Raw genomic sequence first — 72,089 nt, forward strand, 5'->3', positions numbered from 1 at the left:
AAAGCGTGTGGGTGAAGTTACACTTAAACGAGTCCTCCTAGGCCTACGAGTCCGGGTATTCGGGTCGGTTTTGGGGTAATCTGGTTTTCGGGTTTTTGTAATTGTCAATTGGATCGATTTCGAATTTTTTTGGGATATTAATCTCTCTGGCCCCTGCATCTAAATTTCCATTCTATTTAGCCCCCTAATAAAGAAAATATATTTAAATGTTTATTTTTATTCAGATAATTAGTAAAAGACTAATAAATTTAGGATTTTTAACATATTTACAGATCCAACCTTATTTTGGATCTAAACCCATATTTTTCAGATATCCAAATCAATTTCGGATCTTAAATCCCCAAATCTTTGACAAAACCCTTATTTTTTATTCTTTTTTTCTTCTCGTCTTTCTTCTTCTCCCACTCTAGTCGACAGTTGCAGAGGAAAATCAATCTCGTTACATCTTATTCTTCTCTTCTTCTCTCGATACTCTTTTATCTACTTCTTATCTTTTTTGACGTCTGTTTCTCTCAATCCCCTTTCTTCTTTTCTTTGGAGAAATCCGCCGTGAGAAATCAAAATTTGCCGTTCGTTTCCTCTCAGCTGCCAGTCATTATAAGTCATTCTCTTTGTTTCTATCTTTTGATATCTAATTCGACTAATTGTTGGGTTTAGTTCTCTGAATTGTGTGAAAAGGATTTAAATTTTGTGAGTTTTGAGTTTGGGAAATGTGTTTGTGAAATGAAACATTTTATTTCTTATAATTATGTAGATAGATAATGAGATTATGTGAGTTTGTGTTCAGTTTGTGAGTTTCCGTTCGGATTGAGTTTGTGAGATTGTGTGAGTTTGAGTTTGTTTTTTTGTTTGGATTGTGTGAGTTTATCTCTTTGCTTTAGATAATGAGATTGTGTGAGTTTATCTCTTTCCTTTAGATAATGAGATTGTGTGAGTTCATCTAGATAATGAGATTGCTTTTGAAAGTTTGATATTGAATTTATTGTTGGAGGGTTTAATGCAAGAGGTAGTGAAAGCTCACCAGAATCCAAAAGACTAAAGCTATTGGAGATACCAGGTGAAAATTTTAGTGGATGGTGTCGTTGAAGATCAAGTAGGAAAATCTGCTTTGGTGATGATAAAGGAAAACAGGAAGCTCCGAGAGAGAAGAGGATGCTCCGTCCATCAAAGTTCATCACTACTCCTTTCACAGCTGGGAGAAAAAAATTATCTTTGTTTGTGTATTTTAAAAATCAGATGTGAATTTGGATATTTGTATTTTGTGTTTATGCAATTGGTATTTAGGTGCAACTGGTATTTTTAGGGACAACTATGTTCTTGGGTTATTTAACAAATGAAATATTTTGGTACAACTGAGTAAATCCAGTTGCAACTATGTCTTCGAAGAAATAGTTATCTAATTTGAAAATTATTTTGGTACAACTAAGTAAATCTAAGTACAAATATGTATTTTGTGTTTAATCTTTTACGCCGTCAAAAGACCAGATTGTGACATCTGGCGATGTCAAAATACTGACATGTGTAAAAATATTTTTTTCCCAGCAAAAAGTCATATAGTTGTTCAGTTGTACAAAAATGAACATAGTTGTTCTTTGTTCTAAAAACCACAAAAATTAGTTGTTCTTTACTCTAAATCAAATTGTTTTAGTTGTATTTATGTTATTACGTAATCAGAATACATTTACTATGTTATCTTGTATTTAAATGTTTGAAACCACCATTATTTCTTGATTTTCATAATTTGTGGTTGTTATATACAAAGTAACTTTAAAAAACTAAGGTTGTTTATGTAAGAATTTGGATTTCTATGATTTAGAATTATTTTTTACATGTGAAGTAGATCTATATGTTAAAATTGTGTGGTTGTTATATACAATGTAATCTTAAAAGACTAAGTTTTTATATTTTGGTTCTAAGTTTTCTAATTTAATAAAATTCTGCAAATTAAGCAAGACAATATAATATAGTAGTTGTACCAGTTGTATTTAGTTGTACATAGACAAAACAAATCAAATTTGTACAAATACCACAATGAAATTAATTAGAGTTGTACCTGTTAAAACTTAGTTGTATGAAACATAACAGATAAGTTTCACAGACAAATACAAACACAAACACTATAATTTCTAAAATTATCATAATGAGAGCAATCAAATATATAATTTGGTATTTCCTTATAGTTCAGGAATGAAAAAGGGAAAGTAACTAACTCTTAAATTTTTTATAGGCTCATCTACCCTTATCTTACTACATATCTTCTTCTCAACCAACTTATCATATGATACATCACTAGTGATGTCTTCATAAGAAAAGAATACACTTCCTTATCTTCTTTTGAAATCCATCGTATATTTTCTCTGATACTTGAATAGTATCATCCATCATAATGAAAGTGTATGACTAAAGTATTTTCATTGTCAACTGCAAAAGAAAGATAAAGAAAATGGTCTCTAATTTTATATTTTTCGTAGCATTCCATAAATATAGTTGTACTCATTTGTCTCAGTTGCACCAAATTTTTGTATTAGTAGTTTTCTACGTAGTTGTATCCAGTAGTCCTAGTTGTCCCATATCTGCAATTTCCAAATTTTTCTACAAATGTCGCATTTTTTTTTGGATTAATGAGAGAGGAGAGAGAATGTTTATTATATTGGTTATTTTTATTTCTTTTTTAAGATTTAGATTTATAATATAATATAAGAAGGGTAGGGTGGGATTTTTATAATATTGAAAAAGAAATGAGTAGTGAGAATAAGTGGGGGTTTTTCAAATTGGATTTGAACTAAAAGGGGCCAGAAAGATTAAAATCTGTTTTTTCGGTTACTGGATTTCATCCGAATTTAACCGAGTTTATAGATGTTTCCGGTTAAAATCGGTTAACCTTGTCTTCTTCTATCACAGTAACCTTGTCGTCTGCAAGTTTCCCGTAATAAAACAAGCTTTCACAAACCAGTCTAGTATATAGAAACTAAAGATGACAAAATTACAACTACACAAGAAAGTAAGAATCTTTCCATAGTTTCCAAAATCCATGAAAGTAAACTTATTCACAGAAATCAATTGTTGCTAGTTCAGGAAACAAAAGAAAAAACCCTAAATTCCCAAAATCTGATTGATGAAGAAAGAGAGAGAGAAAATAAAACTTTGAAATGTGTTATCCTATAACGGGTCGGGCCGGGCCGGGCCTGGCCCAAGAATTTAAACCTTCCGGCTTACGCAGTGAGGACTCTGCTTTCGTTTCCTAGATCTGAAAATGGTGGAGCCATCAGCCATGTGAATGTGATCGCTTCCCAAGCTTACACAACCAAAAAGCTCTCTTGCTTCTTTCTTTGCATCTCTCAGAGCCAACTTTTATTCACAAAAGAAGATGGGTTCTTCACAATCTGCGCTAATTGAAGAAGAAGAGGAAACTGACAATGAAGAAGAAGAAGAAGATGAGGAAGAGGAGGAAGACGATCATGGCAGATCATCAAACACAAGAGAATTAGACAATCTCCTAGTTAAAAAAGTACTCGAACAAGAGCCTGAGATGTTACCATGTCACGCCTCAGCTTCACCGCTTTCACCACAGCTATCATCTCTCGGTACTCCACGGCTTGGACCTTCGATTAAGGTTTGGGATCCTTACAACGTCCTCTCCCCTCCGCCGCCTATCTTCTCGCGAATCGCGTCTGGTGACGAAGATCGTTCCGTGACGGAGGTTTATCTCATTAGCCATGGTGAGTGTGATCTCAATTTGAGACCTGATTTGGTTGGTGGGAGATGTCATGTTGCTGCGCTTACTCCTAACGGTAAACGCCAAGCTAGGGCTCTTGCTGTTTTCTTTAAATCTCAGGGTGTTCGATTCACTTCTGTTTACTCTTCGCCTTTGGATCGAGCTAGATCCATGGCTGTTTCGGTTTGTCAGGTAAAAGTTTCTCAAGTCTCTCTCCTCTTGGATCTTAAGCTTTTTTGATAGAATTGGTTAGCTGATGCTGAAGAAGAAACTTCCATTTATAGGAATCCATTGAAACCACTAGATTGAATTAGAGAAATGATACTATGAATGTCCACTATATACAAAGAACACTGTCCATGTTTAGTAACTATATTTACCAATGCTTTGGCGTTGAGCCTCTTTAGTGATGGTTTGTTTCGATTGTGTTCGTTAATGGTGAGCTTATCTTGTTCATCGTTGAGTGAGGGTGCACGATTCTTTCTTTCTTTGTTTAGTCTTCAATAACTGTAACTTTTAGTCACACTCTAAAGATTCTTAGTCTCTCCTCTTGGATCTAAGCTTTGAAGAAATATGTAAAAAGTGTGAGTTAGAGTAGCTGTACTATGTTGCCTATTTTGTGTGAGTTTCGAGCTTTGATCTGAGAAAATCTCTTGGGGACGAATTTGATAGAATTGGTTAGCTTTTTTTTTGTTTTTTTTGGTCAAAAAATTGGTTAGCTAATACTGAAGAAATTTCACTAATTCGGAATCCTGAATTCATTGAAACTACTAGATGGAACTATAGAAATGATATTATGAATGTTAACTATATACGAAGACTGAGGTCTTCAACACTGTCTTTGTTTAGCATATTTACCAATGCTTCGGCGTGGAGCGTCTTAGTGATGGTTGGTTTCATATTATTGTGTTGTTAGTCTTTGCTGTAACTATAACTTAGTCACACTCTAAAGAGCATATTATATCTCAAGTTGATAAGTGTTTAGATTCATACATCAATGGATCCTCTAGTGAAAGAAATGAGTTTGAAAGTGGTTACTGAATTGGACGGATTTTGTTTTTTTTTGCAGGAAATGAGTTTTCCAGAGGAGCATGTACAATCCTCAGATGCTATTATCGAGATGAGTCTTGGGGATTGGGAAGGTTGCAATCAATTAGAGATATATGGTCCGGAAACCTTGAGTTTGATTGAAAGATGCCAGCCTGATTTCACGGCCCCATCTGGAGAATCACTCAGGCAAGTAGAGTTTCGAATGGTTCAGTTTCTAAACGGGACAGTCTCAGGAGTTGCAGAGAAGCTCAGGTCAGATTTTTCTTCTACTATGAATCACAATGAAACTCATGAGCGTGATGGTTCGTCTTCACTTCCCTCGACCAACTGGGACTTGCTTCACAAACATCGTCCGAGTCTTACAAGGAAGAAATCTGGTAAAAGCAGACTTCAAGTAATGACCAATCACGAGCCTGACGATGGATCCCCAAGGGAAGAAGTTAATCACAATCACAATGACCTAAGTGATTCCTCTTCCCTAAACTCAAATTGCATCGGGGTATTCACGCATTCTTTGCCTATAAAGTGTCTTCTAACCGGAATCCTCGGTTGCAGTCCGGTAATGAATCATAAGATCTGTGTAGAAGACTCTTCAGTGACAGTGTTACAGCATTCTTGGAGAAACGGGTGGCAGATCAAACGAATGAATGATACTGCTCATCTTAGATTGTTGTAGCTTTTATTTACCGATAAATTATTTGGGAAAACGAGGATTCATATATCATGTATACACGACAAATCTGCAGAAGATCAAGAACAAATGTTTTTGCGGATGACGAAGAAATGCCACGGTCTCTTTGTAATGTTTTGTTTGTGAAGGAGCAAAAAAAAAAAAAAAAGATAACAAATAGGATTCATTGGTTTTGATCTTTGTTGTTGTTTTGGTTGTGGTTGATTCTTTATATTTGCAAGCTTATTGTATTCGCAAGCGCCCGCCCGGATTGTTGTATAATAGAATATATTAATTAATTTAAATTTATTTGATAATCATATAAAAAACTTAACAAATTAATTTAAATGTCACTAACATTTTTGACACTTTTATTTATTCAAATCATACAATATCAAAATATATAACTTATTTAAATATAATCATACATACATTATACATATCTCTTAAAGTTATTTATTTTTTATTGTTCAACTTTGATAATACTTTTTATTAGTATTTTTAAGCATTTGAGGTAATAAAATATTATTAATAATAAAAACAAAATTTTACTATGTGATTTAAATATATAATTTAAGTTTTTCATATAAACTAACACATAACCTAAAGTATTTAATAATTAAAAGCTAAACTATTTTGAAAGTAAAAAAATACATATTTCCTATAAAATTATATGAAGTGCACTCAAAGTTTTAAAATACGGTAAAGAAAACTTTTTTATATTCCCCTTAATTTAAGAATCTTAAATTAAGATATATTGCTAGGTTTAGTTATAATTTTTAATTCTTGTAATTAAAATCTAGATAGAAAATAAAAAATCAATTTCTTTTTTTTATATAGAAAATCTTTAAAGTGCATATTTGGATTAAATAAAAAAATAGTGATTTTTATATCATTATATGTTGAATCACAAACTGAATATAATGATTATTATTCTAAAATAAATGTATTACAATTTTGTTGGATGTAAGTGAGAGTTAAGAAATATTGATTTGATAATTATATTACAATTTTTTTATATTCCCCTTAATTTAATTTATATTGCTAGGATTAGTTTCAATCTTTCATCCTTGTAGTAAAAGCTAGAAAGAAAATAAATACCAAATTGCTTTTTTATATAGCAAAATCCTTAAAGTGCATATTTGAATTAAATTTAAAAATTATGACTTTTATATAATTATATGTTGAATCACATACGAAATATAATGATGAGTATTCTAAAATATATTTATTACAATTTTGTTGGAGGTAAGAGAGAGGTAGAAAAAAATTGATTTGATAATTATATTACAAAAATTTCCTTCATGAGAACATTTCAAATTTTTAAGAATAAAATAAATATACATGAATTTGTAAGAACTAATCAAACATCTAAAGTAAAAACTTAAGATGTTTTTTTTAGCTTGCTTCCCTTATTATGAGATGGTTATAACCAAAATATTATTATGGTCATCAAAAATTTATTATACATATTAGAATACATATGTATTCTAAATCAAAATAATATAAGAAAACAAAGAAGAAAAGGAGAAGTACATAAAACAAAGAAACAATAAAATTCAAAACAATGTAAAATATATAGTAAACAAAAAATTTAATCAAACTCTTATTGGGTTTGCAAGAACATTATAAAAAAACAAAGAAATTATTTAGGATTTGGGATATGGTGGAGGAGGATGTGAAAATGGTTATTTATAGGATAAAAAGTGATGGAAGTTACATTTCTAAAATAATTAAATTAGAAAAAGTTACAATTATAATTAATAGTGTGTTTAAATGAAAATGAATGGAGGAGAAAAGGTCAATTCACAATTTATGTAATTTCAGTTATAATTCAGTAGTAAAAAATGAATTTAAAGTATGCATTAATGTATATAATAAAATGTCTTGGCTAATTAAAAATGAATATTAAATTTTTAAAATTAAATGTCAAATGGACCAATAAAAGGAATAGGAATATCTAATTCTCAAATAAACTTGATTTTTTTTTGTTAAAACCAACATATGTGCATTTAAATCTAACTATGGAAATTTAAAAAATAAATATAAATAGATTAGAAAGGCAAGAAATATAAAAGAAATATTTTATTTTTTTATATGAATAAAATAAAAATTGTAAACCATGTTAAATATATATAATACTTTCTAAATTAAAATGTATAATCAAACTTTTATAACACATATGAAATATAACAACATTTGATATTGGTGGGAGAGGAGGAGATTTTATTTTCAATTATAATTTTATTTTAATGTGTGAGTTAAATGTATTGTATTAATTGGTCTTAAATATTGTTTAAAACAATAAAATAATTAGAAGTTAATAAAACCTTTAGAAAATATTAAATAAAAATCAATCAATAAGGAGAGATCAAAATCTTACTTTTATGTATATGATTATTAGCCAAAAAAAAATAACTAATTTGAGACAAAAAGAATGAATGATGCCTCCGAGTAAAAAAGCTCTGTTCTCTTCCGTCTCTCGTCTTCTCCACACGGAGAGATACACAGAGAGACAAAACCTAACGACTCTGTTCAACAGATATGTTGACAAAACAGATGTCTTCTCATGGAACTCTGTCATCGCTGACCTCGCTCGTAGCGGTGACTCTGCTGAAGCTCTTCGTGCTTTTTCCTCAATGCGAAAGCTTTCTCTTTACCCAACTCGCTCTAGCTTTCCTTGCACCATTAAAGCATGTTCGTCTCTTCTTGATATTTTCTCCGGCAAGCAGACTCATCAGCAAGCTTTTGTCTTCGGGTATCAATCAGACATCTTCGTGTCTTCGGCTTTGATTGTTATGTATTCCACTTGTGGTCAATTGAAAGATGCACGGAAGGTGTTCGACGAAATTCCTAGTAGAAAAATTGTCTCTTGGACATCGATGATTCGAGGGTATGATCTTAACGGTAATGCCATTGATGCTGTTTCTCTTTTCAAGGATCTATTGGTCGAAGAAAATGATGGAGATCATGAGGGTGACGATGCAATGTTTCTTGATTCTATGGGTATGGTTTCAGTCATCTCGGCTTGTTCTCGTGTTGCTGCTAAGGGTTTAACCGAATCAATTCATAGCTTCGTGATAAAAAGAGGGTTTGATAGAGGGGTGAGTGTTGGTAATACTCTATTGGATGCTTATGCTAAGGGTGGAGAAGGAGGTGTAGCTGTGGCGAGAAACATCTTTGATCAGATTGTGGATAAGGATCGTGTTTCGTATAATTCGATCATGGGTGTGTATGCTCAGAGTGGGATGCCTAATGAGGCATTCGAAGTTTTTCGTAGACTGGTAGAAGATAAAGTTGTGACCTTTAACTCCATTACACTATCTACTGTCTTGTTGGCGGTTTCACATTCAGGTGCTCTGCGTATTGGCAAGTGTATACATGATCAGGTCAGTTGAAATATCTGTTCTGCATTCCAATTTTGACCTCTTCTTGTCATGATTGACAAGTATTTTTTATGTATCGATGACTGTGACTAATTTGTAAAGATATAATGTGAATATGCAGGTGATAAGGATGGGTCTTGAGGATGATGTGATAATCGGGACATCATTAATTGATATGTATTGCAAATGCGGAAGAGTTGAGACGGCAAGAAAAGTATTTGATCGAATGAAATACAAGAATGTTAGGTCTTGGACCGCCATGATTGCTGGATATGGAATGCATGGCCACGCGGCTAAAGCGTTAGAGTTATTCCCTGCTATGATCGATTCAGGGGTTAGACCAAATTACATTACTTTTGTATCCGTATTAGCTGCTTGCAGTCATGCGGGTCTTCATGTCGAAGGCTGGCGCTGGTTTAACGCAATGAAAGGAAGATTCGACGTGGAGCCGGGTTTAGAACACTACGGTTGTATGGTTGATCTTCTAGGTAGAGCAGGGTTTCTTCAGAAAGCTTATGATTTGATTCAGACAATGAAGATGAAGCCGGACTCTATCATCTGGAGCTCACTTCTTGCAGGTTGTAGAATTCACAAGAATGTGGAGCTCGCAGAGATATCCGTGGCGCGTTTGTTTGAATTGGACTCTTCGAACTGTGGTTATTACATGCTGCTTTCGCATATATATGCTGATGCAGGGCGTTGGAAAGATGTTGAGAGGGTGAGGATGATAATGAAGAATCGAGGATTGGTGAAACCGCCGGGTTTTAGTCTGCTTGAGTTGAATGGTGAGGTTCATGTGTTTTTGATCGGAGACGAAGAGCATCCTGAGCACGAAAAGATTTACGGGTTTTTAGCAGAACTGAACAGGAAGCTGTTGGAGGCAGGTTACGTATCGAACACGGCATCTGTATGCCATGATGTTGATGAGGAAGAGAAAGAGATGACACTGAGAGTTCACAGCGAGAAACTAGCGATTGCTTTTGGGATCATGAACACTGTTCCCGGCTCGACGGTTAGTGTGGTTAAGAATCTCAGAGTTTGCAGCGATTGTCATAACGTGATCAAGTTGATTTCGAAGATTGTTGATAGAGAGTTTGTGGTTAGAGATGCGAAACGGTTTCACCATTTCAAAGATGGGTTTTGTTCTTGTGGAGATTATTGGTGATTTGATTAGATATTATAATTCCGTTGGATTTTCGAATTAGGTGAGTAACTCTCATTGAATTTCTATCTCTTAGCTGTCAGAAACACCTGCAACGATTTTGCAATTCTTTTAGGTTTCCGTTAACCAATAATCTCTTAAAAAGTGGTACTCAAGTACAAAAGAATGATATGGACTACAGTCCAGTTGATACGACAAAATAACAACGTAGGTGTCAACATCTTGCTATATTATTAAAAAAACCAAGGTGATGTGTTGTGCCAAGCTCGTGTAGTTCGTCTGGTCTGCGAAAGCACTCTGAGTGCTAAGTGTGACGAGATCGATTCTCGAGCAGGGCATAGAGAAAGAGATCTTAAGAGCATCATTAGTGGAGAGTACTCTTATAGAAAGAGATCTTTAAGAAGAAGAAACCAACACTCATAAAACATATGAGGTATTATTAAATATCTCTTTTCACTATCCTAAAAAGCAATTTTAAAATTCTTATCTTATTTTTTTTTAATATTTGAACAAATTGATTAAGCTTCTTCTTAGGATTTATTATATAAAGTTCGATGACAAAATTACTAATTAACGAGATCGTGACACATATCAAATATATTGATAAGATGTTGACACGTGTCAAAAATTAATATGTCAATTATTTGATTTTTACTATTTTACTATTCTACGTGAATTATGCACGTTTCTATTTGTTGTAGTTGCAATATTTAGACTAATATTATTCTACGTGATATTGGCCACAAATTATTTGATTTTTACTATTCTAGGTGATATTGGCCACGCTTTCTAGAAACAAAAAAAATTAAAAAAAAAATTACCTATCTCTATAAGGAAATTGAACATATGTCTTATTATATAAAGATGTCTACTAAGTGATATCCCATATCAAATCAAAACCTTGAGTACAATAAAAAATCATGAACACCAAAAAGACAGTTACAAACCATGAGATATTAGAAAACCAAGCTAGCAAAAGAAAACGGGGTATCATGAATGATGATCAGATTGCTATGATGGAAAAGATACTTACAGATGAACCTCATATAAAGCTGGATGTGTCAAATATATTGATTAGATGTTGACACATGTCAATTTTTTTTTATAAACGTAAGACAGCTAATTATATTTACAGAATTTTACATGTTTATATTTTAAAACATTTATGTCCCTAAAACAAAAAGGAAATCTAACAAAACTTATTATCTAAAGCTTGATGTCAAAGTTACTCATTAACAAGATTGTGACATGTGTCAAATATATTGATTAGATGTTGACACATGTCAATTTTTTTTTTTTAAACGTAGTAGGACAGCTAATTATATTTACATAATTTTACATGTTTATATTTTAAAATATTTATTTTCCTAAATCAAAAAGGAAAACTAACAAAATCAATATATTTTCCATTGTATGCTAATTATATTATATGTGGTTTCTCAATAACTTTGACAAGTGTAAGCAGAAACTTAATTTATTAAGCATGTACATTAATCAATAAATAATGAGTAACAAAGTTAAAAAGAATAACATAAGTTATTCAACATAATTTTATTCGGATATAAATTGTATTTATCGTTGTAAGTAAATTTTTATTGTAAGTAAGTACACAAAACCTTGAAAGAATAAATAAATTAAAAAATAATTCAATACATGATTTGTATAAGTATAGTTTTACATGTTTTATTTTAAAGTTTTAATGCATGTAGTAATATGATAAACCTGAAAGAAAATAGAAAAATGTGTTTGTAAGAATGAATTTTTGGTTAATTGATTAAAATTGACGAAAGTATTACTTATGAAATTATGACATATAGAAGGATAATATTTTGGATATTTTTGGATTTCCAAAAGTTTTGTGGATGTTAACTAATTTTTTTACTGATTAATTTTATTGTTAAATTTAAAATACTAACCAATATACATATTATCTCATATGTGCTCATATTATTTTTGTTATTAAAACTTTTAACTAATCCATGAAGAAGTGAATTATGGTTTTACGATGAAATATATAGTTAAATGTGATTACTAAGTTGAATGTCTAACATGAAATTTATTTTAGATTACATAGATTAAAGTTTTCAAATATTACTATGTATCAATTAAAAAAAATCATTCAAAAATATTAGTAATTTTTAATGTTTAATTTTATAATTTTAACACATGTATTTTTGTAATGCATATGTCAAAACATAAGATAATTTGAAAAAAAATTATAAATTATAAATCTTCAGTTATTGAAAATTTCTCTGTATCTTTATATATGTTTTTATTTTATAAATTTTACTCATTAAAATTGATTATAACATGAGGTAAAATTAGTACTTATGAGATAACGACATAAAAAATATATCTTAAATAATGTTTATTGAGTTTTTTTTTGCAAGTTATATTTTGTTAATTTTTATTTATATTTTCTGTTCTTACTAAGATATAGATTTGATATGATGTATTAATTGTGTTTGATATAAAATATTTATTTCTATGCATTAAGATGAAATGTGTAATTAAACTTAAAATATTGTCTATTATGATGGTATAGATATTTAAATGGTACTTCTTGTCCTATAAGAGTTTTTGGGTAAAAGAACAAAGATTAATAAACAAAAAATATTATGTCATTTATAAAACTTCTACCAATTGTTATATTAATAAAAATGGTATATAAAAATTTGAGAAAATATTATAAAACTCTTATATAATGGAATTGAAAGAGTATTAAATGAAATATGAGAGGTTCATATTCAATATTAAAATGTTACAAGATAAAATCTAAAAACATGTATGTTACTACTTAACTATTCTCAATAAATTTTTTAATTTTTACCCGCGTAATAACACGGGCCTTATCTAGTTCTTTCTAAATTAATTCGTTAATTAATATAATATAAGTAAAAATTTAAAAATTATCATAATAGATCAAATAAATAGCTAAATTATTTGTTTACTTGTTTGTCAACTAAATTACTAAATAAAAACATATTTGGGATACTAAATTATAACTCATAACGTTTTATTTTTGGATAGAGCGCTATTATATGTGTAATGTGGTAAGTCATATATTTTAATATTTGCAATTATATAGTTATAAATAATATGAATCATGATATTATTTTTTCAAAAATTATAAATCTATCACTCAAAATTGTTATGTTATCCACTTGAGAACAACCGTTTCGTGAAACTCTCTCTTCTCTCTTGACTAGTTATGGTTTTTATTGCCGAAATAGGTTTAGTGATGTAACACTAATAAAATTTCTTCAATTTTTTTTGTAGTGAGTTTTGCTATTCGATGTGGCTTTGTGGCTTCAATTTCTTGCGAATTTGAAGTTGGTGATGATGTCATTGGTTTCTTGGAGGTAATTGCTTGAGGCTTGGAGAGTTGGGGATTTAACTGCCGGATCAAAGCAGTGCATTTTTATTAAAACATTTAAAACAAAAATTATTCACACATAGATGCAAATTCGGATCTAGTTTTATAGTACAATTTTTTCTCTTAACCGAGACACACTCTATAAAGTTTATTGTATTGATTTCCTTTTTTATTTTTAATTTATTAGAATTATTGAAGCGAAACCAAATTTGTAATCTCTTTTCCAAAACCTGTAGAATGCGACAAAGCCAATTCACATAATGTTAAACAGAATCACAAAAAAACATCATCTTCTTTTATAGAAAAATTAATGGAAAAATCATCAGCAACTACTCGTGTTAAAGTTTGTCCACCATTTTTTTCCTCCGTCGTTCATCAAAACGAACTCCAAAGAGTTAGATCTTGACGTTCGCGGCTTCCCCATTGCTCACCCTCTGGCAAGTTATTATGGTCATGGATGTTTGTAGTTATTGAATTTTGGTTTTTGATTTTTAGATTTAGATTTTTAAAAAAAAAATTGGTTAGATTTCAATTTCTTTATAACTAAACAACATTCAAGCTTATAAAGAAATTGATCAAAACTAGAGTCCAATTTTACAGACAAACTGAATTTATATAAGACTTACAACATAATGGTAAATTTAGTATTTAAAATTAAAACTTTTGTTTTGATTAGACTTTTAAATAAAATTATTATGAAGTTGTGCAAAATCACAAGCTATTTTAAGGATATGTGATTCAAGATTTATTTCTTTATGTTTTATGTAGTGTTGGTCACGCGTGTTCAAAATTTAACAAGGTTTCCCCCGGTTCCAGAAGATTAGTCTTTGGGCCTAGAAAGCTTTAAGGATCACTCCTGAATTATTTAAAAAAAAAAAAAAACAAATATGAAAGTTAATTATAACACTGCAAAATAGTGATAAAAATTTAAGTTTTAATGTATTATTTTGAACTGAAGCCCGTTTGAAAGTACGTAATTGTTTGAGTCGTGATCTTGCCTATACTAGATTAAGGGTATAGCTCCACCTCATGATGGAGTTTCTTTTTTGCGTGAACTCGTAGCTCTCTTGGTTTGAGGGTATAGCTCCACCTCATGATTTGGTTTCTTTAGAAAAAAAATATTTATAATAGTTATATATTTATGATGGTTATAATATTGTAAAATTAACAAAAACCATAAAAAGAAAGCTATATATATCTTCATATATATTATTTTTTTCTGTCGGGCAAGGATTAATATATTAAAGCGCCGACACAAAATTACATTTATTCATCAAAATACACACCTTCATGACTCCCATATTACAGTATATAGCTATATATGATCTTCATATAAACTATAATAATGTAAATATTTAAATACTTTTGAAGATATGAAAATGCATCTAATCCTTATACATATAAGGAGATAAGATATATGATCACCATTAAGAATTATCACGAGCCCCATCAATTGATCCCTCTAGTAGAAGTCATCGAGAGAGATATTCTCAACGGAGCCCAAACCCTCAAATGATCCGAAATCGGAGTAATAATTATTAGCAGTCGTCGTACTTCCACCCAAATAATCGAGTGGGGTGTCGTTGGAGGTCAAAGCCGTCGTGTCGTAGACAAAAGACGCTGTGTTTGTGGTGATATCATCGATGACGGGGTAATAGTACGAAGATTTGTTGTTGTTGCTGTTGCTGCTTTGGTGATTAAAGTCTTGGATGAGAAGATCATTAACCACGGTGTTTTCGATCTTCGTTAAGTTTGTGTAAACGTCGTCCTCTTCAACCATGGTTACGTCTTCTTCTCCTTCTTCTTCAGAAGCCTTTCTTGCTTGTATAACCTAAAATTAAAATAAATAAATAATACCGGGCATAACATGTTGTAACTCGTTTTGCAGTTAAAGTTTTGATACTTTTTTCATTTTTTTTAGTAGCGTGTAACGTACGTAATTGTTTGAGTCGAGATTTTGGTAAACCATGATGAAGTCACCTAGCTGCAAACCATGAGCGTTCACAAAGTCGCCTGGAAATACAACCGAGAGCGATCCAATATTTTAAAACAATCATGGATTCGATTGTTTATATTCGTGATTTAAGTATAAAAAAATCCTGGGTTATAAGTAAGTTTACCTGTGTTTTCAAGCACGTACATTCTGCTATTGTTGTTTGGCCAGTACCTAATGATCACAACATTAGGGGCAAGACTCAAACATCTAATTTCCTTTAAAGATCCCATTTATATTAGGTTGGTCTTATATGAAATGATGAACATATATACACACCATCATAGAGACAAACTGTAAGCTCCTAGCTATTAGTAAAGATAAATAGATTAAACAAACAAAAAGTTGTAAGATCTTAAGATCGACATGGATAAGTTAATACTTTCAAAATGATCGATCTACCAAGTATTCACTTATCCATATAGATCACCGTACCAGATCAAATACAGCATATGCTCCATTATAGATTCATACTAACCAAATTTGAAATGTTTTGCTAACCAAAATTTGTAACTGAATAGTTGATATAACTATATAACCTATGCTTTATTATCACCTAACAAATTAGGAGTAACTATATTGGTCATATATGAATTGAAGTACCTGTACTTGAAGGTCCAAACGTGACGACCGTCCAAATCTTCCATCCTTAGAGGAATCCCTTCCTTACATTCCAGTGCCGGCAAGTGAGCCTCCGCAGCTTTCTACATGGATCATCATTAGTTATCATTATGATCATCAGCATCTTCATCAACACTATCATGATGATTATATATATAATCAAAGATCACCTTGGGGAGTATCATACGGCGGAGGGAGCTGACGTCACTGTTCTTGAGTTCTTTTTGGAAGAGGAATCTTAGCTTTCCCGGGTCAATTTTCTGACATCATTACAAAACATACATTGAATCTTTTTAATAAAACCAATGAAACAGAAATATTACAAAACACTAAAATCTTTTTCTTATTTGGATTTTCACACAGATCTTATAAAAATAAAACTAAGAGTTTTGTTTTGTTTCGAATTAATAAAGTTTAAAGAAAAAAAAAAAAAGACTGATGAGCTTACACGTGCGGGGCGAGGAGTTGGCACGTGGGAGGAAAGAGGCATAAGAGGAGGAAAAGAGAGAAGCTTAAAGGAAGAAGAAGATCGTCTCTGTCTTGGCATCCTTCTCTTCTTCGAGTTAACACCAAGAAGAGGCACAGACGCCGATAACCCTTGATGATGATCATGACCCGAACCGGATCCAAGCCCATGATGATGATCAACACTTGCCATTAAAGGAGAGGCCTTGGTTTCCACATTTTCATTAGCCATCATTTTTCACTCTCAATTGGTTAACACTGCCTAGTAAAAAGGAAGTGTGGAAGGAAACAGTTATCTGTGTGAAGGGAAAAGGAACAAATGGTCGATCACTTTGGGTTTCAGTGATAGAGATAGAGAGAGAGAGAGAGGATAGAGAGAAGAGAGAAGAGAGAGAGAGTCTGTGTTTGTGTTGTGTTGTGTGTTGTGCAGATCGAAGCAGCCCTTAATATGGACGCTGGGCAATCAGAGATTTGGGTTTACCAAATTTTTTTTTTGATTTTTTTACTATTTATGGTAAGGAAGTGACATTTGTATAACCTACATTCATGAATCTAGGGTTTTCGAATAGTAGATTTTTCACAATCTTAAGAAGATTATAGATGATAGTAACGTAACGAGATCTAAAGGTCACTAAATTAATAAAAACACTCAACCATAGTTTAACAAGATAGGTTAGGTTAAAGATTTGGAACCAAGAGCAAAGGGACGAGTGGAAGGTGCATGGTGAACATGTGTTGCAAAAGTTCTGTTTCTCCCTTTTTTCCAGAATTCAATGGCGTCTTCTTCTCTCTCTCTCTTCTACCACATTAAACTCTCGTTTTTGTTAAAGTCAATTTACTCTCTCATTACTTACTGGTCAACATGTGATTTGTGCATACGCATAGATTCTACCACTTTTTTTAGGGGGAAAAGAAAATTTAAAGGCTTTTTTCCTTCTAAAAGAGTGAGGCAATACATGTTTTGCAAGAAAAGGATTCATTGTACCTTCGATTACTTGACTTAGGTTGAAATAGCTAATTTGTCTCATAGCTTCACTAGAATATCAAACTCCATACGAAATCGTTACTTGTGATTCTCAATTAGTAACGTACCCCCTAAAAGAAAAAAGAAAAACGCACGCCCTTAAACAGGATAAAATGAAAGGTGGTAGAGGAGGATCACAACATATTAATTAAAGTTCAAAAAGACAAGAAGATCTAAAAACATATTATAATCACATCATATAAAGCATTATAACGAAACATAAATTCCAATTTTGTAAAACTTGTACATCCAGTTATATATAACAATGTACGTAGATTGATACATTAATCAAACATATTATATGATGTGATTCTAATACAGTATGTTTTTTTCTTTTGTCTTTTTGAACTTTAATTAATATGTTGTGATCCTGCTCTTCCACCTTTCATTTTTTCCTGTTTAAGGGCGTACATTGTATATGTATGATGAATTTTATCTTACAACTATAATGGGTAGATTTTTCACACAAAAAAAGAACCCTATAATGGTAATTCATGATTTTTGAATGAAAGCTAGTCAAGCAATATTAACAACTAATGGTAAATTCATTTAACTTTATTTTTTAAAGTGCATAAAAAAAGGAGAGAAAGATTCACTCATTAGATTTAGAGAATGGTTTCCACTTGTCCATGCATTTTTTCATTAAAACACAAAAGACGTATAGTTAGTAAATCAAAAATATAATTTATTTTAAAATAAACGATCATTTTATTCTTCTTTAAAATATTAGTTCTATACAATTTAAAATAATGAAATTTCAACTCATAAGGCCCTAACTATTGATTATATATGTGTATATATATATATACTCAAAAATCTATCTTATTTAATTATATCAGAAGGTAATTAAGGCGTTACTAATTGAAATCTATATATATATATATATATCAACATATAAATTGAGATATTGAAAAGTTATGCACCAAGTTAAAAAACTACAGAACTGCTTTCTTAATTCGTACGTTAATCAATTATTCTATGAATAATGCGACATATAAATTGTACATGTTAGTAAAATAACAAAAATATAGATTGCTAATTTGATCATAGACTAATAATTTAGTCGGCCAAAAATATGTAAGAATATTTTTTGATTCTATACTTTTGGTATGGTGTTATATGAAGAAAGTTTGAGTGATTAAATACAGATTAGTTAAACTGGGCAAAAAAAAAGATTTTCTATATTAAGTTAAAAGAGATTACGACATGCCATTTGTCAATGTTTAAATGTTTCTATTTATGGACAAGTGGCATGTAATCTAATCTGTTCACACTTAATGATATCATCTTCTTCTTTTTTTTGTTCCTTACCCACTTTAATTTTTTTGTTTTTTTTTCTTGAAACTAAACATATATTAAATGTCTGTATTCTAGTTAATCGAAGCATAAACTATAGTAGTTCGTCGACCAATATACGTATGTTTCTAGATGTGGTACGTGATTCTTGTGTGTTAGTTACAATGACTCACTGAGAAGAAGATGCATAGACAAGTGGCAACGATTCTCTAAATTTACTGACAAAATTCTTCTCTTTTATTTTCTTACGCACTTAAATTAACTCAAAGATCAATTCTAATCATGAATTTAATTTGGCCAATATTTTTTTTGTACTAGCTTTATTCATGATTATGATACTGCCAAAATGAACACATAATCGCAATCAAATTCAAAAGAAAAATTAAATTATTTGCTAATTAATAGTATATGAAATAGTGGTATATATACAAATATACTTGACTACTATATACATGTGTCTTTGAAAAGAGAAGTATTATATTTATTTTTATATCATATATGCACATACTCATTAACATTCATAAGATGTTTATAACGATGATGAGAAGATTTTTTAAAAATTATAGATTAAGACCATAAAATGTAACAAATTACAAGATTATAACTTATATGTGCATGGATCTTATAAAAGTAGTGATTTACGACACACAAAAAAAAAAAAAAAAAAAAAAAACTCAATAGAATAGAATGAATCATTTTTTTTTGTTTTCCGCAGAATAGAATGAATCATAAAATTAGTAAACTGTAAAGGAATCTATTTGAGTACCTTAAATTGTACATCGTAATAAAAAAATATTAATCTGTTATAAGTAGTAAAGTAGAAAAGATCTCTAGACAACATCAAATTAATTATATCTATATTTTAAAATAGTATAAGTATACATTCGTTCATATATACTATTGTAAATTATTCAATTTACATAAAATAAATATAAAAATAGTTTTTTGAATATGCATTAAAAAATGCAATTAATTGATTTTTATGGATCTGAAAAACTAAAATTTTAATCTTTTACTTTCAAATTTATCTTTTAGAAAAGTTATGTAATATTACAAAAGAAATTTCTTGGACACCAAAACCAAACATAAATAGTTAGTGCATAAATAAATAGGAAATTTGTGCTTAGTGCATAAATAAATAGAAAACTTGTGGGTGTTTTAGTACTAAATTATATATATATATATATATATATATAAATCAAATTAGAGATAATTAATGAAATCTCTCACCGAATTAGTTAATTATTTTCTCACCAAAATCACGAACACATGTTATATAAAAATGTTGATAAAATAATATAGTTATAATTGTTGATATTTTCATTTTTTTCTAAATTTCTTCTAAAACTATGAATTTAGTATTTAATAACATTTTTAGTTCCAACAAAATTTCTGGTTTATTTTTCTTTAAGCTTTATATTGGATGATTTTTCTCTTGCATATATGTTGCTTGAAGATTTACCTTCGTCTTTAATCTTTAATGTTATTTATGTGTTATTTATATTGTTTTTCAAATATTAATTTCAACTATAATGTTATAGTATTATATTTTTAATTATATTGTACAGAATCTTATATGATATATTAAATTATACACAAGAGTTTCGAACACATACCTATTTCTTATATTTTTGAAAAAATATGCTTTCGTGTTTCTAAATGTTTCACTTATGTGTTCTCATTCCATGCATCCTAAGATCATTTATAAATTTATTATAAAATATGATCGGTTCTTATATATCATGTTTGAAATTTAAACCAATAATATAAAATACAAGTTCACTTCATATTCAGTTGGCTCAACCTTAACAAATTCATACCAAGAAAATAACCTATATGCCACAAAAGCATGCAAATTCAGAATCATATAAACATGGAATAACGTGTTATGATGTCATATTAGTTAACTGTTTCTTTTATTTAGGCATTTTCATCACCCATATATCATCAATTTTCAATCATGCAGTAAAGACTTACCTAATTAAAAGTAAAGAAAATTTTTTTACAAAGCATGCAAATTTCTAATATGAATTTCAAGAAATCAAGATCTCATACTAAGGAATATTTATTTATAAGTTCAAGATCCGTATGATTGTGAAAACTAAAATCTTTAATATATGCTTAAACTATTGAGAGTAGTAAAAACTTATCTGTATCATGTGATTCATAACCGATGATAGGAGTTTGAACTCTTGTTCTTCATATTTGCCGGTATGTCGCTTTTGACCGTATTTTGTAGGAGTTTCCATGATACACTTTCTTTGTCGGTGCCGATATGCTTCACATATCACTCGAAGGAATGCATTGATGAAAAAATCTCATATCTTCGTTAACTGAAAGGTGATTTTCAACCAAAAAAGACAACAATATTGTGATTTCTTATCGATTTGCTCTCCTTGATATAGTATACAACTTCCATAGGATTCTTTCGTTTCTTTTGCATTATAGCGAGATTATTCACATTTCTCACGCATATGATGCCTTTTATTTGATGAGTGTAGTTGCTTTTTTTGGACGCCTCTATCGATACTAAGCCACGCGGATAATTTGCAAAAACGTCCGTTAATAGTTTATATTTCTGTAAGTTTTTGTCGTCTTTACAATAAATATCATATCATATACTATTACAATTTTTTTTTCGGTTTCATAAACTTTTACTTTGGTTACCATTTTTGGTAATGGTATTAGAGACTAAATTTTATTTCATCTATCATTTTTAAAGTTTATGTTTTATGTTCCAACTTATAACTTTCGAATCTTGGCCATCCTCTTGGTAATTAGAATTAGTGTAAGATATGAGCCTTTCATTGTTATTTTCATAAACTGACTTCATAATAATCATCACATATAACCAATTATTTTGTTTAATTTGTATATGCTAGGCTCTTTCTTCGACCATAAGATTGTCATATAATCTATAACTCAAATGAATCTTTTATGTAAATGTCCACTTTTTCCATTTTGTACGATTTTTTAATGGAGATTTTGAACTTTAGACCTTAGTTTTCTAATATTTACAGTGTTATGGTTCATAAGTCAAGAATCCCTTACAACCTTTGATTTTAATTTTGGTTTATGTCTTAATTTTCCACTTAGAAGGAAAAGTTAATTAACTTAATTTGACAATGCATAGATCAAACATCATTGAATTTAAAAATGTTACTACAAAAAATTAATAATTAATCTCTCTGTTGGCTTCCAATTATTTGGTAGAAATGGCAACAAAAACAGTGCTACTCCATCTTCAAAATCGATTTCAATGGATTTTAATACACATGACTGTGTTGGGTTTTTGCAGAAATTTACCCAAGTTCACACTTTGATAGTCGATGATATACAAACCAACTAGTATACATACTTGAATTTGTTTTTATGCTATCAATATACACCACCATGATATGTTAGCCCTCACATTCACTCTCGTCTCGTGGATCCAGTCATTTTCTAATATTCAGCTCACTATTTTAAGATGTCTTAAATATTGCTTATTGGCTTTACTTATCACCAAGAGAGACTCTTAATTATGTCTTTCATCACTCACATAATATTGAAGTTATTTTCTAACAGACCAATAGTCCAAGCATATTGACTATAAATTTGTTACGAAAAAAATAACTGGGTAACATAGATATTCAATTAACATTATTTTTAGGACGAAGATATTATTTTAAGCTTCTCAATATGGAAAAAACACTACCCACATACTAATTTGTAAAGGACGAAGACATGATTTCCATGCAAAATCTATGAGGAGTTTTTTTTTTGGGACAAAGAAATTTAAGAGAAGTTTAGGAATGAGAAACAATTGATTTTACACTGAGTGGTAGGATTGGCGAAAACAATGCCTAAAGTAAGATGATGCAGGGTGTTAATGCGAATGAGACAATAATAAAGTGCAAAAAATAAACGAGACAAGAATTTTGTTAATAAGGTTTGGTTTTTCGTACTTCCTCGGACCACGTCAAGATTTTGATTCCATTAAAACAAGAAAGCAAATACAACCTAGTAAATCAAACACAATCCTCTTAATTCACTGCTCCGTTCTATTACATGAAACTTTAAGGATAAATCTCTACCCTTAACTGAACTCACATCGAGCCTAGATTTCAACCAAGATAGCCTAACTTTGGGCTAAACTCCCCCTGAGCCTAGACTTCAGATCTCCAACTCTCTGGAGCAACCTTCACACACACGTCACACTGACGAACAAAGAAGCTTGATCACACAAGCACCAAACCGTGAAACTAAGCTGCACACCAACAAAAAGCTCTCTAGGATTTTTATCCTTTATGTTTCAGCTCTTTTGCGTCTCTAAGACGTTCGCAACTCCTCCTTATATAGCCAACACAATTCCCTAATTATCATCATAGGCGAAGATTTCCAACTTTCATAAGAAAAAATCTTTTTCCTTTTTGCTATTTTCCTTTTCTTTGTAAAACTCCAATTCAATCAACCAATGAAATAGAAGTTTTCCTCTTCAATTCATCCTCAAACCGTCCTTCAACATTGCCTTCTCAAACCTTCTAGAAACTTCACATGCACACAAACTAACAACAATCCTTTATCACTTCTTGTGTCACACATACACTACTTCAGACAGACCAATACATCTTCACAGGAGTTAGAAACCTTTCATCTTAAAAGAAGAAAACAATTTGGAGAGATTGTTGAAGTTCATAACTCAAAAAAAAAAAAAGACTAGATTCAGAAGTTTCTTAGAACTAAAAAAAGAAGAGAAATGCTAGATTTCTATTTTTTAAGTGAAAAAACTCGAATATAAGTTATTCATAAATAAGAGATAACAAACTTCAAAACCCAAAAAATTGTGGACTTATGCCTAAACAGCAAGAGATTAGAGAGCATAATATGATAAATAAAATAAGGGGAAAATGATCGATTGAGAAATAACGAAAACAAAATCAGTCAGATGCTTCTATTTTGAAAATTAAAAAACGAACTTTTTTCGTAATCATGTTTTAAATATAATCATGTTTCTATTTATTTTATAGGATTAGTTGTAAATTTTAAATGTAATCACAAAATCTATTCTTTTCATTTGCTTTCTCGTTTGGAAATAATATTTGATTGATAAAGTAGTTTTTTCTTCTAATATACTCCCTCCGTTTCAAAATATAGGATGTTTTAAAGAAGTTTTTTGTTTCATAATATAGGATGCTTTCAAATTTCAATGCAACTTTTAGATTAGTTTAGTATTTTATATTATGCAGTATTTTTTTTGATTGGTTGAACTTGTTAAAAGTAAAGACTTCTTAATCAGCGTGCTTTGCTTAAAACATCCTATATTTTGAAACGGAGGGAGTATATCTTATTATATAAAGTTTGATGTCAAAATTACTAATTAACAAGATCGTGACATGTGTTAATTGTATCATTCAGATGTTGACACGTGTCAATTCTAAATTTATTAAAAAAAAATTTAAAAATATAAAAATTCAAAACCTACCATAAAAATATTTATATAAAAGTAAAATAGAAAAAATAAAACCTAATAAATCGAAATTCGAAATGATAATATTGTTTACTTATTTTAATTTTAAGTTGCCAATTTTACAAGAAAAATGATTACTTTTTTTTATAAGATAAATAAATGATTCTGAAAATTATACACTTAATAACTGTTTTTAAAAAATGTAAATAGATACTCACCTTTACAAAAAAAAAAGTTGTTGAAGTAGAAAAAAAGATTTACACATTAACAAGATCGTGACATGTGTCAATTGTATCATTCAGATGTTGACACGTGTTAATTCTAAATTTATTAAAAAATTTAAAAATAAAAATGTAAAAATTCAAAACCTACCGTTAAATTTTTTTATTTAAAAGTAAAATAGAGAAAAGAAAACCTAATAAATAGAAATTTGAAACTCGAAATTATAATATCGTTTACTTATTTTAATTTTAAGTTGCTAATTTTTCAAGAAAAATGATTACTTTTTTTATAAGATAAATAAATAATTGTGAAAATTATACAATTAATTACTGTTTAAAAAAAACTAAATACTCACCTTTACAAAAAGAAAAAGATTGTTGAAGTAGAAATAATAATAATAAATCGTCTCATATTTTTTTCACGAATCAAATAATTTATTCGTCTCATATTTTTTTTCACCAATCAAATAATTTATTCAAAAATATTGTTATTATAATATATATAAGATATGAGTATGTAAGATTAACATATGTGTTTTTGTAACTATAAAAATATTAAAGTAAAGAGATATATAATAGATTATTTAATGTGTTCATAAATAAAATTTGTTGGTTGTAGTAAAAACTAAAGAGTATATTTTACGAGCAAAATATTTTTGTGTGTACAAATACATTTTTAGTGGTAATATAGATAATATATTTGTAAATGGATATACATTAGTGTATTATAGCAGAAAAAGAACAACTATTTTCTATAATTAAAATTTTATCTTTTTTACTTTTATACATTGTTTTTACTTACGAAAATAATTAAATATATATATTTTTTGTTAAATTTCATTTTATTTTAATAACTTTGAACTCATCTACAACTATTTTCTTTAACTAGAAGTGTATCTATTTACATTTTTTTCAACCAAACGATAAATTAAAAGGAAATGCCTCGGTTAGTTGCCCAAGCCAGAGGGAAGGGGTTTACAAAAGAAACTTCAGAGATAAGCGAATGTGGAGCACATGCAAGATACTCTGCCTTCGTATTTGCCGCACACGGGATCCAGAAGATGAAGAATAGTTGGAAGGACTCAAACGAGTTAAACTCATCGAGCAGGTTGGAGAAAGACGGGCAATCTTGGATTGCACCATAGTGAGTAACTCAGCACAATCAGTCTCAAAATGTTGACAAGTGAGTGATTCCTACAGCACGTATCCGCTCCATGGCCCACAACAACTCTTCTAACTCCAAATGCAGGGGGAGAGGCTCCATCTTAGACACGAGGTGAAAAACATGGACATGCGAAGATGGAGATGGAGCTAACATGACTACCGTAAAAGAGAGCGCCTCTTCCCAGGCTAACTTATCGCCCAATGCCTTAGCAATTATATCATTTGCCTCAATCTATAAACCTTGAAAAACTTGTTTGTTTATGGATTTCCATATTGCCCATAAAATTCATGGTAATTGAAGAAGTTGATCAGGATCACCCTTTTGAGAGGCACCCTTCCAGAAAACAAAATCCAAATTCGATTACACCGACTCATATGTAAAACTCTCTGACGAGACTAGAGTCGGAGATAAATCCCAAACTTCACACGAGCAAGGACATTCAAAGAAAACATGATTAATTGTCTCAACCGCAGAGTCGCACCTTTTATATTAAATGTCACATTGGATACCTCGGTATATCTATTTACTTTTATAGATAGATTACTAAAATGTTTACTTTATATTCTTTTAAATTTAATTTTATTTAAAAAAATCTAAACCCGCACATTGGACAGGTCCTAAACTAATATATATATATATATATACAAAAAAAAAAAGGCAGTGAAATCTCAGTAGCCATGCTTTATAGTTCTCAGCAACATGTACTATTGAAAGAACAACATGTTTCAAAGGCAGGGAAATTCAATTAGTATGATCGACAAAAAGAGTAGAGAGGACCACCGAGAGAGACACATCAAAAGGGTTATGTTCCAAATTATATATGTACGTTGTGCTTGTTGTATATGCAAAACAAATAGTTTTTTTTTTATGTACCAAATAGGCAATCTTTAATAATGTTGTAGTACCATATTACATATAGAAGATGAGGCATGCTTTGGGCCTTCTTGGGCTTAGTCTTTGCTTTCATTTGAACTAGCTAAATTCTCATTAGAGAAAAAAGAGATGAGAAACAAAATCACTTTAATTTGAAGTTGGAAGTGATTTTGTTTTGTTCATCGGTTCGTTGAACTTGAAGCAAAGGCTACTACCACTACACGTCACACGATATGAAATATGTTCCTTTGGGTACACCATGGATACTGAGTTTATTAACCAGACAAACTTGCAATTACTTTGTAAGTTTTACTATTTCGCAAGATTAACGAAAAGTATAAGATTTCACTATATCATAAGTTTTTATTTTGTTTATTTTTTAAAATGGACTATTTCATAAGTTAATTATTTTAATTATGTTTTTCTTTTCTTAAAAGTGTTACCACCTTTGTATTCCACATTAGTCTTTTTTTTTCTCTCTCTCTCTCTTTTTGTAATTTACAATTTCAGGATTGTAAGCATTATAAGAAAAATAGATGTGTAAATTTGGTAGGAAGTAACAAATTCATAAAGTTATTTTGATTGGAAGAGATTTATTATTGTGTTTTATTTTTAAAATACATTTGTTTAATGTTAGTTTTAAAAAATTTAGTATTTTCTCTATTTGACTATAGTCTTCTAAGAGTCTTGTACTATCAAAATGAGTCATTAGAAAATCGACTGCTGAATTGAGATTCCAATCAATAGAGTGAAACCAGCAAATTACGGCTAGGTAATGATTTTTAGAAACTGCAATTATGGTTAATTGTGGGTAATAATGAAAATTTGACATAGGATTATATAAAGGTAAGAGAGAGAGAAAAATTAAGTGGTGGTCTTCACATGGCAGCCATTTTTAGAATATGATGAGATGCAAGAGAGGAGTGGACCTATCCACAAAAACAACAATGCGCATCCACCACTCTTCCCCTTTTATATCAATACATTCATTCTTGCATTAGCATATCATAAGGTTTTACAAAGAGAAAACACATGTCTTGACAGGATTATACATGTCCTAATTTCGCAATTAGATTTCCAATATTCACTGGACGATTTTAAGTTTTCTTATTACTAAAAAGCTTACCAATCACCCAATTGTTATTTTTTTTGTCTACTTCACAAGTTGTATGTTTATTTGCGGGTTGTGCAAATATAAGCTCAATGTCTATACATATTACATAGTTAAGATTATGAATACATGGTTAAGTGATTTAGGCTTGCACAATAATATTGAACTGATGGTTTCTCATGGTAAAAAAAGAAAATTTAGCTAACTTTTTTTTAATTAGATGTGATGTTTAAGTTCATATTTATATTTTGACAAAAAATTATATTTATAATGTAAAAAATGTTAGGTTTAATACTCTAACTTAGTTATTGGCTTATTGTTAACTAATTAATTAGTATTTCATCAATTACTTTCACTAAAAACAACTAAACAAAAGTTTGGTGGTAAGAGGCAAGGAAGTGACTATTCTCTTTCAACCAATAATAATACTTTTGTTTTGTGTGCTCCCTTTTGTAATTATATGCAAGTGGGTCTATAATTGAGTTTGATTATGAAGGCTACACCCATCTTTTTTTTTTTTTTTTTTTTTTCCTCATTATTTTTTCCCAACATACATTTTTCTTTGTATTTTCACTTTAAAGTTTTATTGGCCAAGGATGGTTGATGTGTTTAGTGAGTCTTTAGTTTTTTATTGGCCAAGGATGGTTGATGTGTTCAGTGTGTGAATATTGTTTTTGACAGCATCGGTTTGAATCTATATATACATTTTTTGAGACATTTATGAAATAAATCCTAGAGTTAGAACTTATTTACAATCTTGCCATTAACATTAATTTTACAATTATTTTTTATTTTAAATAATATCAAATTTGGAATCTAACTTAAGAAGATTTTCTCGATTTCAAATTTCCAAAAGTATCGGACCAATACCCATTAGCATTAAATATTTTATATTTAGTTAATTCATTCTCTAAAAAACTGTTGATAATAACTTATTTTCATGTGTTGAAAGCCAAATGATTAAACTATTTATAATAACTTTAATTTTAAAAATAATTTGGGCCCGAACTGACATAAATCGTTAAAAAAAAATGACTTATTCACCGAAGTGTTTTTCAGTAGCTAATATATTAATACAAAGATTTTTGATCCCTACTAATAAGAAACAATTGATATAAATCAAATTTTACAAAAAAACACTCCACCATTTCAATCGACTGGGACAACTATAAATACAAAAATGTTAAATGATATAGAGAGAAAATAACCAAAACTACAATCAAATTGTAGTATACTCATATAATTATAAAAATATGTTATGTAATACTATTATCTCTACATTGTAAATGAAAAAGAAAAATCACAAAAAATATATTTATTGACTAAATTAAATTTAATGAATAATAAGGATATCCTAATTTGTATATAATAAACCACTACACGTAGATAATGGAAATTATACACTACATAATGTATTAATGTAAAACTATAGTAGATTAAAAAAACAAAATCTATTATATATTATAGTTAATATAATAAATAAATTTTATTTTGTATTTCTAAACAAAAAAATATAGTTCTGCAGTGAACCGCGGATGAATATCTAGTAATGAATCATTTGTCTACATATGATTATCTTTTTACAATTCTCTATTCTCAAGTAAACAATTGTTCTTTTTTTTTTGCTTTCTTAATCGTACAAACTTAACTATAATTGTAGGATTCCTTCACATTTTCTTCATGTATCATTTAATATTTCAGCCGACCATTTCAAGTTTCAACCATGTGTGCACTGTTTTTTTTTCTCATATATTTTACCTAGCATATTCATTTCAATTGCTGCCACCATTTTAAAACCTAATTTTGATTGTTATATATATATATATATATATATATATATAATATTTTTAATTTGAGTGGCATTTGGATTTATTTGGTAAGAAAAAAAGAATTTTATACTAAATTTGCTAATGTCATCACCTACTGACTACGTATCTCCACGGATGGTATATGTCCTCATAACCAGACAAATTTAGCCAGCATTGCTTTTTTTGGTTTTCCTCCTTTTATACACCAAAATTAATTGAAAATTTATAGAATTTAAACTGTGATTTGTGTTAAGATTAATAAAATTCAAATTGTGACTTTGTGTGATTAACTACCTCGTTTCTAAAATACAAAGCTTAGAAAAAGTATCACTAATAATAAGTGTCAAATAGATGGTTTGTGCAAGAGCTAAGATCCTATCTCATTGAGGATCATATAAAACATGTAAAATAAACATATGAACATCCTCGTTTGAACATATGTAAAAAAATTTAGATCGTTTTAAAAGTTATTATCGTGACAAATTTAAGAAAGAAAAAATTACATGACCGAAACCGGAAGTTATTGTCTTTTCTCCTAAGTGATTTCATTTTCTATGTTAGAAGTGCTAATATACCTGAACAGTAAACCTCATTACCAATCCAGCTAAAGAGAATAAAGAATTTTTAACTAAAATTTTACTTCTAATTTGTTGAATCGAGTTTAGCCTAGTCGAAACAAATTTTTGTTCATTTTGTACCGGACCAACGATATATCTAATCTTTTCGATAAATTTTTTTAAGTAGTTTAGTATCACTATATATATATACATAAAACCAAAAAAAAAAACATGCATTTTTCTGTAAAGCTCAATTTTTTTGTTGTATGTTGTTGAAAAAAGAAGTTATTAATAGGTTAACTAAAGAGATGAATGAGTTAATTAAGGTGCATAGTGTTTAAATAATCACTAATCAATCTCTAATCACTAACTAGCTTGCATAATTGATAATTATTAACTAACTACTACTACATTATAGTAGTACATGTTGGATAATTCCAACTTGTGATAGAAATTATCTCATTAAAGAGGAGCTTAAGGAGATAAGGGTCAAGGATACACAAACAAGATTTAGATAAGGAGAAGCTTATTTAGATAAGGCTTTGTGTTGTAATCCTATTTGAATTAGGAGTTGTCTAATTCACTATATATATGTAAGGGTCAATAGAGAGGTGTTCTATGTGACTTGAGAAGATTTAGTTTTTGAGAAGTTTTCTAAATCAATAAGAAAGGTGTTCTTTTATTTCAAGTCTTTGATCTTATATTTGGTATCAGAGCAAGGTTGTGCTTCTGATCTAAAACCGGTGAAGAAGAATTACGACAAAGCATGGCGGCTGAAGCAAATCCACCGTTACGAACAAAGGACCTTGGAGCACCATCGATCCAATGTCCGTTACTCACACCGAACAACTACACAGTCTGGTCGATGAGGATGAAGATCATACTTCGAGTCAGCGAGGTATGGGATGTTATCGAACCTAGATCCACAAATGAAAAGAAGAATGATATTGCGACTGCACTTCTGTTTCAGTATGTTCCAGAGTCACTTATCTTGCAAATAGGAGAGCAAGATTCAGCCAAATCACTTTGGGGAGCCATCCGATCACGTCACCAAGGAGCAGAGCATGTTAAGGAGGCAAGACTTCAAACCTTGTTAGCAGAACTAGAACGTTTGAAGATGAATGAAACAGATTCGGTGGATGACTTTGCAGGCAAGATTTCAGGGCTTGCATCGCAATCAGCCTCTTTGGGAGCGACCATTGAAGAACCAAAATTGGTAAAAAGGTTTCTTACAAGCTTACCTAGAGAAAAATTTATCCATATGGTCGCCTCCCTAGAGCAAGTCCTCGACTTAAACACAACACCGTTTGTAGACATAGTTGGAAGGTTAAAGGCTTATGAGGAACGAATTGGAGAAGTAAGGACAATCGAAGATCAAGGCAAGCTGATGTTCACCAATACCTCTAACAATCGTGGAGGTTACGGTGGTTTCCGAGGAGGATCCAGAGGTAGAGGCGGTTTTGGTAGAGGCGGTTTCGGTAAAGGTAGTTCTGGTAGAGGTGGTTTCGGTAGAGGCAGGGTTCGAGGGCGATTCAATGGCCAAAACCAAGGAGGAGAAACCACAGAAGACAACCAAAACAAACCAAAGAAAGACTTGTCGAAAGTAATATGTTGGAGATGCGACAAACCTGGACATTATGCGACGACTTGCACCAACAAGCCGATACGGAATCATAATCAAGAGTCGAACCTGAATGAGACACAAGAAGCAGATGGACTCTATATGCACGAAGTTGTTTTTCTCAATGAAGACAAGGTGGTTCCGGAGAACTACGATATCAACAAAGGCAATGTAAGTGTTTGGTATCTAGATAATGGAGCAAGTAATCACATGTCAGGAAACAAAGAATTCTTTTGCAGTTTGGACGAAAGGATTAAGGGGAAAGTGAGGTTTGGTGATGGCTCATATGTTGACATTGTTGGGAAGGGAACTATTAACTTTGTTTGCAAAACAGAAGAAATACGAGCACTCAAAGAGATTTACTATATACCTGATCTCAAACACAACATATTGAGTTTAGGACAAGCAACATAAGGAGGGTGTGAGGTGAACATGAAGAAGAATTTTCTAACACTTCTAGACCCATGTGGAAGGCTGCTTGTAAGAGTTATCAGGTCACCAAATCGTTTATACAAGACTCCGATGGAGATTAGTCTGCCAATGTGTCTGCAGATCGACAGCGATGAGGCTACACGACGTTGGCATGCTCGGTTAGGACATGTAAGCTTCAATGTTATGAAGAATATGGTACAGAAGGATATGGTTGAAGGAATGCCAAGCACTATACACGAGCAGGGTATGTGTGAGGTCTGCTTAGCTGGGAAGCAGACAAGAGATTCGTTCCCGGGTAAAGCAAGTTTTTCGTGAATCACAGCCTTTGGAACTGGTACATGGAGACTTGTGTGGTCCGATTTCACCTTCAACACCGGCTAACAACCGCTACGTTTTTGTCTTAATTGACGATTTCTCTAGGTATATGTGGACAATGTTGCTTAGGGAAAAGAGTGAAGCGTTTGATCGTTTTAAACGATTCAATGAGTTTGTTGAGAAACAGAGTGGTTTAGCCATCAAAACTTTCAGAACCGATAGAGGAGGAGAGTTTACCTCAGGAGAGTTCAATCAATTCTGTGAAGGGAATGGTGTAACCAGACACCTAACAGCGCCGTATACGCCACAACAGAACGGTGTGGTTGAGAGAAGGAACCGCACTCTGATGGAGATGACAAGAAGTTTGATGAAGGGGATGCTGATTCCGAATGATATGTGGGGAGAAGCTGTACGTCATTCGACTTACCTCATTAATCGAGTGCCTACAAAAGCGCTTAATGGTCAGACTCCTTATGAATGTTTCATGTCCAAGAAACCAAACATAGAACACTTGAGAGTGTTTGGTTGTGTCGCATATGCAAAGGTCAATGGACCACAATTGAAGAAGCTGGATGATAGATCGAGGAAAGTGATTAGCCTTGGAACAGAACCAGGTTCTAAGGCCTATAGACTCTACGACCCTATTGCTGAGAGAGTAGTTGTCAGCAGAGACGTGATTTTTGATGAAAGCAAGACTTGGGATTGGTCATCTACGAGAAACAAGTCTGATGATGGTGAACCTGGTATGTTTAGGCTTTTTCAAGAAGGTGTTGTTGAAGATGGTGGTGGACACGCTAACGAACAAGGTAATGACCAAGAAGTTGCAGACCAAGAAGATGAAAATCATGGTAATCAAGAAGAAGGAGAAGATAATGAGGGTGATGAGATTGTCAAAGACCAAGTTCAAGGCCAACAAATCGCAGTACAACCCTTGGTAACTAGGTCTGGTCGTGTGGTAACAAAACCACGTCATCTCAATGACTATGTCTTGTTTGCAGAAGCAGAGAGTTGCAGGTTGTTCTTAACAATCGATGGAGAACCAGAAAGTTATCTTGAAGCTGGAAAGATAAAAGAGTGGATTGATGCTATGAGAGCTGAACTGGATTCGATTATAAAGAATAATACTTGGGAGCTTGTGGATAAACCGGTTGGTGTCAAACCTATAGGAGTTAGGTGGGTCTATAAACTCAAGAGGAAGGCTGATGGTTCGGTGAATAAGTATAAAGTGAGGTTAGTTGCAAAGGGGTATGTGCAGCAACAAGGTATTGATTTCGATGAGGTCTTTGCTCCGGTGGCAAGAATCGAGACTATACGGCTTCTGATAGCACTCGCGGCAACAAGAGGATGGGAGATTCATCATTTAGACGTGAAGACAGCCTTTCTCAACGGTGAGTTAAAAGAGTTAGTTTATGTTACACAACCTGAGGGTTTTGAGAAAAAAGGTGAAGAAGATCGAGTATATAGACTTCATAAAGCATTGTATGGCCTCCGTCAAGCACCAAGAGCTTGGAACTTAAAACTTGATCAAGTTCTTAAGGAGATGAGCTTCAAGAAGTGTGTGAAGGAACCAACAGTTTATCGCAAGAAAGAGGAGAAGGAGTTTTTGATTGTGGCTATCTACGTTGATGATCTGTTTGTAACAGGGACGTCACTCAGTATCATTAAACGTTTCAAGGAAGACATGTCAGGGAGGTTTGAAATGTCAGATTTGGGAAAACTAACTTATTATCTTGACATAGAAGTTTTCCAAGGAGAGGATGGAATAAGAATCAAGCAAGAAGCATACGCTCAAGGGATTCTTATTGATGCAAGGATGGGTTCCTGCAATTCGACTCATGAACCGATGGAGCCGGGACTGAGTTTGTCGAAAGCAGAGAAAGAAAGAGAGATTGATGCAACTAGGTACAGAAGAACCATAGGATGTTTGCGATATCTTCTCCACACAAGACCGGACTTGTCTTTTGCAGTTGGAGTGCTTAGTCGTTATATGCAGAGTCCGAGAGTGTCACATGGGCAAGCAATCAAGCATGTTCTAAGGTATTTGAAAGGAACTATGAGTTATGGGTTGTTCTTTAAGAGGGATGGATCAAGGAAGGTCACAGGGTATAGTGACAGTAGTCACAACATTGACATTGACGATGGGAGGAGCATCACGGGTCATGTCTTTTACTACGGTTCGTCGCCTATCACTTGGAAAACACAGAAACAGTCGACCATTGCATTATCATCGTGCGAGGCAGAGTTCATGTTGGAATTAAGGGGGAGAATGTTGGATAATTCTAACTTGTGATAGAAGTTATCTCATTAAGGAGGAGCTTAAGGAGATAAGGGTCAAGGATACACAAACAAGATTTAGATAAAGAGAAGCTTATTTAGATAAAGCTTTGTGTTGTAATCCTATTTGAATTAGGAGTTGTCTAATTCACTATATATATGTAAGGGTCAATAGAGAGGTGTTCTATGTAGCTTGAGAAGATTTAGTTTTTGAGAAGTTTTCTAAATCAATAAGAAATGTGTTCTTTTATTTCAAGTCTTTGATCTTATAGTACACCTCTTATAATTAGCCCTGAGACGGATCCGGATATCCGGCCTTTTTGGGACTATCCGGATCCGGATCCGTATCCGCCGAATATAGAAAAACACTATCCGCATCCGGATCCGTTGCTACCGGATATCCGGATATGAATATCCGTGGCAAAAAACCAGATATCCGCGGATATCCGGATCCGACATGTTTTGTTTTTGTTCTTGCTGTTTTCACAAACTCAAATCTCATCTCTGGATCCTCTTTTGTTCTATCTTCTTCTTGATCCGTTAACCACCACAGCCAAACGCTGGATCTTGTATAGATCCGTTCAAATCTCGTCATAAGATACAGATCTTTTTTGTAACCACCACAAATGCAAAGCTTGATGAAATCATAAAAGCATACATACACATCTTTTGCTACGATTTCTAGTTATGAAATTAGAGGAAGAAAGTAGACTGAGAAATTAGAGTAAAGATAGAACTTTCGGCTACAGGAAGAGAGAGGAAACACGTTGACGACAAAAAAAAAAAAGAGAAAATGAGAGGGAGAAAGAGAGATCGTGGAGAAAAATAATATTAGATAGAGTTTTTTTGGTTTGCATCATTAGTTTAAAGATCCAATAATTTAGTTAGGCCCAATAGTAGTTAGGTCCATTAATATTGTTAGATCTATTAGTTTATTAAATCCATTATAATAACTAACCGGATATTCGGATATCCAGTCCAAATATTATTCACTATCCGGATCCGGATCCGTATTCGGCAGATTCGAAAATTTACTATCCGAATCCAGATTCACCTGTATTGGATATCCAGTTTTTTGGAGTGGATATGAACGGATCCCGGATTGGAAACCGGATCCCGAATAATTGGTCTCAGGGCTACTTATAGTGACTTATTTTTTTTCTTTCTTATGCAAGTACATAAAATCTCGCTTACTCGCCACACGTCAACAATGGCATATCCTCGTAGTTAAACATAAACTCCAAGGGCAATTACAAATGTCCCATTAAGTCTGACACTACTACATCACCTTCTCCTTTTTTTTTCTCTTTGGCGAATGGCCTCGTAACCAGTGATAAGGACACATGCATGCCATTTCCCATCAACGGCCAAGATTCCTCATCTTCGTCTCTGCTTCAAACTACTCTCAACCGTTGGATCATATCTCTAAACCTAACCATGGTTTCAAATCTTTTTAACCACGGTTTGTTTCGGTCAGCCAGGTAGGGGCCCCTGTGATGTGCTTCCTCTTTGGTTTTTAAGACTTTTTTTTAATTTTATTTTCCATTACCACCACCAAGTCATAGAGACAGAAGAGAGAGAGAGAGAGAGAGAGTTTTGTTCTTCTTCTTCTACTTCTTCTGAGCTTTTGCTTTGGTTACGTGATCTCTCTCATCAAAATCTTCTGAATCATCATCTCATCATCATTAGCTTCTTGATTTTTTTTTTTTCATTTTTCTTGTAAGCTTTCTTTTGTTTCAAGGAAACAAAGCAAAGCTTTCTATTTATGGTGTTCAGATTCTACAGATCTATTATTTGATTCTCTCTATATCATTGTCAACGTTATTTCTTCTACTTCCTTTTTTTTTTTGTAATCATCACAGTTTTTTTTCTTCTTGTGAGAATCTTTTTGAGAATTTGTTCATTCTTTTTTCTTTCTCAAATTGATTTGTGTTCTTTCTTGAATCTGTTCTTCATAGATCTAGTTTTCGTTTTCAAGCTAGATCTAAAACACCTGTATAGATCTGGTGTGTGTTCTTGAGCTCTTATGGTGTTGAGTCAAAGTCAAGTGAATTGACTCTAGTTCAAGATCTGGTGAAATTGGATCTTGCTGCTGAAGTTACTTGGAGAGATGAATTATTTCCCGGATGAAGTAGTAGAGCACGTCTTCGACTTCGTTACATCTCACAAAGACAGGAATGCTATATCTTTGGTCTGCAAATCATGGTACAAGATTGAGAGATACAGTAGGCAAAAAGTGTTCATTGGGAACTGTTATGCAACTAATCCAGAGAGGTTGCTTAGGAGATTCCCATGTTTGAAGTCTCTGACTTTGAAAGGAAAGCCTCATTTTGCGGATTTCAATTTGGTTCCTCATGAATGGGGAGGTTTTGTGCAGCCTTGGATTGAGGCTTTAGCTAGGAGCCGTGTTGGTCTTGAGGAGCTTAGGTTGAAGAGGATGGTTGTTACTGATGAGAGTCTTGAGCTGCTGTCACGTTCTTTTGTGAATTTTAAGTCTTTGGTGCTTGTTAGCTGTGAAGGGTTTACTACCGATGGTCTTGCCTCCATTGCTGCCAATTGCAGGTATCATTTTTCTTTCTTTCTTGTGTGTTAGAAGTTGTAACTTTGTTGTGTAAGGTTTAGTTTTGATCTCTGACTACAAAGCTTGACTATAGCTGCTATGTTTCAATATCATTGCACATTGCTTTTGGTCCAACACTAGTATCCAATTTACAGTTAAAGATCAGTATATTTGTTTTGAAGTAATAAAGAACTATGCAAATTAAGTAGAGTAACCAGTTTGGTTACTGCAATGGTTGCTCTTGGCTGTGAGTTACAAATGTCTTAAAGGTTTTAAGTCTATTTGTATTGGTTATGTTATGTAACTCTGTTTTAAGAAATTCTGTTTTCTTTGTAGGCATCTTCGGGATCTGGACTTGCAAGAGAATGAAATCGATGATCATAGAGGTCAATGGCTAAGTTGTTTCCCAGACACTTGTACGACCCTTGTCACGCTAAACTTTGCGTGTCTCGAAGGAGAAACCAATCTGGTGGCTTTAGAGAGGCTTGTTGCTAGGTCTCCAAACCTGAAGAGTCTGAAGCTAAACCGTGCAGTTCCCCTAGATGCACTCGCAAGGTTGATGTCGTGTGCACCGCAGATGGTTGACTTAGGAGTAGGGTCGTATGAGAATGACCCGGAATCAGAGTCTTACCTGAAGCTCCAGGCTGCTATAAAGAAATGCACCTCGTTGAGGAGTTTGTCTGGTTTTCTAGAGGCTGCTCCTCACTGTCTCTCAGCTTTCCACCCAATATGTCATAACCTCACCTCCTTGAATCTTAGTTACGCAGCTGAGATTCATGGCAGCCACCTTATTAAGCTTATTCAGCATTGCAAGAAACTTCAGCGGCTATGGGTAAGCTAATATTTCCATTGTAAAAGATGTGAATCCCTTTGGACGTATGTTTTCTTGTATGTAATGGGTTGGATGTGTTCTTGCAGATATTGGATAGTATAGGTGACAAAGGGCTTGAAGTTGTAGCTTCTACATGCAAAGAGTTACAAGAGCTTAGGGTTTTTCCATCTGATTTACTCGGTGGAGGCAACACAGCTGTGACCGAAGAAGGTCTAGTTGCAATCTCCGGTGGCTGCCCTAAGCTTCACTCGATACTCTACTTCTGCCAGCAGATGACAAACGCAGCTCTTGTAACCGTTGCCAAGAACTGTCCAAATTTCATCAGGTTCAGGCTCTGCATCCTCGAGCCAAACAAGCCTGATCACGTGACATCTCAACCACTAGACGAAGGCTTCGGAGCAATCGTCAAAGCCTGCAAAAGCCTAAGACGGCTTTCCCTCTCAGGACTCCTCACAGACCAAGTCTTCCTCTACATCGGGATGTACGCAAACCAGCTCGAGATGCTCTCCATAGCTTTCGCAGGAGATACAGACAAAGGCATGCTATACGTGTTGAACGGTTGCAAGAAGATGAAGAAGCTAGAGATTAGGGATAGTCCGTTTGGGGACACGGCGCTTCTTGCTGATGTGAGCAAGTATGAAACAATGCGATCCCTTTGGATGTCGTCATGTGAAGTCACGCTCAGCGGATGCAAAAGGCTCGCAGAGAAAGCGCCGTGGCTCAACGTTGAGATCATAAACGAGAACAATAACAACCGGATGGCGGAAAACGGACACGAGGGAAGACAGAAAGTGGATAAGTTGTATCTGTACCGGACTGTGGTTGGGACAAGAATGGATGCGCCGCCATTTGTTTGGATTCTCTAGGTCCTCTTTTTATTTCTCCGACCAAACATGGATGGGGGAGCTCTGGTTCAATGCTTCTGGTCTTTCTGAGAATCTGATTGGTCGTGTTCCGTTAATGTGTCCTTCCCGAATTAGGTGTACTTTTTGTTTTTGTTTTTCTTTAAATTTTAAGACAAAGAACTGATTCTTCTGTGAAAGCCATTCTGTTTTTGTTTTTGACTTTCCTCTGGTGATTTATTGTTCTTTTTTAGTTATTACAAAGTGCTTGTCTTTTTTATAAGCTTTTTTAGATTAGGTTAAATTAGTTGTTTACGTTGCTAGGAATATACAAAATAAAGAAGAAAAAAAAAACTTCTACATAAACTGAATTAAGTATTAATCATAGTTTTTGAGATTTATAAGTTTCATGTGTGTCCTTGTTTTCCTAATATTTTTTTGCGAGTTTATTACCCGGGAAGGACTTATATGGATGGCATTTACAGGATATGAGACTTTCCAAATCCCTTTTTGTATTTGTCACTTATTGTCTGTCGGAAAGACACATTTATCCTTTTAAACGTAACCCGTTGCTATGTTCTCAAAATTAATTGATTTATTGGGAAAACCTTTTCAAAGAAAAAAAGAAAAATAATAATAGGTTTTATTGTTTCTGATAAGACGCAACAGCACGAGTCGTGGTGAAAATTTATGAGATGAAAACATACGCTTTTTGTTTGTTGTCGTTTTCAAAGAAAAGACACATGTGATAGTAATTTTTGATAAAGAACTCTCGTCTCTATGTTTCAAGTTCCATCGGAGTCTTTCAATGGAACAACAGAAAAATAACAGTTGATCCTTTGATGTAGTTCTCTTATCACTAAATTACCATTCAAGATTTTTTTTATTTTTAAAAATTATTGCAGTTCATCTGTGTGCAGTTCAATTTTTTTTATGGTAAATGCAGAAAAAATACATACAGATCTGATCTACAGTTTTTTTGATGATATTCACTTTTGATCTGCACTTAAACAACCAAATATTTAATCTACTTTTATTCTGCTTGATCTGCTTGAACTACTTGATCTGCACTTCTCCATTCAAAGCCGCAGTTTACAATTTTTCCTCCGGATTGTGCACATCGATTGCGCACAACGGCGCCGCCGACCAATTGAATCCTTCTTTTTCATCTTTTCCCGGTGGAAGTACATACTAAAGTTATGGGATCCAGGGATTATTCCGTATTTCAGATGATGCCCCTGCACCAGATTTGCCTCTTTCTCGTAACCCTGTTCCTCTTGTAGATATTATGCACCTGATTCACCGTCGGTTACATCTGCTTTGTTAGTATTACGTTTTAGTTATCTTGCTTACGCCGCTGTTCAGTTAGGGTATAGTTTTCTTGCTTACTCCACTGTTCAGATGTCAACTGGACAGTTCACTTCGCTCTATTACTCCAACACATGATTAAACATATAAAATGTGTTAGTAGTCATTTGGGTTCCCTTCTTCTGCTGCTTTTAGGGTATAGTTTTCTTGCTTACGCCGCTGTTTAGATGTAAACTGGACAGCTAACTTCTATCTATTATGGTCAGGGTTCCATACGTTTACTTCTCCTTCAAAGTTATTTAAAAAAAAAAAACCTAAAAAAAGTACTTTACAATTGGGTCATTTGGGTTCTTTTCTTATGCTCCTTTTAGGGTATAGTTTTAGTCTGCTCCTTTTAGGGAATGTTCTTACTTGTACTGTCCACCTGTATTTGCTATATGTTATTTCATCTTCCCTTACACATTTCACAACTAATTTAGCGTATGCTTACTTGTAGGTGTCCTGCCGGACAGAATATTTGCAACCGACTGTTATCCAGCCACGCAGTTCGTATAAACTCTTACTCTAAGCCAGCGTACTTGTTAGACATTTTACAGATACTCCATGGTATGCCTGAGCTGGACAAATTACTGGTCTCCCCACTAGGATGCTTTTTCTCTTTGCGTGTTCGGGAAAGTTCTTTGTCTGGCCAGTTGGTTCACCAGATGTTGTGTAGGCAGCTCGATACCTCTAACCTTCAAGAACTTTGGTTTGTATTTGGGGGCCATCCTTTAAGGTTTTCCCTCTTCGAATTGACTGGATTGTCATGTTCACTTTTCCATTTGGAAAACCAACTATCTGCTGCAACAACGCATGCTGACGGTAGTTCACCATACTGGTATACGTTAATTAGGGGTGCCCTCGGGTATGCAACTGTTGCAGACCTTCTCAGCCGTTTAAAAGGAGAGCCAGCTATGCCTGCCAAGCATAAATTTTAGACTTGCTCTAGTTGTCATTGTAGAAGGGATACTGCTTTGTCGGACACAACCTGTGAAACCATCTATCGAAGTGGTGGAAATGGTAAAAGATGTTGAAGTTTTTCTTGCGTACCCTTGGGGGCGCCACTCATTCCAACGCATGCTTCGTACGGTTAGGATTGGGAGCTATATTGAAGACACAGTGTCCCTGCTTGGGAAGTTCAAACAATCATCTTTGGCCGTACATGGCTTCTGTGCTTTAGTTGTTCTTCTTCAAGTACATCCCGACGCTCCTAAAATATGTACCACACGCTGAAGAGCAGTATACATTCATTGACTGAACAATTAGTTTTCTTCCTATATGCAAATCATACCATACAACAAACATTCTACGTGCTGAGAAAGATCCACAAGTACGGTTACCTTCCCGTATACATTTTGCAGTTTATTCCTAGTTCTTATCTTTAATCTATTCCCCTACCATTTATCCAGCTTCTCGTCCTATCTCCTAATAAGCCTGCTGCTACATTTGAAACTCAAACCGAAGGGGACCCAAAGGTTAGACACCTTAAGAGACTTATTTTCTCAGATTTTGCCTTCACTGAATCCTCCTGGTATGGTGGTGATGCATCTCTGCCTCTTTACACTATTTTGAAGCGTAAACCTGTTTGCTGCAGTTTATAAAGTTCAAGTTCAGAAGCTGAGAATTCGCCACCAAAACAAAAAAACACACACCAAATCTGCTTCTCTCGACAGAAGAAACACTGTAGATACTCTTCTCGCTGATAAACTTGAACTATTTAAAGAATCGCTACTACTCCAGGTACGTCATCTCTTACAACGCACTGATGTGCAATGTAACGACAATTCTCCCAATATGAACATTCCGATTGACACTTCCGACTCCGCATTTCCTTCTCCCATTTTGGTTTCAAGTCCTGGACCGGCTGTTGTCCGTCAGCAATCAATGACGGCATGTTCTAACAGCCAGAATACATGCACCTACATTTCACCTCAACAATCAGCTTCTCTAGAACATCTCCTAGCCGATAAATATATTGTTTTCTCTAATACTGCCACACCTGGTTCGATAAGCCTTCCTGTATGTCCTGATTGTACGTCCTTTCCTTTCACAAATGCGGATCTCTCGCTTAAGGTTAGTCCTTTCTGTTCGTTCCTCCAACTCTATGTTTATATTCACTTTCCATCGGTTGCTAAGAAAAGGAAATTTCCCTATAGTCTACTACCAAGAAAATCCGTCGCCATTTATCCCTGTTGCACGAAGCAACGCCTGTGCCCATAAACTCTTCACAAGGCCCGATCCAAGCCTGCACACCCCCTTCTTGTACCTGATCATGTCGACGTCTCTGCTTTAACTTTGGGCTTCTCTACATTAACAGCTTCATCGCCAAATGTGCAGATTATGCTTCTAGATGGCACTTACAATTCGTCAGCGCATATCGTCTCCGCAATCATACAAACCATACTTTCCCGAAACTGTCTTCATGCGCCCTGTTTGTGAGGGGCAAAATTTTCTTCATAAAGATACTTTAGCTTTTCACTTTATGTTCTCTATTCAACATGTACTTGTATTCAAAGAATCGTCATTACCCGCTTGAGTGCCTCTCTCTGTCTTAGAATTGAACTATGCTCACTTCCTATCTAATGCTAAGCCATCATTACGTTTCCGCCTTTAATATCTCCTCTTTTACACGCTAACATCTTGTCGCTTTCGTCATCAATTTGACGACCCTAAATGTCGCTTACGCCTAACCACCACCTTTTTATAATAAAAACCACGGCCAGAACCTTCAGTGTTATACACTGCTTCATGCATCTTCATAGTTCCCCACAACAACATCCATGGAAAACTTGATACTAGTCTTGCTATGGAAATTGCTTCACTCGTTGGTGAGAAGACATTCAAGAATCTTGCTGGTATGCTTTCAGCTTGCAAATTGTACGAGTCTCGTGCCATTCATCCAGAAGTCCTTCGTCATGCCTCTCTTGAACACTTATTTCAAAATCCAGAACTTATTAATGTTTGTTCAACTTACAGATCTTTTTCTGCCGTTGCGTAGCTGCTAACAATCCCACCGCAGTTTACCTAGAAAGCATTAGGCTTGCTTCTAAGGAAAGGCAGGCTGAAATTGCTCTTGGTATGTTATACAACATTGGTGAAACTGCGCCTTATGCTTCTTTTAGCAGAGGGTTATTAAAACTTTGCCTTGGGTTCTATGATGAATCCATGTCGACAATAGAATCATTTGTCAATTTGGTTGGTTCTTTTGCTGAAGCTGATGGTATTGGTAGTACAGTGTTTTGGCAGATAATTCAAATTGGTCCCGCTAAGGTACGTTCTCACGCAAACACTTGAAAGTTTCACCACATTCTTGACTGCGTCGGTCGCACTTGCCACATTGACAGTCGTTGTCATTATTGCTTCTTCTACTGGTTTTGTGTTATGTGGTTACTACTGTGCTAATATCTGTTTCCGTCTAAGTCTCGTTATCGACACACTGTGTTATTTAGTATTACCCACTTGGTTATGATTACTGTTTTAACTACTACCCTACTTCAAGTTCTGTTACCAACTGTATCGTAAACTACGTGGCATCTATTCAACTTTCCTTCTCCCCTTGCCATATCTGCATACTAGTCATTTAATGAGTTGTATACTCACTTGTCAGTTCTTTCTTACTTACCTTTTGCCTTTTCATATTGTATTGTCACCTCAGTCCTTGCTTAAAACAACACGCAAGCTATCAGTTTGACAAACAATTTTTTCCACTTTAGCGTTTTCGTACAGCTGCTCAAGTGTTCTTTTGACCAACTTCGCAATTACCCACCACATTTGTCATTTAGTGTGCATCTCTTCTTTCAGTATGTTCTACCTTTATAGAAATACACGCCTTAATACCACATAGAGCCACTACAACAACCACTTCAATCCCTATAACAATGAATACCATCCCCCAACCTCTCCAACTTGATTTTGTCAGCCGTCTAGGCTGCTATGGTTTCCGACAACTAGGCCCTTTGATAGCTGCAGGTCCACAAACTATGTCTCTTGCTTTTGATTACAGTGTCCTATGTGAGGTGGATATCGATGAGTTCATCTTTGTCAACCCACTGGCTAATGAGGATTCTCCGTACAGGAAGTTCTTGCTACGCTGTTTGGAATCTGATAACCATACTGCTCAGTATGTCGAAGGCTTACGGCTTGCGGTTCAAGAAGGACCGTCGCAGCGGTGTATTGAGTTGCTCGGCAAATCTGGTGTACACATCCTCTACGCTGAGTTCGCTCTTGGCATCTTTCTCGTTAACTGTGGTTCCTTTGACCAAGGTATGACAGTCATGGAATCTTTCTTTAACCGGGTGCCCATCTTTGAGGAAGCAATTGGGATAGCTGAAATGGTTATATCACAAGTGCGGGATATGGACTTTCCTAGGATAGGTTGGTATGACCATACTTTCATTTTTTGAGGTCTTCCTCATTGTTTTATAAACGATTACGCTGTCTAGCACCTGTGTAAAAAATGTTTCGTCTACAACTATGCAAGGTGCCTTCAAGACCTATGCTATCTACTATCGGCCGTCTATGTTTCTAATTTTTACTATAAATGTATGTTGTCGAATGTCTAATATATTGCAGTTGTCTTCCCCAAATGGGTTTGATTCTGGGATTCACAAATTAACATAAAGTGTTATTCTTCATTAGCATTTAGCACAGACACCATTAGTTCTACATCAGCAGCCTTAAAATATTACATACCAGGATTCTACGTAAGAGAATCATAATCGTCCTTGCGAATGCATAAAACAGAAACACTTGCAAAAGTTCTATGTACATTACCTGCACCTTCTTTATCCAACTTGGTTAGTGGCAGCTCCTTTCATCTTAAACCTTGTTCACTATAATACATATACTTGTAATGCGTTGCTTCTCCAAAAAACTTAATACGACCGTCATTGCTGTTGAACGTGTCTCCATTCTGATGTATATATTTTTCCAAAAAACCAACTCCCACCAAAAAACAGACTACCGCACCTCATTCTCTCTGTTTTTGCGGCACCTGTCAACCCATTTATATTGCGTGGTGTTAAACATGCTCCAATCTTTTGTGGGACAACCAACCATTTACCATTTAAGCACGACGATGTATACCTTACACAGGGACATTAGAGCAAGTCACTCTGTTATGTCCTGTTTTGAGTAAATTGAACACTTGCTAGGTCCCCTTTTCCTCTTCTTCGCTGCTGGGACCTGCATCAAAGACAACAACTATTCTTACTATGGTTATGAAAGCACAAAATATTACTATGATTTATATAAATAGTACTATGGTTATGAAAGCACAAAATTTTATTACTGAAAACTCCCTAGTTGAAGGGATCCTTTTTTTGCATCTGCGGCCCGGGCCATTGGGATTCTCTGGTGCAAGGACTTCTGTTTCCTGTAGCTTCGTAGGCACTTCCTCGTCAGATTGGTTAGGAACAGGGTAGATGAACTTCTCGTATGAGTCAGGAAAAACAGTAACCGTGAATTGTGATCCCACAAGCGAAGGAACGTTAACACCGTGTGTTCTTGCTGCAGCCAACGCGTGGGAAGATGGTATTTCGAGTTTCTGAAACTGTTGGCAGGTGCAAGTCTTATTTTCGAGATCAACATAGTACATCTTCTTGCCTGAACCAACTTGAAAAGTCCATTTTGAAACACCCTTCACTGGCAACCCCACAGAATCCTTCTGATAGCGTAACATTAGCTTGTTAACATTTGGTGTTATCGGGTCTGGAAAGCTTACAAGCCTTTCTGCTTTTGCACGACGGATGCAGAACCACCCCATCAACTTAGTGCGAATAGATTCTACCATTGAAACAATAGGTAGTTTAAGAAACTTACCAACTGCATCATTGACAGCTTCGACAATGTTTCTGCTCATGACATAGTAGCGTCTCGCCTTACATTGAGCTTGAGTCCAATGCTCAAGTGGGATTGCGTCCAGATAGGCTGCACACTTTTTGTTTCGTAGGGTAATCTCATCATACCAGTCATTGAAATCTCCGACATTAAATGCGCTTGCAGCTTTACCAACAAGGTTTGATAGGCCTACCTCATGAAACTTAGCCCTCACATTCCTCTCTATATGAACTGCGCATGCACATGAAAAGCCTGTGGATAAACTGTAGCTACGGCAGCATAGATAGACCTATGCCTGTCAGAAACCATAACTAAATCCTCAGCGTCAGGGACAACCATGCTCCATGTCCAGGCCAATTCATTCTCTGAATCAACAATAGCAAACGCTATACGGAACACTTGGAAATTGGCATCTTGCATGCTTGCAGCGATAAGAACACCCTTAAACTTAGCCTTTTTAACAGTGCCATCAACAAGAACAACCTTTCGCATGAATTTAATCCCTGCAATGCTTGCTCTAAGTGCGAAAAATAGATACTTGAACTGCTTCACAACTAATCCACCACCAGTATAGTGAAGTTTATATATTGTCCATGGATTTCCTTTCTGCAGCAAATGCATGTACCCTGCTAGGAGTTGATAGCTTCGTTCATCACTACCCCAACTTTTCAAAACCGCAGCTTCCTTCGCATACCATGCCTTCATATATATGATAAACACTTTTAGCTTCGACTGCACTATATCTCGGATGTCAATTGGCCATGGTCCTGGTAATCCGTCTGCATACTTGTCTTTTAAAACTTCAGCTATAACTTTTGTAGACGCTTGTTTCTTGATAACTCTCAAATTTACATGTTTTTAGCATCCTTTTTTGTCCATATTTTGCATTGTTCATACCTCTAACTTAGCATTTTTAGGTCATTAACTATAGGTATTCACTTTTAGAGTATTTAGGGTGTTGCATTTCTGCATTTGCATATTTTGGATGAAAACAGGTGCTAAAGAGCCAAAAATGGGGAAAAACTAGGACAACTCGAGCATGTACCCGAAGGAGCTATCGAGCTACAAGAACACGTCCGAACCCCAACACAATCGAAGAAGGATCCAAGAGCGTGAAGAGCAACCCGAAGATCCACCCGATGAGTAACCCGACTTCACCCTCATGTACCCCATCGAGTAGACCATCGGGCAGGTCTGGGAAGCTAGGTCAAATGGTTTCCATATATAAACCCCCTTTTCCCCTAGCTTGCAAACGAGCACGCCGCAAACCCTCAAACCAGAGAGCGAGAGCTTCTGTGAGAGAACTGAGCGACTCACCATTTTTTCTTCTTGTTTTTGCATTTTTATTTTGTAGTTTTCTTAGATATTTATCCTATACTCTTTCTACTCTACTCTATCTTTTAATACAATGTCATTTTCGTTCATTTTGATTGCTTTGTTATTCGTTTCTATGTCCGAGTAGTGTAGTAAAGTTTCTTGGGATGGGATAGATGATTTTGTGTTCTTGATCGGTTAGGATGCTTTAGTTGATTGTGATGATTGATAGATTTCCTTCTAGGTTGGTGTTCTTAATGCTGTCAACAGACCGAAAGGTTGAGATTAGATCTAGGGCGTTTACAATGCTATAGGCCGAAAGGAGTAGATAAAATGCTTGATTAGGCCAATGCTAGAGGTTTGCTTAACTCTGAGTGACAAAATCAGATGAGTTTTGTAGTCTACTGACAATAATGAATCGTTCTTAATGCCTGCTTGTTCATATTGCTAGTGCGACAGTGTCGTAGTGTGTTCAAGGTTGATTGTTGCTAGTGCGAAAGTGTGGTGACAAGGTCTTAGAGGTTCATTGTCTAGGAAATAATTGCTTGAGGCATGTAAGGCATCCGTACTGGTCTAGAACACTTAGGATTCGATAACCCCCATCCTTAGGAACTTTCGTATTTCATTTGTTTACATTTTCTTTGCATACTCGACTACCTACCCGATCAGGTACACGATAACCTGCATCGAGTAATACCTCGAGCTGTTCATATCTCACTTGCATACTCGATCACCCCACTCGATCCAGTACTCGATTGCTTGCATCGAGTGCTTAGGTCGTGTGGTTTACTTGTTTATATTCTTTCACTTGGTTTATTTTAGGACTGTTAGAACCAAAACCCTACCTGCTTAGCTTGACTTGCATTGTTCTGATCATATCCTTCTTGCTAGCAATACACAACCATTTGGATTGATAACCCTTTGTACTACAACTGCATAGGGGATTGATACCCTGGGTGAAAACCTGTCTATCAACTTGGCGCCGTTGCCATTTGGTTGTTTTACTTTTGCTACGTTTCGGATTTCAGCACTTACTAGATCAAGTTCGTTTGTTTATATTTGGTTTTGATATTGACTTGTTTGCTTTCGCATTGTTTGTTTTGAATCACAGGTACAACCCGAGAACCCACCCGACCCGTCACTCAATCACCTGGATCGAGTGTGTACCTGTGCATGCAAACACGATCCAGAGGTAGCCAAAACCTGAGTCCTTTCATCGACAACATCGACAGACCTCGACTACTAAGACAACAACAAGTTCGACCGGAACCACCAATCATTGAGGAGACGATGAATAATCAGAACGGTCCACCAGCTCCTCAAGCAAGGACCAATATAGGAGCAGGCGATGCTCCATCTACTCACACTCAAAGGACTGGAATTGTGCCACCAGCTGTGGCAAACAACAACTTTGAGATAAAGAGTAGTCTCATCCAGATGATACAGAGTAATAAGTTTCATGGATTGCCAATGGAGGACCCATTGGATCACCTGGATGAGTTTGATAGGCTCTGTAGCCTCACTAAGATCAATGGAGTAAGTGAAGATGGATTCAAACTCAGGCTTTTCCCATTCTCTTTGGGAGACAAAGCACAAATTTGGGAGAAATCGCTCCCTAAGGAGTCCATCACCACTTGGGAAGCGTGCAAGAAGGCATTCCTGGACAAATTCTTCTCCAACTCTAGAACCGCAAGGCTGAGAAACGACATTTCCGGCTTTGTTCAGAAGAACAACGAAACGTTCAGTGAAGCTTGGGAACGTTTCAAGGGATACACTACTCGATGTCCACATCATGGTTTCAGTAATGCTTCATTGCTGAGCACACTTTACAGAGGAGTGGTCCCCAAGATACGGATGTTGCTGGACACCACAAGTCATGGTAACTTCCTCAACACGGATGTTGATGAAGGTTGGGACCTAGTGGAGAACTTGGCTCAATCTGATGGCAACTTCAATGAGGACTATGATCGCTCTATGCGATCTACAGGAGAGGAAGATGCCAAGTACAAGAGGGACATGAAAGCCCTCAATGACAAGCTCGATCAGCTCCTCAACCAGCAGAAGAATGTTCATGCTATATCAGAGGAAGAGCAGTTTCTACAACAAGATGGGGAGAATATGATGATAGAGGATATTAACTACATCAACAACCAAGGATGTTACAACAGAGGGTATAACACTTACAAGCCGAACCCGACCATGCCTTACCAAAACTCGATGCTCAATCCAATACCCCCATCGAGTACATCCTCGCTGGATTTGCTATCCTTAATGAACACAGTCCTATACACTCAGAAGGCAGACACGATTAGCATTAACGCACGTTTCGACAATCTCGCTTGTCGTCTGTCAGCCAATTTCCACGCCCTGCACAAACAATTTGATGCCCTAGGATCCCGAATTCAGGTGATTACAGATAACTCAGCTTCCACCTCCAAAAGTCACACGGAGCCCGCAAAAGCGATGGCCTTACGAAGTGGCCGACAATTACCCCCTCGAACTGTACCACACGAAATCACTGAGGACAGTAATGATCTAGATGGGGAGGATCTCGGTAAACCGACCACTTCTGCTGAACAACAAAGCCACTCCCCAAGACGACCCGATCCACCACCCGACCACACTACTCGGACAGGTGATCGGATTGACCTTCAAGTGCCCCTGCCTCCTACAGACAAACCAGGAAAAGAAAAGCAGAAAGAAAGGAGATTTATTCCCCCACTTTACAAGCCACCCCTGCCATTCCCTGGACGATTTCGCAAGGAACTCCTGGAGAAGTACAAGGCATTGTTCGAGAAACAGATGCAAGAACTCAAACTTCGCATGCCCCTAATGGACGCTTTCACTTTGATTCCCCCTTACCAGAAATTCCTGAAGGATGCAGTGCAATAATACAAAGGACTGCCGCACCTAAGAAGCTGAGTGACCCAGGATCGTTTACTTTACCCTGCTCGATCGGGCCATTGAAGTTTGGAAGATGCCTTTGCGATTTGGGAGCATCAGTCAGCTTGATGCCACTTACTGTAGCTAAACGTCTCGGATTCGAGAAATTCAAGCCGACCGACATCCAATTGGTTATGGCTGATCGAACTACGAGGTCACCAAGCGGAGTTTTAGAAGATTTACCAGTCAGAGTGGGGTAAGTAGATGTACCAACCGACTTCGTGGTTTTGGAAATGGATGTGGAGCCAAGAGATCCGCTTATCTTGGAACGACCATTCTTAGCCACCGCGGGAGCAATGATTGATGTGAGGGATGGGAAGATCGATCTGAAGCTCGGGGAAGACCTCACTATGCAGTTTGACATTCGGGAAACTATGAAAAAACCCACGATAGCTGGTCAAACCTTCCGGATAGAAGAGTTAGAGAAATTGCATGAGGAGGCATTTGAGGAGATTGTAATATGGGATGGCCTACAAATAGCATTGAGGACTGATGGTAAGAAGGGATTCGTGCATCAAGAAACGGAGCTATACAAGGAGTTGCTTGATACTTATCTAGATGTTATCGAACCAGAGCTAAGTGAGAACATGAAGGAAGCTGAAAGAGAGGGAGTAGTGCTCGATAGTAGAAGCTTGGACGAGTCAGTAGTCAACTCCGACGTAATGTCCTGCAGTTGCTCGACACCAACAAACCCGAAAACTGGCCCGATCACCCCATCGAGTAGAGTGATCAAGCACCACCTCAGCAGCAGCACCAAATCACCGACGATTGGCCCGAATCTAAGGCACCTAAAGTGGAACTAAAACCTCTTCCAAATGGACTAAGGTACGCTTTCTTAGGACCTAATTCAACTTATCCAGTAATCGTTAACTCTAGCCTCCCTGAAAAGGAATTGAAATTGCTTTGCACTCAATTAAGAAACTATAGGAGAGCAATAGGCTACTTTTTAGATGATATCAAGGGTATATCCGCTGATCTTTGCACTTACCGGATAAACCTAGAAGACGAATCATACTCTAGTATAGAACCTCAGCGTCGCCTGAATCCGAACCTGAAAGAAGTGGTGAAAAAGGAGATTCTGAAGCTGCTCGACGCTGGAGTTATCTATCCTATCTCTAATAGTACTTGGGTGTCCCCTGTGCACTGTGTCCCAAAGAAAGGAGGAATCACCGTCGTCAAAAACGAGAAAGATGAGCTAATTCCCACAACGACGATAACTGGTCATCGAATGTGTATTGACTATAGGAAGCTTAACGCAACCTCGAGGAAGGATCATTTCCCCCTGCCTTTCATAGACCAGATGCTGGAGCGACTAGCTAATCATCCTTACTACTGTTTCCTTGATGGGTATAGTGGATTTTTCCAAATCCCGATACACCCTGCTGACCAGGAGAAGACAACGTTCACCTGTCCTTATGGAACTTTTGCCTACAAGAGGATGCCTTTCGGTTTATCCAACGCTCCCACAACCTTCCAAAGATGCATGACATCTATCTTCTCTGATTTGATAGAAGAAATGGTGGAGGTTTTCATGGACGATTTCTCGGTTTATGGAGATTCTTTCTCGTCGTGTCTGTCAAACCTCTGTAAGGTGCTTAAAAGGTGCGAGGAAACCAATCTAGTGCTAAACTGGGAAAAGTGCCACTTTATGGCCCAGGAGGGAATAGTTTTGGGGCACAAGATCTCAGAGAAGGGGATAGAGGTCGACAAGGCTAAGATCGAAGTGATGGTTCAGCTGCAACCTCCTAAGTCTGTAAGAGATGTCAGAAGCTTTTTAGGGCACGCGGGATTCTACAGGAGATTCATTAAAGACTTCTCTAAGATCGCACGACCATTAACGCGGCTACTCTGTAAGGAAGCGGAGTTTATTGTCGACAAAGACTGGTTAGACGCCTTCAACAAGATAAAGGAGGCTTTGGTGAGTGCACCAATAGTCCAAGCTCCTGACTGGGACCATCCATTCGAAATTATGTGTAACGCGTCGGACTACGCTGTTGGAGCAGTATTAGGTCAGAGAATAGATAAAAAGCTCCATGTGATCTACTACGCCAGCAGGACCATGGACGATACCCAGACGAGGTACGCCACAACTGAAAAGGAACTCCTTGCAGTGGTCTTCGCGTTTGAGAAGTTCAGAAGCTACTTAGTCGGTTCCAAGGTGATTGTCTACACGGATCACGCCGCCTTACGATACATCTACTCAAAGAAGGACACCAAACCTAGGCTCCTCAGATGGATCCTTCTTCTGCAAGAATTCGATATCGAAATCCTAGATAAAAAGGGGATTGAAAATGGAGTAGGTGATCATTTGTCAAGAATGAGTAGCTGATCAATCGACGACTCAATGCCTGAGGAAAGACTGATGCACATCACCTTCTTGGAAGAAATGAGCCACACGATCGGACACACGATAGCTCACTCGATTCCCGCATCAACCGGGTCGATCGAGTTCATGGCTATCGAGTCGGCTAAGCTCCCTTGGTACTCAGAATTCTTGAACTACATGGTGTGTGGGGAAATTCCTAAGGACTATGACGCTCACAGAAAGAAAAAGTTCTTCAGAGATGTCAACAGCTACTACTGGGACGAACCTTATCTTTACAAGAAAGGGACGGATGGCCTGTTCAGACGATGTATAGCAGTTGAGGAAGTCCAGGGAGTATTGGAGCACTGTCATGGGTCCGCCTATGGAGGACATTTTGCAACCTTCAAAACAGTCCAAAAGATACTCCAAGCTGGCCTTTGGTAGCCAACAATGTTCAAGGACGCACAACTCTTCATAGTAAAATGTGATTCGTGCCAGAAAATGGGCAACATAGGTAGACGGAATGAAATGCCTCAGCAGCCAATCTTAGAAGTCAAAATTTTTGATGTCTGGGGAATAGATTTCATGGGACCCTTCAAACCACCCTCGGACGGAAACATGTACATCCTAGTGGCGGTCGATTATGTCTCGAAATGGGTAGAAGCAACCGCCAGTCCGACGAATGATCACAAGGTCGTAATAAAGATGTTCAAAAGCATCATTTTCCCTAGATTTGGAATCCCAAGAGTAGTGATCAGTGATGGAGGAACCCACTTCATTAACAGGATTTTCGATGGCTTGTTGAAAAAGCATGGGGTCAAGCATAAAATCGCAACAGTTTATCACCCACAAACCAGCGGACAAGTAGAAGTGAGCAACAAACAGATTAAAGCATTATTAGCCAGAATCTTAGGAAAAACGAAAAAGGACTGGGCATTCAAACTGGATGATGCACTATGGACTTATAGGACCGCCTATAAAACACCGATTGGGAGGACACCTTTCCAGCTTCTTTACGGAAAAAACTGTCACCTTCCAGTCGAGGTAGAATACAAAGCAATGTGGGCGACTAAGCTGCTAAACTTAGATATAAAGACTGCCCAGGAAAAAAGAGTAATGGACCTCCATGAACTCGATGAGATACGGCTGGAGGCCTATGATAATTCGAGAATCTACAAGGAATGAACCAAAGCTTTTCATGACAAGAAAATCCGACACAAGGACCTAAAAGTTGGAGACAAAGTCCTTCTGTTCAACTCAAGGCTTCGGCTATTCCCTGGGAAACTCAAGTCAAGATGGTCAGGACCCTTCGAAATTAAGGAGGTTCTGCCTTATGGAGTGGTCACTCTGCTTGATAATAATACGAATGAATTTACTGTGAATGGGCAGAGGGTGAAGAGGTACATGGCAAATAAGAGCACAAAGGAGGAATCAAATCTGCGTCTCGACGATCCTGCACCAGCCTGAGATGAATTGAAAGTCAAGCTTAGAGACTATAAACAAGCTCACTTGGGAGGAAATCCCAAAGGCAGGTCTGTAAATATTATTCACTTGTTTTCAGCGCTTTCTTTTTCAGTCCTTCCGCCAAACCCGATGCCATACTCGATGCACCCTGCTAGTGGATACACGGGTGATCATTCTGGACCTCTTCCGCCATTTCCTCATACTACCCGATACCCTACCCGATGAGCTACGCGATCCCACCCTCGATCAACACCTCGGATGCTGGTCCGAGTAAGTCGTCCGTGCGCATCTCTGAGCTCTCTGACGAGCAAACACCGGCACCTGCTGAAGCCGGAGACGACCATGGCTACACGTTGGCAAGTATGGAGACTGCTGCAACCTCCTTCTTCACCGACCCATGGGGTACCACATTTCATCCAACCCCTTGTCTATATCATTGCATTTAGTTTAATTCATTTTGTGTGATTCTCAGATTCTTTACCAACTTTTATTTACACAGAGACTGTGTAATTTAAGTTTGGGGGAGGGTCCTAGAATGTATTTAACATTGTGTTTTATTTTCTTATTTTTCTAATTTCAAATTTTTGCATACTAGTTTCATTTATTTGAGTCTACATCTTTGTGCATAAAAAAATCTTGAAAAATTAAAAAAAAAAAAAAAAAAAAAACTAGTGTTCATGTAGTTGCATTTGCATATTAGGATTGAGTCTAGTTTGTTTCATATAGGATTGTTGCATATGCATCTTAGGGGACAATGATTAAAACCACCTTGTTTATAATCAAACCTTAGGATTGAAGCTATAGCCCTTAGTCATGGTTCATTGTTGCTAGATCAGTCTTTTGAAAAAAATGAAAAATCTTTGTTTAGACCCTTTTTGTCGATTGAATGCTTCCTCTACTTGCTTGAACATTAGAACATCTCTATATTATTGGATTTGATTTGAACTTTAATTGTCTTGCTTATGGAACTTGAATACTTGCTCATGGTAACTCTAAACTCGGGTTAGCACTCCATTTTTACCAATCTTTTCATTTAACCCGATTTGTTTATCCTACCCATGAACCCAAACCTTTCTTTCAAACCTTGTTGTGAATTGTTGAGTGAGGCCTTTTTCATTGTGCTATAGGTTGTGAAATCTTGAGAGTATTGAGAACGACAAAGAACTGCCTCTTGATTTAGCTAAGCTAGGATCTGAACTAGCTAATAGATTCGGTTTTGAAAGTTAGGTGGTTAGAATGTCTATTTGGGGTTGGGTTGTGGAATAAAAAAGAAAAGTCCCTAAGGTTAGAATCCATTAGCTCTAAGTCTCTAAGTAAAAAAAAAAAAAAAAAAACAAAAGAGAAAAGTTCTTGCTATAGTCTCCTAGAAAGAAAGGAAATAATATATATACATTAGGAGTTTAGCAAAGAAAGAAAAAAAAAAAAAAAAAAAAGAGAAAGAGGTAGAAATTTAAAGTTTAAAAGTCTAAACCTTAGAGAGTAAAAAAAAAAAAGAGTTAAAATCAAGGATGTGGGTAGTTTAATTCTAGAGGGGTTTAAATAAAAAAAAAAGAGAAAATAAAGTGAAAGAGAAAAGGGGTAGATCGTCAAGAGTTAAGCTTTGTATGCCCAAATTGTTCTCAATCTTAGATAGTTTTCACAACTGTCTAGCACTCCTTCTTTTAAGAGAAAACCACCCAAAGAATTTGTTTGAAACCAACTTACTAAAAAGCCTTACCCTTGAAACCGATTGAGCTTGATTCACCTTCCATTTGCAAGAATTCGCCAAACACTTAATGAATGTGAAAGAGATGTTCTTTATCTTTAGTTGGAGGTTGAGCTAGATCGATGCATGGTAATAAGCATAGAAAAATATTTGTAAGTATGTTGATTGATCTTAGCACCATTAAACTATCTTTAAGGACTATAGCTTGAATCCTTCGGTTAGCATCTTAAGGTTATGAGTCCCCACTTTCAAACCATACCCTCTTACTTCCTTGCTAGAGGACTAGCACGATTTAAGTTTTGGGGTCTCATAACTCTCTAATTTACATGTTTTTAGCATTATTTTGTGTCCATATTTTGCATTGTTCATACCTCTAACTTAGCATTTTTAGGTCATTAACTGTAGGAATTCACTTTTAGAGCATTTAGGGTGTTGCATTTCTGCATTTGCATATTTTGGATGAAAACAGGTGCTAAAGAGCCAAAAATGGGGAAAAATTAGGACAACTCAAGCATGTACCCGAAGGAGCAATCGAGCTACAAGAACACGTCCGAACCCCAACACAATCGAAGAAGGATCCAAGAGCGTGAAGAGCAACCCGAAGATCCACCCGATGAGTAACCCGACTTCACCCTCGTGTACCCCATCGAGTAGACCATCGAGCAGGTCTGGGAAACTAGGTCAAATGGTTTCCATATATAAACCCCCTCTTCCCCTAGCTTGCAAACGAGCACGCCGCAGACCCTCAAACCAGAGAGCGAGAGCTTCTGTGAGAGAACTGAGCGACTCACCATTTTTCTTCTTGTTTTTGCATTTTATTTTGTAGTTTTCTTAGATCTTTATCCTATACTCTTTCCACTCTATTCTATCTTTTAATACAATGCCATTTTCGTTCATTTTGATTGCTTTGTTATTCGTTTCTATGTCCGAGTATTGTAGTAAAGTTTCTAGGGATGGGATAGATGATTTTGTGTTCTTGATCGGTTAGGATGCTTTAGTTGATTGTGATGATTGATAGATTTCCTTCTAGGTTGGTGTTCTTAATGCTGTCAACAGACCGAAAGGTTGAGATTAGATCTAGGGCGTTTACAATGCTACAGGCCGAAAGGAGTAGATAAAATGCTTGATTAGGCCAATGTTACAGGTTTGCTTAACTCTGAGTGACAAAATCAGATGAGTTTTAGTCTACTGACTATAATGAATCGTTCTTAATGCCTGCTTGTTCATATTGCTAGTGCGATAGTGTGGTAGTGTGTTCAAGGTTGATTGTTGCTAGTGAGAAAGTGTGGTGACAAGGTCTTAGAGGTTCATTGTCTAGGAAATAATTGCTTGAGGCATGTAAGGCATCCGTACTGGTCTAGAACACTTAGGATTCGATAACCCCCATCCTTAGGAAGTTTCGTATTTCATTTGTTTACATTTTCTTTGCATACTCGACTACCTACCCGATCAGGTACACGATAACCTGCATCGAGTAATACCTCGAGTTGTTCATATCTTACTTGCATACTCGATCACCCCACTCGATCCAGTACTCGATTGCTTGCATCGAGTGCTTAGGTCGTGTGGTTTACTTGTTTATATTCTTTCACTTGGTTTATTTTAGGACTGTTAGAACCAAAACCCTACCTGCTTGGCTTGACTTGCATTGTTCTGATCATATCCTTCTTGCTAGCAATACACAACCATTTGGATTGATAACCCTTTGTACTACAACTGCATAGGGGATTGATACCCTGGGTGAAAACCTGTCTATCATTTCTCATACTGAGATCTATCTGTTATTGAACATGTGTGGGTTAGTGTAGCTGTTCGGATTTCAAAATGCTTTGAATATGGTGAAACAACATGTCCAAATACTCTCCATCCGCAGTGTTGATCAATACAAACATAGATTAGCCTCTTTGTATTAGATTTGGCCTGCCGAAAGTGGAACAACCTATTTATGGCATATATGGTAAGCGTGTTTTGTATCTCTGTTTTATTTGTAAACACACGGCCAATGTAGATAGCGTCTTCTTCTGCAGATTTTGTCAGGCAACCATCGGCGTTAGTCAGTTCATTGGTTCAACATCTAGTCTTTGTGTGTAATCATTAAACAATGGATCCATCAATGGTTTTTCAATGTCTTCATCAATTATTCTCAAACCATCCACCAGTCCCAAACCATTCCACCGTTGTTGGGCGTCACCACCTCCGACTGAGCCATGAAGTCCTTCAGTGCCGACCTGAAATGCAGGTCCTTTGTGAGTGGTAAATGAATCCTCAAAATGTTCACTTGCACGAACATTACCCAATTGATCAATAGACCCTGCTTCCATGTGTGCATACATCACTGGTGAATTGTTCCATTGAGCAGCTACTCTGATAACTCTCTAATTTACATGTTTTTAGCATCCTTTTTTGTCCATATTTTGCATTGTTCATACCTCTAACCTAGCATTTTTAGGCCATTAACTGTAGAAATTCACTTTTAGGCCATTTAGGGTGTCGCATTCTTGCATTTGCACATTTTGGATGAAAACAGGTACTTTAGAGCCTAAAAAGAGCAAAACGAAAGGTTAACAAGTGGCAGCTATCACAAGGAAGGAACTGGTTACATTTATAGGGTTTACACAGAAGCATCAAGAAGGAAAAATGGAGGCACCCGACCATACCACCCGATAATTACCACATAGCACCTGGTCGAGTTCATGACGAGACCTGCAAATATCGACTCGAATGAAGATTTTACGTTGGGATTCAGCTTCTGAGTTCTTCATCAAAGTTATAGGATATCGAGTTATCTTTCCAAAGGTGGTGATTTGAAGCCAATCAGATGTGCGGTTCAAGAGTTATTCCTGTTTTAGTAAGCGTATATACATCCGGATCGAAGAATGGAACCACCCGATCACCTATCCGATCATGCACCCGAAGGGGAGCTCGAGTTCCACCTCGTGTAGCATGGTCGGATACCTGCTGATGTGGCCGCTGTCGTGGCTAGATCAACCTGTTTCCTTATAAATACCCCCTCTTAACCCTAATTTCGCGAGCTGGGAGGCGAGAGCCGTCTCCACTCTTTTCTTAGCATTTCTTTTCATGTTTTTGTTCTTCTTTCAACTTGAATTCTGTTTACATTTTGCTATTGCTTCTTTTTAATAAAACGTTTATCCCTTTCTCATCTTTATGATTATGCAATTTTTATTTATTTCTGGGTTTATGTTCTTTGTCATGAGATCTGAGTAGTGTAGTAAAGTTTCTAGGGATGGGATAGATGATTTTGTGTTCTTGATCGGTTAGGATGCTTTAGTTGATTGTGATGATTGATAGATTTCCTTCTAGGTTGGTGTTCTTAATGCTGTCAACAGACCGAAAGGTTGAGATTAGATCTAGGGCGTTTACAATGCTACAGGCCGAAAGGAGTAGATAAAATGCTTGATTAGGCCAATGCTAGAGGTTTACTTAACTCTGAGTGACAAAATCAGATGAGTTTAAGTCTACTAACAATAATGAATTGTTCTTAATGCCTGCTTGGTCATATTGCTAGTGCGACAGTGTGGTGATGTGATTAAGGTTGATTGTTGCTAGTGCAAAAGTGTGGTGACAAGGTCTTAGAGGTTCATTGTCTAGGAAATAATTGCTTGAGGCATGTAAGGCATCCATACTGGTCTAGAATACTTAGGATTCGATTACCTCCATCCGTAGGAGCTTTCGTATTTTAATTGTTTGCATTTTCTTTACTTACTCGACCACCAACCCGATCTGGTACTCGATCACCTGCATCGTGTGGTACTTCGAGTTGTTCTTGGTTTTTATTCCTTTTGTTTTTCTTATTTTTGTTCACATTAGGTTGATAGATAAAACCCCCATTATTACTTGGCTTGACTTGCATTGTTCTGATCATATCTTATCCGCTAGCATAACAACCATTTGGATTGATAACCCTTTGTACTACAATTGCATAGGAAATTGATACCCTGGGTGAAAACTTGTCTATCAATTTGGCGCTGTTGCCATTTGGTTGTTTCTTGTTACATTTAGGATTTCAGCACTTGCTAGATCAAGTTCTTTATTATATCTCGGTACTGAGTGTTCACTTGTCTGTTTTGGATCTCAGGTGAACCTACGCGACCCCCTATCCGATCCACCATGCGACCCCCTATCTGATCCCCCACCCGAACCCCTACCCGAACATGTCTACTCGGGCACCTGCTCGTGTGACCTTTCGGATTCTTGATCGGGTACTTGAATACACCAACCGTTTGCCAAGAGAACTGAGACATCACATGACACTACCAGAGCAGAACGAGAAGAAGTGGGAATGGAAAACCCACATGATCAAACTGAACCTCAAAGGAGAAGGAAGATTGGTGATAGTGATGCTCTCACTACTTATACTCAGAGGTATGAGATAGTGCCTCCTGCTGTCCACAACACAACCTTCACAATCAAGAGTAGTCTGATCTCAATGGTTCAGAGCAACAGATTTCATGGACTGCCTACTGAAGACCCACTTGCACATCTTGATGAGTTTGACAGGCTATGTAGCCTCACCAATATAAATGGAGTTAGTGAGGATGCCTTGAAGCTGAGATTGTTTTCATTTTCTCTAGGAGATAAAGCCCATCAGTGGGAGAAGACTTTACCTTCTGGAAAAATCACCTCTTGGATTGATTGTAAGAAGTTCTTCCTTGCAAAATTCTTCTCTAGTTCAAGGACTGCACGTTTGAGGAACAAAATTTCCGGATTTCTCCAACAAAATGGCGAGTCTTTCAGTGAAGCATGGGAGTGCTTCAAAGGCTACCAGAGACAATGCACACACCATGGATTCAACGATGCATCTTTGTTGAGTACTTTGTATAGAGGTGTTATTCCCAGTATCAGAATACTTCTAGACACAGCCTCCAATGGAAGTTTCATGAATAGAGATGTAGCTGAAGGTTGGGAATTAGTAGAGAATTTTGCTCAATGCGATGCAAATTACAGTGAGGAATATGATTTCAGCTTAAAGGGAGGTGTTGATGCTGTGGAAGGGCATAGGAAGGAACTAAAGGCCTTAAATGAGAAGCTTGAGAAGCTAGATAAACTCCGTCTAACCCAACAAGAGCAAGTAAATGTTGTTTGTGAAGATGAGCAGTTTATGGTCCCAATCTATCCTCCACAACATCCCAAGCAGGCCCCTGCTCAAGATCAAGAACTGACGAATATGCTTCAGCAAGTTCTACAAGGTCAAGCTAATGAAGCTATGGAAACAGCTAGGCTGTTTACAGAGATGAACAACAAACTGGACTACATTAACAATGCCCATAATCTCAATATTGAAGATTTAACCTCCAGACTTCATCACCTTGAAAGCTTGGCTGTTTCTACTTGTTCAGGACAACTCCCAGGGACATCAATACTCCATCAAAGGGAGTTGGCTACAATCCATGCTATCACCTTAAGCGAGTTACCTGCCTATGAAGAAAACATTACAATCATTGGGGACAATGCAGTTCAAGATGGGGAGGATTTATGTGAAAATTATTATGCAGTCTTTGAGGGTGTAAATGAGCCAAAAGCAGAGATTTTCACAGCATATGAGGAAGCTCCAAGGGGAGCACGACCCCATAACACGACCCCATGTTCGGGTTCATATTTGGGTCCATGGTCGGATCATACCCCAACTCTTCCAGAACGCCCAGATTCAATCTCCAAGCTTCCCCAACAGCTAGAGTCAAGAAATCCTGCATCTGATGGGTTCTCAGCACTTCAAAATACTAACATTCCCAAGGATTCTGTGAGGGAGCTGACAACTACAGTGAATAAGATCAGTGTGAAAATCAAGAAAATTCAAGGGAAAGTCAGTGGTTCTTCCTCAAAGAAAGCAAAGCAAGGGCTGCATATAACGATGAGGAATAACACTTTTAGCATTGATCCTGGAAAAGGAGAAAAATGAAATCTCAGGGAATAGAGAGGACTTCATCACCTCTCAATAACCCTTACAAAGCATGAGTAGTGCGCACAGTCAAGCTTAGTGACTTTAAACAAGCTCACTTGGGAGGAAGTCCCAAAGGTATCCTTCTACATATGGCTTAAGTTTTTTTTGTTGTTTTAATTTCTTTTCTTTAGTGACTTTGAATTCTAGGAATAATAAAAAAAAAACATTAAGTGTTAAGGGAATATTTCAATGAGCTAGAGCCTATCCGATGCCAAACCCGATGGGGTACCCGATGCATGACTCGGATGCTGGTCCGAGTAAGTCGTCTGTGCGCATTTCTGATCTCTCTGACGAGCAAACACCAGCACCTGCTGACGCCGGAGACGACCCAGGCTACACGTTGGCGAGTATGGAGACTGCTGCAACCTCCTTCTTCTCCAACCCATGAGGTACCAATTTCATCCAACCCTTGTATATATCATTGCATTATGTTTAATTCATTTTGTGTGATTCTTGGATTCTTTTTCCAACTTTTATTTACACAAGGACTGTGTAATTTCAGTTTGGGGGAGAGTCCTAGAATGTATTTAATATTGTGTTTTATTTTCTTATTTTTCTAATTACAAATTTTTGCATACTAGTTTCATTAATTTGAGTATGCATCTTTGTGCATAAAAAAATCTTGAATTTTTTTTGAAAAAAAAAAAAAAAAAAGTGTTCATGTAGTTGCATTTGCATATTAGGATTGAGTCTAGTTTGTTTCATATAGGATTGTTGCATATGCATCTTAGGGGACAATGATTAAAACCACCTTGTTTAAAATCAAACCTTAGGATTGAAGCTATAGCCCTTAGTCACGGTTCATTGTTGCTAGATCAATCTTTGAAAAAAAATGAAACATCTTTGCTTAGAACCTTTGTGTCGTTTGAATGCTTCCTCCACTTGCTTGAACATTAGAACATCTCTCTATTATTGGAATTAATTTGAACTTTAATTGTTTTCCTTATGGAACTTGAATACTTGCTCATGGTAACTCTAAACTCGGGTTAGCACTCCATTTTTACCAATCCTTTCGTTTAACCCGATTCATTTGTCCTACCCATGAACCCAAACCTTTCTTTCAAACCTTGTTGTGAATTGTTGAGTGAGGCCTTTTTCATTGTGCTATAGATTGTGAAACCTTGAGAGTATTGAGAACGACAAAGAACTGCCTCTTGATTTAGCTAAGCTAGGATCTGAACTATCTAATAGATTAGGTTTTGAAAGATAAGTGGTTAGAATGTCTATTTGGGGTTGGATTGTGGAATAATAAAAAAAAAAAGTCCCTAAGGTTAGAATCAATTAGCTCTAAGTCTCTAAGTAAAAAAAAACATAGAGAAAAGTTCTTGCTATAGTCTCCTAGAAAGAAAGGAAAGAATATATATATATATATATATATATATATTAGGAGTTTAGCAAAGAAAGAAAAAAAAAAAAAGAGAAAGAGCTAGAAATTTAAAGTTTAAAAATCTAAACCTTAGGGAGTAAAAAAAGAGTTAAAATCAAGGATGTGGGTAGTTTAATTCTAGGGGGGTTTAAATAAACAAAAAGAGAAAAGAAAGTGAATAAGAAAAGGGTAGATCATCAAGAGTTAAGCTTTGTATGCCCAAATTGTTCTCAATATTAGATAGTTTTCACGATTGTCTAGCACTCTATCTTTTGAGAGAAAACCACCCAAAGAATTTGTTAAGCCTTACCCTTGAAACCGATTGAGCTCGATTCACTTTCCATTTGCAAGAATTCGCCAAACACTTAATGAATGTGAAAGAGATGTTCTTTATCTTTAGTTGGAGGTTGAGCTAAATCGATGCATGGTAATAAGCACAGAAAAATATTTGTAAGTATGTTGATTGATCTTAGCACCATTAAACTATCTTTAAGGACTATAGCTTGAATCCTTCGATTAGCATCTTAAGGTTGTGAATCCCCACTTTCAAACCGTACCCTCTTACTTCCTTGCTAGAGGACTAGCAAGATTTAAGTTTGGGGGTCTGATAACTCTCTAATTTACATGTTTTTAGCATCCTTTTTTGTCCATATTTTGCATTGTTCATACCTATAACCTAGCATTTTTAGGCCATTAACTGTAGAAATTCACTTTTAGGCCATTTAGGGTGTCGCATTCTTGCATTTGCACATTTTGGATGAAAACAGGTACTTTAGAGCCTACAAAAAAGCAAAAAGAAAGGTTAACAAGTTGCAGCTATCACAAGGAAGGAACTGGTTACATTTATAGGGTTTACACAGAAGCATCAAGAAGGAAAAAAGGAGGCACCCGACCATACCACCCGATAATTACCACATAGCACCTGGTCGAGTTCATGACGAGACCTGCAAATATCGACTCGAATGAAGATTTTACGGTGGGATTCAGGTTCTGAGTTCTTCATCAAAGTTATAGTATATCGAGTTCTCTTTCCAAAGGTGGTAATTTGAAGCCAATCGGATGTGCGGTTCAAGAGTTATTCCTGTTTTAGTAAGCGTATATACATCTGGATCGAAGAATGGAACCACCCGATCACCTATCCGATCATGCACCCGAAGGGGAGCTCGAGTTCCACCTCGTGTAGCATGGTCGAATACCTGCTGACGTGGCCGCTGTCGTGGCTAGGTCAACCTGTTTCCTTATAAATACCCCCTCTTAACCCTAATTTCGCGAGCTGGGAGGCGAGAGCCGTCTCCACTCTTTTCTTAGCATTTCTTTTCATGTTTTTGTTCTTCTTTCAACTTGAATTCTGTTTACATTTTGCTATTGCTTCTTTTTAATAAAACGTTTATCCCTTTCTCATCTTTATGATTATGCAATTTTTATTTATTTCTGGGTTTATGTTCTTTGTCATGAGATCTGAGTAGTGTAGTAAAGTTTCTAGGGATGGGATAGATGATTTTGTGTTCTTGATCGGTTAGGATGCTTTAGTTGATTGTGATGATTGATAGATTTCCTTCTAGGTTGGTGTTCTTAATGCTTTCAACAGACCGAAAGGTTGAGACTAGATCTAGGGCGTTTATAATGCTACATGCCGAAAGGAGTAGATAAAATGCTTGATTAGGCCAATGCTAGAGGTTTACTTAACTCTGAGTGACAAAATCAGATGAGTATAAGTCTACTAACAATAATGAATCGTTCTTAATGCCTGCTTGGTCATATTGCTAGTGCGACAGTGTGGTGATGTGATTAAGGTTGATTGTTGCTAGTGCAAAAGTGTGGTGACAAGGTCTTAGAGGTTCATTGTCTAGGAAATAATTGCTTGAGGCATGTAAGGCATCCATACTGGTCTAGAATACTTAGGATTCGATTACCCCCATCCGTAGGAGCTTTCGTATTTTAATTGTTTGCATTTTCTTTACTTACTCGACCACCAACCCGATCTGGTACTCGATCACCTGCATCGTGTGGTACTTCGAGTTGTTCTTGATTTTTATTCCTTTTGTTTTCTTATTTTTGTTCACATTAGGTTGATAGATAAAACCCCCATTATTACTTGGCTTGACTTGCATTGTTCTGATCATATCTTATCCGCTAGCATAACAACCATTTGGATTGATAACCCTTTGTACTACAACTGCATAGGGAATTGATACCCTGGGTGAAAACCTGTCTATCACTATCACTGCTGCTCCTGAAGGTTCACCTACCTCGTACAAAGGTTCAGGGAAATCAAAAAGATTTTCTCTGTCAAATATGGTATTCTAGTATTCCTCATCAGAAATATCTGCCTCCTCTGAATCCGAACCAACGACGCCGTCCGTGAAAGAATCTTCACAATCATTGCCAACCAGATCATCTCCAGTTGCATTACATTTTCCTTTGCCTTTACAATTTCCTGTTGTATGCTCTATCTCAGCTCCTTCCACCTCTCGTATAATCGGTACATCCTCATCAGAGATAGCATGATCTACAAAAAAAGATCTTGTTCCATTCGTACCTTCAGAGTTACACGAGAGGGATGGTGTTGCAGCATCTGCGAGACTGATTATGCCACTAGTATTAGTGCACAACAAATCTTCCAGCTCGGATTCCCTCATAGCATGGTCAGCATGACTGTTTGTAAGAGTTGAATCTAGAAAACTACACATTCTGATAGTTCCATCCGCACAGTTAACATCATTGTCTGGAAATAGTTCTCTCCTAAGCAGAGTGTTCCTATTGGGTTCAGTATTATTCCTTCCTCCTTTCCGGCTCGCCCGCATGAAACCTGAACCTGGGGCATTAAACCTCTTCACCAAGATCTTTCGCTTTCTCCACAGGAGAGCCTTGCCTTCTTTTTTCCGGTCGAGAAAGCGTACTACAATCAAGTGTTACTCTCTCATTTGGCGCCAAGCTATGAGGGGCATATGCGTAGGCAGTGTCAATATTTTTTTTCTCTTTCTCTGCAACAGAGCAGTCTCTCCTCATTCCCGTCGCACCGTCTGTAGCAGTTTCAGTCTCAAGAGAAAGCAACAGGTTTAGATGCACATCAGTTTTCATAACACTTGCTTGTTATGATGACTGGTGGTCTTGTGTTATGATGACCGGTGGTCTTGTGTTATTATGCACATCAGTTTTCACTCATATTGCTTGTTATGATGACCGGTGGTCTTGTGTTAACCGAGAACAGAGATAGCTGGGATGGAAGCCAATAGCTTAATTTTGGCTTCATGTTTAAGCCACCAAGCTCAAACTCGGTACGCACATTAGATATGAGTTGCTCATAACCCATATCAACAGACATAGAAATGTTGCGCGCATAACATTCTTTTGCTACAACGAAATCCCATATACCCTTGTCAGAGCATTCCCAGCTACCAACAATAACAAAAACAGGGATTTCCGCTGCCTAAACAACACAGACAACACAGACAACAACAATAAACTAGAAAGATTAGTACTCGTAGATAAATAGCACGAGCTTTGGAATTCACTCAGAGGCCATGTACTACCTACCAAACGACAATATATAGATTCCTTGGACAGAAGTCACATGATTTACCACTATATAGAACCATAACTATTATATAAACATATGACCATCTATACGAGACGAATGAAACGTAGGGACTACAAAAACATTAGTAGCTGTTATTACTAGGCCTGGGCATTTGGGTGTTCGGGTCGGGGTCAGGTTCGGGTAATTCAGGTTCGGGTTTTCGGGTTTAACGAATATAGGATCCGAACAGGTGTTCATATAATTTCGGGTCGGGGTCAGGTTCGGTTCCTTTCGGGTTCGGGTTATTTGGGTATTGACTTTAGGAAACCTGTAATGTATCCAAAATATATTCGGTTATGGATAGTACCTACTCGAACATATCCAAAGTACCCACAAAATCCTGAAATGTACCCAGAAAACCTGAATAACCCGAAAAACAAATGAAACTGCAGAACATGAAATCTTAAACAAATGAAACTGAGCATACCATGTTTCGCAAAACAATTCAAACACATACCATGTCTCGCAAAATAAGCAGCCCAACAAAGAAAAGGATGTCTTAAAATCTTAAACATCCCAACAAAGCAAACGAAACTTAAACATCCCAACAAAGAAAAGCATGTCTGGCAAATGAAAGAAAAAAAGAAAGAAGAATCATCGCAGCATTACCTCTCGATCAGATGTCGTTTCGACATTCGTCTTCTTCTTATCATCATCCATCGTTTCCGCAGTTTCTTAGCAAACAAACTTCAAGAGAAATATCCACAGAAACCCGACCCTTTTATAATATCCGCACACTTCGGCTGCGTTTATTATAACATCCACCGTACAGTAAAACCCTACTTGTTCTTGTCCACACAAACTCAAAACGCAACAATCAATTAGTCATGTCGTTGAACAGTTGTTCAATGACTTCCCGCATTTTTGGTTTTTTTTTAGAATTAGTCTATACCCGCTTACAGCATGAAGGGCAAATTCGTCTTTTACGATCTGAGAAAATGGTAGATCTACAAGGCCGTTCGAAAATAGCAGAAACGAAATATTCAGCCCAACAAGTAGTATTTATGTAAAAATCTCTTTTTTTTGTTGTTTTTATTTTATAGAATTGTTATCATTTACAAAATTTGTTGAGTGGGAATGATAATAATGTTAACGTTTTGATGCTAACGTCAAAATAATTGAGATCACTGAGACTTGAGGTCCAAAATCTACCCCACCCAATCTCTGCATCAAAAATCACAATCATCAAGTCATAAGATAACATCAATCTAATATGATAGCGTGGGGTCATGCATCATAACGTTTGATGGATGTTGAAAAACCAGTTACATGATTGAGTATCACCAAATTTCTGCTGTAAAGAAACTTGCGTTACGTGATTGAGATAAAAGATACGAAATTTGACAATTTTTTGCCTGAACTTTGTTTAGGAATAAGCCTACAATCGGCCCAATTAACAAGGTCCCATTTGAGATCGACCGGTACATGTTTGGACAAAACACAAATCCAAGTATCCAACGGCTGGAAAAATCACATACTTGGAAAACAAACACAATGTTTTGGTATTTTTCATCTATACTAGTATTTTTGCATTTTTGCAGCAGTTTTTGCTCAAAAATACTTTTTGGAAAGTTTTTGCATTTAATGCATTGACTTTAATATTTGTTACCAAAAATTTCAAAGTTAATTATAGGTAAGATTTAAAAAAATAAGGAAATTTGTCTACCTCATTTAAACATAAATATACGATTCTCTTTCATTTTTATTTGAATTTATATTTAAATTATCTTGAATTATTCTATAATACATTTAATTAATAAAAATTGTGATTTTTTCTTGCATACGATGTAATAAATTTTTTTTAAAACGGACATATATTACTCAATAGATGAATAAAAAAATAACGGGTATAATATCCCACATCGCCTAAAAAATTAGGCAATAGTTCAGAGTTATACAATAAAAGAGACCAAAATGATTCAGAATACAAATGAGTAGAAAGCTTAATTTATCAGGCATCCAAACTTAAAAAACTTTTATTTGGTTTATTCCAGTTCTTTATTTTAAATATTTTTAAAAAGTTAAATATTATAAATATTTAAAACTTTTAAAAAGTTAAATATTATAATTATTTATATTTTATAAAACGTATAAATATTATAAATATTTATATTTTTAGAAAGTTAAACTTTATAATATATTAATAATATTTAAAAGTTTATGAAGTTTCAAATATTATAAATATTTAAACTTCTTATAAAGTTTAAATATTATAAATATTTCAACTTTTTAAAAAGTTAGAAGACCTTTAAAATATTAATAATATATTTTAATTTTTACGAAACTTCAAATATGAGAATTACTCAACCGTTTTAAGAATTCTAAGTATTATAAATATTTAAACTTTATAAGAAGAGCCAATCTTATAAAATGTAAATGGTTACAATCTTAATAAATAACATATCAACTCAATCTAATATTTATAATACAAAACAATAAATATTAAAAATTAAGATGATATAGTGCGAGTTAAAATATCTCGGGACGGGGTTATATAGCGGGACGGGTTTTGTCAATATTTATCTAAATTGAAAATATCATTAATTCGGTGTTACACGGGTAAAAAATAATTTCATTATTTTGTTAATACTATTGGTATCAGAGAATATATATATTTAATTAAATTGATTATTTAAATATTATGTAAAAATAAATTATATTATGGTATTATATGGTTTAAACTATAAAATTAACAAATATTATATAATTATTTAACTAACAAATACAACTTATAATTTAAATGTTTTAATCATAAATAATTTTTCCGCGGTGTACCGCGGGTCGTAATCTAGTTACATTTAAAATAGAATACAAGGGATTCAATATGAAATTTTTATACAAACTAATATTTAAAATCACAGAAACCCAAAAATATATTTTAAAATAATAAATCATTTTGTATATTTGTACAAAATAGTGGTTTTTGTTTATTTATATTATATAATTTATATCACTATAAACTAGAATAATACTCAATTTTTTTCACGTGGCTGTTTTGTATTTTCTTTTTTTGTTAGCATTATACTCCATTTATAATGATGTAAATAGCCTTATTTTATTGTAAGCAAAATAAAAATATAAACAATTTTTTGCTTGATTATAAGATTTCATGTTATTAGACAAAGAGGTGAATCAAGAAAGTTGTGTTTGATTTAATGAATCAATATTTGGACGTCGTACCAGAGAGTAGGAAAAACTGAATTTTATTAATTAACAAAATTTATATCGTTTATTTCCGCACATAAATATAATTATATCTCAAAAAACATTATATTCAAAGAATCAGTAAGTCCTTGACTACCAAATATGATTTTCCTATTCATCTTTCACATCTCCTTAATTTTACAAAATATGTGTACACTAACCAAAATAATATTAATAGGATTTGAAAGCCAAACGCGAGATTTGACATTTTCAACACATGAAACAATACCTACTTTAATATATAGATTGAGTTTTATTTTGTTTTCCGAAAAGAATTATAGTACATAACAGACAAAAAGAAAAATAGGTATAACATAGATGAAAAAGTATCTCAAAATAGCCAAGGAGACTGCCTGAAACCTAACCCGCATGATTCAGAGGAGTTTCAAATTATTATACCTTTTAAATGCATAATAATCCAAAATCTATGAACTTCAAATTGAATCATGGAGGTGAAAATGATCAAGCAAGTCATCCTTGGCTATTAAACATAACTCTTTTCGCTATGTTAAACCTCTCTTCTTCTTTATTCACTTCATAACTCTCTAGATGTCTCATTCCTCACATGCATGTGTGCTCTCTTTTTATAATCTTTGAGAAGGAATATAATATATGCGTATAAAAATTTCTAAAATTATCTCTTTTTTTTTTGCATGGGCTAAATATAGTCAACTTTGAATTCTTTATCACGGGAATATGTTCTTTTAAATGGACCATTTTCGGGTCACTAAGATAATATTCTTTTCAGTTCATTCACACAAAACTATATATCAAAATTAGAGAGTTGTTTTTGTAGTGTTTCCACAATAGTCCTCCGAATATTTTTATCTTGGATTGGTGAAATTAATTTATAACAAAAATAAATAATTGTGTTATATATAAACCGCAGATTAAATCGTAGAATTAACGATCAAAATACAATTATACAATCTTAAATTTAAAACAAAACGTAAAAAATTAACTAATAATTACAATTTGAAATTTAATGATTTTAGTAAAAAAAAATAATTCTACGGTGTATTGTGGGTTAAAATCTAATTAATTTAAGAAAAAAGGTGAATAAAGAAGTTCACCCGTAGTAGTGGATGAACTCATCTACTAATAGATTAACATCCAAGTAATAATATTTTGCTAACGTGTGGTTAACTCATTGTGGTTGATAATTGTTCTCAACTTATTTCAGATCGCTTATTATTCTCACTACTTTGTATATATGCATACTTTTTAGTTGAAATTCGAATGATAGATTAATAATAAAAAATAACTCTCGTTAAAATTCTAAAATAGGAAATTTTTTATGGTATGCTGTATCTTTTTATTACCCCTTTTGGATATTGAAAGGTTTGACCGTTAAATTAAAGAACTAGAATACATTCGGCATATTTTTTGGGACAATGCCGAATCAATCCACGCCCATCATTTTTTCAAAGTAATCGATTCTTTTCTATTATCCATATATTTTTCACATCTGACTGTTGAGATTTGATTTGGTTCAAATGTCAGCGTCATATAACCATGTCGTTTTATTTGTAGTTTTAGGGACACTTTGGTATAAACAGATGTACATGTAAGCAATAGAGTTCTGATGTTTTTTGAAAATTATAAGCTATTTAAAACAAAAATTTTTAATGTGCAAATGAGGATAACTTATGTACATGAAGTTATTATTTTATTTTATTTTATTTTCTCTGCCTAATCAATCCGTTGTATACTTGTCAAATTGTTTTATTCACGTATATCTGCTCGTTTGTACGGTAAACCTACTATTTTGTTCTTTTTCTAAACTCATGTTGATCATTCTTTGTAGGTAGTTTAATTTCTATTGTAGGTTTTACGTGTCACAAAAACGAATTTGTAATTTATATTTTATGTTAAGTAAAACATTCAGATAACTAACTGCTTATTAGGAAGGTTTTAGTTTGGACTTCTCAGTTAGACTAGGTTTATAGGTAAGCTTTGTAATTAAGTCATCACATTTGTATTTTTTTTCATTGTAGACTATTTTGTCAACAGTATGAGTTATGGAGATTTACATTATAGCGTTACTAAAACAAACCTCAGACTACAAGTCTTAGTTATAGTAGATTTGTTGTGTATGAATTAGCCTTTAATTATCATCGTGTTGACAACTCTGTCGAGATATATCCCAATTTACATTTCAAAAGGATCCTAGGTTGCATTTAAACCTGGTGCAGCGTAAACGTAACAAGGTCCAAGGTTCGTGGATTTCGAAGGAATGACCGAAT

The 72,089-nt window shown here is 35.2% G+C and overlaps 5 protein-coding genes and 2 non-coding genes across 11 annotated transcripts; 3 read left to right on the forward strand and 4 right to left on the reverse strand.

Annotated features, from left to right (window-relative positions):
* Positions 1 to 3,223: 3,223 nt before the first annotated feature.
* On the forward strand, positions 3,224 to 5,765 carry LOC104779896 (uncharacterized). The gene is made up of 2 exons (XM_010504319.3): positions 3,224 to 3,907; positions 4,785 to 5,765. The coding sequence occupies exons 1-2, from the start codon at positions 3,368 to 3,370 to the stop codon at positions 5,439 to 5,441; spliced, it is 1,197 nt and encodes a 398-aa protein (XP_010502621.2). The 5' UTR covers positions 3,224 to 3,367; the 3' UTR covers positions 5,442 to 5,765.
* Positions 5,766 to 7,751: 1,986 nt separating this feature from the next.
* LOC104779897 (pentatricopeptide repeat-containing protein At3g26782, mitochondrial-like) lies at positions 7,752 to 10,127 on the forward strand. The gene is made up of 2 exons (XM_010504320.3): positions 7,752 to 8,824; positions 8,943 to 10,127. The coding sequence occupies exons 1-2, from the start codon at positions 7,877 to 7,879 to the stop codon at positions 9,984 to 9,986; spliced, it is 1,992 nt and encodes a 663-aa protein (XP_010502622.1). The 5' UTR covers positions 7,752 to 7,876; the 3' UTR covers positions 9,987 to 10,127.
* A 4,567-nt stretch (positions 10,128 to 14,694) lies between these two features.
* On the reverse strand, positions 14,695 to 21,204 carry LOC104779898 (B3 domain-containing transcription factor FUS3-like). Of its 5 annotated transcripts, none has more exons than XM_087509921.1 (7): positions 20,905 to 21,204; positions 16,422 to 16,734; positions 16,144 to 16,233; positions 15,956 to 16,056; positions 15,480 to 15,526; positions 15,296 to 15,372; positions 14,695 to 15,190 (listed from the first exon to the last, which is right to left on the reverse strand). In XM_087509921.1, exons 2-7 carry the CDS (start codon positions 16,671 to 16,673, stop codon positions 14,822 to 14,824), a joined length of 936 nt encoding a protein of 311 aa, XP_087366047.1. In that variant the 5' UTR covers positions 16,674 to 16,734; positions 20,905 to 21,204; the 3' UTR covers positions 14,695 to 14,821. The 5 variants fall into 5 exon arrangements, with proteins under 5 accessions (XP_087366047.1, XP_087366048.1, XP_019100092.1 ...); XM_087509922.1 differs by lacking the exon at positions 20,905 to 21,204 and adding an exon at positions 17,424 to 17,745 and having other exon boundaries at positions 16,422 to 16,700; XM_019244547.2 differs by lacking the exon at positions 20,905 to 21,204 and adding an exon at positions 17,424 to 17,540.
* A 13,561-nt stretch (positions 21,205 to 34,765) lies between these two features.
* LOC104779899 (protein AUXIN SIGNALING F-BOX 2) lies at positions 34,766 to 39,082 on the forward strand. The gene is made up of 3 exons (XM_010504322.3): positions 34,766 to 37,146; positions 37,481 to 37,976; positions 38,063 to 39,082. The coding sequence occupies exons 1-3, from the start codon at positions 36,695 to 36,697 to the stop codon at positions 38,840 to 38,842; spliced, it is 1,728 nt and encodes a 575-aa protein (XP_010502624.2). The 5' UTR covers positions 34,766 to 36,694; the 3' UTR covers positions 38,843 to 39,082.
* Positions 39,083 to 45,274: 6,192 nt separating this feature from the next.
* LOC104783569 (uncharacterized) lies at positions 45,275 to 46,025 on the reverse strand. Its single transcript, XM_010508711.2, has 2 exons — positions 45,456 to 46,025; positions 45,275 to 45,349 (listed from the first exon to the last, which is right to left on the reverse strand). Exons 1-2 carry the CDS (start codon positions 46,023 to 46,025, stop codon positions 45,275 to 45,277), a joined length of 645 nt encoding a protein of 214 aa, XP_010507013.2.
* A 2,984-nt stretch (positions 46,026 to 49,009) lies between these two features.
* Positions 49,010 to 49,116, reverse strand: LOC147945438 (small nucleolar RNA R71). The gene has a single exon (XR_015597806.1). It is a non-coding gene; the product is annotated as a small nucleolar RNA R71 (small nucleolar RNA).
* Positions 49,117 to 60,436: 11,320 nt separating this feature from the next.
* LOC147945439 (small nucleolar RNA R71) lies at positions 60,437 to 60,543 on the reverse strand. The gene has a single exon (XR_015597906.1). It is a non-coding gene; the product is annotated as a small nucleolar RNA R71 (small nucleolar RNA).
* Positions 60,544 to 72,089: the final 11,546 nt, after the last annotated feature.

Source organism: Camelina sativa, chromosome 4 (genome assembly GCF_030686135.1).
Source record: "Camelina sativa cultivar CO46 ecotype springtype chromosome 4, ASM3068613v1".
NCBI lineage: Eukaryota > Viridiplantae > Streptophyta > Magnoliopsida > Brassicales > Brassicaceae > Camelina > Camelina sativa.

Bases quoted from the DNA above. Each gene is read 5' to 3' on its own strand.
- LOC104779899 (XM_010504322.3), top strand. From the start codon at position 36,695: ATGAATTATTTCCCGGATGAAGTAGTAGAGCACGTCTTCGACTTCGTT. The intron at 37,147-37,480 runs GTATCATTTTTC...TTTTCTTTGTAG, and splicing joins TCCATTGCTGCCAATTGCAG to GCATCTTCGGGATCTGGACT. The intron at 37,977-38,062 runs GTAAGCTAATAT...GTGTTCTTGCAG, and splicing joins AGAAACTTCAGCGGCTATGG to ATATTGGATAGTATAGGTGA.
- LOC104779897 (XM_010504320.3), top strand. From the start codon at position 7,877: ATGATGCCTCCGAGTAAAAAAGCTCTGTTCTCTTCCGTCTCTCGTCTT. The intron at 8,825-8,942 runs GTCAGTTGAAAT...GTGAATATGCAG, and splicing joins GCAAGTGTATACATGATCAG to GTGATAAGGATGGGTCTTGA.
- LOC104779896 (XM_010504319.3), top strand. From the start codon at position 3,368: ATGGGTTCTTCACAATCTGCGCTAATTGAAGAAGAAGAGGAAACTGAC. The intron at 3,908-4,784 runs GTAAAAGTTTCT...TTTTTTTTGCAG, and splicing joins TGGCTGTTTCGGTTTGTCAG to GAAATGAGTTTTCCAGAGGA.
- LOC104779898 (XM_087509921.1), bottom strand. From the start codon at position 16,673: ATGATGGCTAATGAAAATGTGGAAACCAAGGCCTCTCCTTTAATGGCA. The intron at 16,234-16,421 runs GTAAGCTCATCA...TAATGATGTCAG, and splicing joins CAACTCCTCGCCCCGCACGT to AAAATTGACCCGGGAAAGCT. The intron at 15,527-15,955 runs GTACTTCAATTC...TGTGATCATTAG, and splicing joins GTTTGGACCTTCAAGTACAG to GTACTGGCCAAACAACAATA.
- LOC104783569 (XM_010508711.2), bottom strand. From the start codon at position 46,025: ATGAGCAGAAACATTGTCGAAGCTGTCAATGATGCAGTTGGTAAGTTT. The intron at 45,350-45,455 runs GTAATAAAATTT...TCTTTGATGCAG, and splicing joins CTTCAACTAGGGAGTTTTCA to GTCCCAGCAGCGAAGAAGAG.